Below are 72,089 nucleotides of genomic sequence, written 5' to 3' on the forward strand. Positions count from 1 at the left end.
TAGTCCTTTAAGCTAATATTGCCGTATCCTTCTAGTCATGCGTGTCCTTCTCCCGCTGAGGGAATTCTCTATTTATAGGTAACAACAAAATTGTTGAAAAAGGTCATGAATTTGAGGGATCATTGCCTCAAAAGGCGTTGATAATGCTAATCCTTCCTCAAATTTGATGCAGAGTCCTCCAATGGCTGCCTAGTCCACCTCAAATTTTGAGAGGTAGCTGGAGGATACCCTAGACTCAGGGGATTTGTTGGAGCCTGTTGCGATCTTTTGGAGGATAAGACTAAGTCCTCCATGATTTTTCAGGGAGATGGTTGATGAGCCTTCTCTCAACTAGATTTCGAGTTTGTTAAGATTTAGAGTCCTTCTCTCTAAGCGTACCATATGTCCCTGTAGGCCTTATGGTCCTCCTTTGACCAAATTCTATTCTCTGGTGGCCACCTGTCAGGTCCTCCTAGCCTTCTCCTGAGCTAGGTCTCCTGGGCGGCCTTATAGGCCATCTCCTAACCTGGGCCTCCCAAGGGTACTATGGACTTTGCATTTTTTTTCTTTTTTTTTGCGATTCTTGGATCTATTTGGGTCACCTATTTTTATACGCATTAATTATAAAATAAAAGATAAATTACAACAAGCTTCCTTAAGGTTTGGCATAATTATAAATATCTCTCATTATTTAAAAAATTATTAACCCCTTAATTTTAACTACAACCCAGTAATTAGCCTAATTTATTAGTCTCTATTATGTTTTTATCTATTTTTTGTGGTAAACTGACCAATATGTCATTGTGAATCATAAATCATAAATTTATTTTCTTAAAAAAAAATTTATGATTTTTTAATGGATTAAGGGGACAAGTTTTTTACAATTTTTTACATCCACTTCATCCAATTTATTTACAAATTTTCAATGTTTACAAAAAAATAAAAAATTACAACAATGACAAAGTTGACGATTTCAAACTTTCATCCAATGATTGTATAATTTCATCAAACATCAGTAGTTAGGTATTTATAATATTTTAAATAACGAGAAAGTACTCATAATTAGACCAAATTTTAGGAAAACTCATTGTAATTTATCCAAAAACAAAGTATCTTTATGTAATTGGTATAGATATGGTGTAGTATGATTTGAGTACTTGGATAGAGTTGGAAGGGGCTTGAATAAGTTTATGTAAAATATCTTATAAGATATTCTTAAATCTTATAAAATGTTCTATCTTATTTTAAAAATAAGATTTTAAAGTGTTTAGATAAAATTAAATTATAAGATAATTTTATAATCAGTATGCTTAACAGCAGTTTGTTGAATTTCCAAAATAAGTTCAGAACTCCTTACATTTTGTTTTTAAAAAAATGACCTCTAAGTTCGTACATTTTTGTTAAAAAAAATATTATAAAATATTTTTCAACATTTTATAAACTCTCAGACATCTTATAACATATTTTAAATATTTATAAACTCACCGAAACACTCTTCATTATCTTTGTGCTACATGCATAATTTTCTATGTCATTTTTAATGAAGATGTATTAATTAAATCAATCTTTGATGGTTCAATATGATTGCCTATTTAGAGTTCTAACTATGTAAGAATTAAAATACACAAGTTCGAATAGTTCTTGATTTCACTAAAAGCGTTCGATAAAAATTCTGCAAGATCAATGTAACACTATTACATAAAATTAATTCGAAATAAGAGCCTGTAATTAACAACTTCCACTCGATAACTTACTAATTATCGAACGATTGTTTGGTTCCAATTTTTTTTTTCAATTTTTAAAACAATGATAAAAATAGAAAATATGTTTGTTTACGTATATTTTTATTGGAAATATTTTACTATCATTTTTATTCCCGTCATTAATTCTTTTTTTTTTTTTTTATCTTTACATACAAATAAAAATTTTCAATCATTGACTTTATAAATTGATAATTTCGATACGGCATTATTAACAATTATAAATCAATAAAAAATATAACTGTTAATTTCATTAAAATAAAAAATATATTTGATTTAACACTTCAAATAATAAAAAATAAATTTATTATTTTCATCAAATAACATAATATATATTATTAACATCACTAAGAACATAAACATAATTTCATCAATTAGTTTAAATGTTTTCTTATTTTTGTACAAAATTTAGACCAAATAAAACACACATTTCCGACTGAAAATTGAAATGAAAACAAAAGTAAACATGGCTGCACTCGTATTCGACGTCCACAAGCAGAAATTTTGCCTACGTACAACACCCTAATGCAGTGGTTGCAGCAAAATTAAGAGGACAGCGGTGTACAGGAACAGCACCATCTGACCTCGTCGCTTTCTCCCTCAAATTTCTATATCCTCTTGTCATGGCGGTCAACGGTTCTGTGGTTACTCCTTATACATAAACAACCGAAAAGACGATAAATCCGAACCCCACACCGAAAAAAGAAACAAAAAAGAGAAAAGGGAACTGTAAAAAAATAAGAAAACAGAAACAAAATCTATGTAAATTTGCTGATAATTCGGAGCATTGTCATAGAGAAAGTAGAAAACTTCAACAGGTTTTAACACACTTCATAGCTGTAGACTCGCACTGTCCGCCAAGAATTCAACTCATACGCAAAGGAAATAAGACAGAAAAAGCGCAGCAAAAAACCCATTTTTATTCGGTGAGGATTGATTCAGTTTTCCGCTGGGAAAGCTTGGAGGTTTCTGGGTTGTCAGGTTGATGTTCCCATCTGTGGTTGTGTGAAGAAATGGGGAAGATTTACTCGTTGAACCCGAGTGATTATAAGCTTCTAGAAGAGGTGGGATTCGGTGCGAGCGCAACTGTTTACAGGGCAATCTATTTGCCTTCAAATGAAGAGGTGGCTGTGAAGTGCTTGGATCTCGATCGGTGCGGTAGCAATCTGGTTTGTCTTGTTTTTCCCGTTTCTTCAATCTTCTTGTGATTTTTTGTTGAGTGATGTGTTGATGTGAGTTGTTCGTGGTTTGGTTGAATTCAGTGTGGGCGGGGTGAATTTTGATCCCGTGGGTGGAGAGTGTTTATTTGATTTGACTTTTAATGTATAGCTTGTGAGTTTGTTTGCTGGGTGTTGGGATGGCGGGGCGTTGAGGACTTGATTGTGAACTTGTTTGAGTGGAGGTGGGTTGTGTGTCGGAGGTTGAAAATTTGAAATTCGAGTATTGAATTTGGTTCAGGTTGATCATGCTTAGAGAATGTTGAATTGCTATATTTTGTTTCTTTGTACTTATAAGGTTTATTTTGGAGTCATTATCTGTTTTCGTATGTGAAGTTTGAAGCCCATGGATCTGATTGTAGTGAATCTAGTATTGAAGAGGTAGAGAAAGATTTTTGATCAGTTGTATGCCAGAGAATCCAATACAAAAAGGCTAGAAAGTTGCGGAATGTTAAAATATGCTGCTCTATCTAGCTTCATGAAATGAACTTACAGAAAATAGCAATGATTTGTAAGCCACGAAACTTGTCTCCCATAACTTAACCAATCCAGTAGTTGGGATCTCCAAAGAAAAATCCCTTTAGTATATTATGGCATCAATCATATAGAGCAGATAACGAAGTTGAAAACTTTTACAAAATATAGACTGATTCCCGGAATTTTAGCAGAAATTCTAGTGCTCAATTTAGGCTGTGTCAGGAAACAAAAATAGTACTGAGCAATTATGTCGTGTGGTTATACTTAGTTAAAGATTGCTGTGTTTCAACACTCTGCAGGAAATTTGTTGAACTAATTGAGGAAAACATCACCGTTTCACCTCCTGTCATTATGTGAAAGAAAGTTCAACCTTTGTGGATTCCTTGTATTCTCTGCCTTTCAGGAAATCAAATTGCCTTCTGAATGGAAATATACTTAAATAGTAGGAAAAATAATCTGAAAACAATCACATATCCTCCAGTAAGACATGTATCTTTTGGATTCAAAACCTGAATTCCTGGAGTCTTACCACAGTTTTTACCTGTGATCCATGTCTGGACCTTCATCAGACGTACACAGCAAGACATAGGGATTCATGTAGTGACATCAATGTTCTAGCCACCAAATGGGGATTATGCTGTTAGGATCCATGCTGGTGTGATAAGTTTGTATAGAACATGACAAGTATATTAGTGTTGAAGTATATAAATGAGAATTTCTCCTTGCCTTCGACTTATAATCCAAATTTTCTCCCTTAAAAAGCTAGAAATACTTCTCAATGTGACAATACATATATTCCCCAGTGAGCTTCTTCTAATCTCGACGTCATCTGTTGTTTCCTGCTACTTGTCTTTCCTATACATCTCAGTAGTTAGGAAGGTTGGCCTTAGAAAACAATGCTAGATTTTTAACTGTGGTCCTTTATATAAAGATTGTTATTGTACTGTATTTATCACTTACTTTGGCTGCAGTCTAACCTTGTTTCTATTGGTAAAATTTAATATTATAAGGAACTTTTTGCAACTGTGCTTTATCATTAATTGATGCCCAATTGGCTTGCAAGTCATATCAAGTGATATCTACCACCTGCATGAGAAAATCCTTTTAATGAGTAGTCATTATGGATTAACGGTGAATTCAGAACATGCAATTTCTGTCGACTTCTTACAATGGATTCCTCCTGAGAAACTTGTTCCAGAAAGTATATTCTGGAGATACTTTCTGTTGGGAGCATTTTTGTTTCAGCATACTTATAGTGTCCAATAAGCAGGATGTTTTCAGTTGAATTCTGCAAAAAGATTGTTTTATTATAGATATAGTATGACTGATAAATTTCTCAATCAGTATCTATATTTCAATGTAATGATATTATGCATGTTCATCTTTGCTCCCCGGCTTTGCTTTATTCTTGTTTCCTCAGACACTCTGCATAATGTTTTGTTTATTTTTAGAGCAAGGTTTAAAATGCAGTGGAAAAGGTGTTTGTTTGGCATTCATTTGGGAATGAAACATGCGTTTGGATGAGTTATTTCTGAAAGTAGGATTTGGTGAAACTGTGGCAGTCTTTATTCTAAAATATTGTCATTTGGTTCCATGACGTTTCAAGTGGCTTCATGTGTTTTTAAAAGTGTCGAAGCATGAAGTTGGTTATGGGTTAATAGTATAAAATTTGATAATGATGACAATGATACAAGATCTTATGGATTTGGTGGTTAATTATGATGACAGAGAAAGAGCCAGGATTTGTATATGAAGGTGTGAGATTTTCAGAAAAATGAATATGTATATTGTGAGTTTATATCCAAAATGTGGTAGTAGAAGTGGATGACTTCCAAGTTCTCACTATTGAAATTCGGATGTGTCCTCCAAATAATATAACCCAACAATACCTCAGCGTCTGCATTTTCTTCCAGTTCAGATATGTTTTGCATTATTACCTGGTAAGCACAATTTATCACCATTTTCCCATGCACAAGAATTATTTCTCTTGAATAGGAAAATGGTGGATTTTTGTGCTCAATATTTCAGGTTATATATTACAAGAATATTTCTTTTTCCATAAAAAACCAGCAAATGTGGCTAGGTAGGCTTTTCACATGGAAAACTGCGCCTGTCATTTTGCAGGATGATATTCGCAGGGAAGCACAAACGATGACCTTAATAGATCATCCTAATATTATAAAAGCATATTGTTCATTTGTTGTTGACTGCAACCTTTGGGTGGTCATGCCTTTTATGGCTGAGGGTTCTTGTCTACACCTCATGAAGATAGCATACCCAGAAGGGTTTGAAGAATCTGCCATTGGGTCTATCTTGAAAGAAACTCTGAAGGCTTTGGAGTACCTTCATCGACATGGCCATATCCATCGTGATGTGAAGGTAGTTGTTTCTTCACTATTAAATTTATTCTGAATGATTTCACATTTACTTTGGATAATTAGATCAACCTAAATAGTCGAAATACTGCACATTTTGTTTAACAGTTTTCATTTTTCAGGCAGGAAATATATTGATGGATAGTAATGGTGAGGTGAAGCTTGCTGACTTTGGTGTTTCAGCTTGTTTGTTTGACAGAGGTGATAGACAGCGCTCGAGAAATACCTTTGTGGGAACTCCATGCTGGTACTTTGGCTTTCTCCTTCTCTCACACTTGTTCGTTCTTTCTCTCGATATGCATGTGTATTGTATAATTTTTCTAATGGATGTTTGCTTCTTTGTTATGATAATTGTAGACATTATGTGTTTCACTTTGTCTGATTGTACAGGATGGCACCTGAAGTGTTGCAGCCAGGAACTGGATATGATTTTAAGTAGGTTTTACTCCATCTTCTTGTTCTGTTCCATGCCTCAATAAATGTTGACCAAGCATAACAAATTTTTCATTCATGCATGCCCGTGTGATGTCAATGATTGTACTCCTTGAATCTCTGTTTTGCATATTTACATGTGACAACTTCAAAGAGACTATTCTAGGTTGCCCTGTCATGTTCTGAGTGTAGATAAGATACATGAAGCTAGATTCGAGAAACTTGTGCTCGTGGATAAAGCTAATGATTGTTCTCCCCTTAAGTTCTGAGTTTTGGATATCCTCATTTGTCATATATTGAGAGTCAAAAGAATCTGAAGCTATTTGTCCAGTAATCTGATCTTTTTTAATCTGCTGAGATTTATATTTTTCTGCAACACCAAGTTGGCTCTTTGGCCAATATTCCATCATGTGCATTTTAATGTGCGTAATTTGGTCGCCTGATATCAATTTATAGGGCTGACATTTGGTCATTTGGAATTACTGCATTGGAGTTGGCTCATGGACACGCTCCATTTTCAAAATATCCTCCAATGAAGGTATACATATCTACTTGAAAGCTTGAGATCGTGTTTTTGGAGGACACTACCCTTTTACTATTACCCTGCACCTTGGAACAGGTTCTGCTAATGACCATACAAAATGCTCCTCCTGGACTTGATTATGACCGTGATAAAAAGTTCTCCAAGGTATCAATGATATGTTCAACTGCAGATATCCACTTGAATACTATCTAAACTTTGTAATTCCATTCTATCAATCATTTATTTAGCAAGCTATGGCGTTGACAGTCTTTTAAAGAAATGGTTGCAATGTGCTTGGTGAAAGATCAAACAAAAAGGCCAACTGCTGAAAAGTTGTTAAAACATCCCTTCTTCAAGAATGCCAAGCCTCCTGACCTCTCTGTGAAAAAATTATTTGCTGACCTGCCACCATTGTGGAAGCGTGTAAAAGATCTCCAGGTATACCAAGGTTATGGTAATTGCAGGGTTCTGAATTGATCTTTTCCTAGAATTCGACTTTCCATTGTTCTAATTGGATGCAGGTCAAAGATGCTGCTCAACTTGCTTTAAAAAAAATGCCTTCAGCAGAACAAGAGGCAATATCTCAGGTTTGAAGCATTACGGCATTACGATATATTCTTTTCTTTTAATGGGTTCGAAATTCTTTTAATGTTCACTGACATGGTATATGGTTTTGTTTCCAAGTGATGTTTGCTTGATATATTTGTCATAATGATTTTGTATTTGGCATTTTTTCTTTATATTTTCTTTGTTTTGTTGCTTTTATTGCAAGCAACTACATTTTCTGTATTGGTTTCATTTTACAAAATCAAACATATTCCTCTTTTCAAAACCTCTTTACTCGAAAAATATTACTTAGAAAATATCCTTAGCAGTACTATATATATACATGTATATGTACATTGCGCATTTGTCTATATATCTTGATTCATTTAAATCATTGCATCACTTAAAACTGGGTAAATTTGTATAATTACAAATACTTCTCGTTCGAAAAATTACAAATATCCGCTTGAAATTAATGATCATATAATAAATACCCCTCGTGACACTCCATTCCTTGCCATCTTGCCAATTACTCTAAGCGAATTTCAAAAACTTTACGTACACCAATCTGTACGCTTACAACATGTTTGGTTCATAAATTGGACATTCCAGGAATGAACAGTCCAAGTGGAATGTAATTGATCTTTTCAATACAATTCTTTGCTTATGTACACAAATGAAAGTGAGATTGGAAATATTTTGATATTCCTTTGTTTGGTTTTATTAAATATATAGTTTTAGAATAAAATTATATTTGTTCTGATTATTATATTATTAGTTGTATACTTAATACTCAAAACACATTTTAAATTTTAGAAACTGTGCACAATACCCTACATAGTATATGTGTATATAATTATACTTATATAGTCATTTTATATTTATAAGATGTGTCTATAGGTATTCACACTCACACTATATATATATTTTGAAGTTTATATGCTCGCATAGTGTGTACACATACCACCTATAATTTTATTTATATAAATAATATGCACAAAAATATAAGTCATTTTTTGTATAAAATAAAACGTATGTACTTATATATATTACATTATACATAAATATAAATATGTAGTTACATAATATTGTACATGTTAAACATGCTATTTGTTATTATATACATATATATCATAAATATATAAATTTAATGTGGCGCCCCTTATCTGTTATACCGAAAATACATAGGCAATGTTTGGATTCATGTTTTCTCATTTTCCGAGACAAGAAAAAGCACACTCAATGTTTGTTTTTTGTGTTTTTACACCTTATTTGTGTGTTTTTTTGTTTTTCAACTTCTTATATATAATATATATAATGTTTGTTTTTTGTGTTTATTTGATAATAAACAGTGATTTTTGTTTTAAAAAATACAATATTAAATATACAATATTTATATATAAAAATATATATAAAAGAGATATGATTTGACAATGAACATTTACCAAATCTCAACATCAAACCTACACCACTTATTTTAAAATATTTTAAATTACCTCAAAATACAAATTCAAACATACCATCTATTTTCAACACACACTTACTTATCTCTATTTTTCTCTCTCTCTCTATCTCCAAAATACAAAACAAAACACTCAAAACACAAATCCAAACATAAGGATACTATCTTCATTAAATTATGTTAGTATCACCTATTAATACATTCTTGAAATTATTCTTGCATATTTCTTATTGTATTAATTATTCATAGAAAGTTTATTTGGGTTAGTTTGATACGAAAAGGAATTATATGAAACTTGACGGACTAATTCATAAGTATAAAAAGCCTAAAATATATTGATAAATAGATTATAGGTTATAATCCGAATGTACTAAAATTTTAAGAGACTATATTGAAACTTTATAAAGATTTTGGCGTGAAAATGTATAGCTTTGAAAGATAGAGGATCAAATCGTCCTTTTTCACCAAAAAAAAAGAAAAAAAAAAAGAATGAAGAAAAGAAATGAAGATATAAACAAATTTGATTTGAAGAAGGTAGCACGTGCCCTTTAGGTCGTGCTGTCTTGTGTGATATGCCACCTTATACACATGACAAGCCTCTTGTCATATATATGTTACATGTACACATATACATACATAGATAAGTAGAAAAAAGTGGAAGACGTGTTAGGATATAATTGCAAAGCTTCAATCGAGCTCTCAGTTGGTACTTTTATCTCTATTCTATTGGATATTACAAAAGTTCATATCATGTCATAAGGCATCCTAGTAATATTACTTACATAACATTTAATTGGTAAACAGTAAATACGAAAACATGAATTATAATTCAAAATCACTATTAGCAGTTGCCAATATCCATATGTTGTCAACAATCAAAACGAGGCCTGTAACACGAGTCCCATTACACATCAAACACAATATCTCTCCAAATACTCCTTATTAGATTGAGACCAATATCCAACCCAAACTTTTAACATTGTCACATATAAAGGACCTATACCAACATAATCAATGACATAATTTGTTGACTCAGTACTCTAATTGTAGTAAATAGTGTACTGGACGGTTGAAGTGATCCATTACAAGTTTTAGCACTGAACAAACCCAAAAAAATTCAAAACAAACCCAAAAAGTCCAAAATAACTTGCGCTTTTGAACCTTTACCCTAGTTTAATAGTTACTAGCACCTTAAGTCCAAGGATCTTATATTGGTATAGCTAAGGCTACTGCCTAGGTTCTGATACCATGTTGTCGCGCCCCAAAGTATGAGTCCTACTTTAGACCGTACTCTAAGAACACAACCTAATACAAATTGATAGATATAATAATTTAGATCCAAGACGATTATATGTCCTAACCATTCATTTGACCTCTCTTCCAACCACCATAGTCTCGTCATAGGTGGCTAAACTTTGACTTGTTCACTTTATCAACTTTATCACCTGTATCTCGAGTATGAAATTCGAACTATGTAAGCAAAAAGCTTAGTGAAGCAATAAATGGGTCCACATGGAATAAAATACTAATAATGGAAAGTTGATAAAAAAGTTCAATATATCATATTAACCGGTAACAATATTGATTGAGCCTATGAAGACCACATTAGGTAAGGACCTAATCATATAATCACTGTCTTGTGACTCCCAAAAAGTCATTTACTACCTTATCCTCCATGCAGGGAGCGACCTCGTGGCCACATTGAACTCGCCATGCGTTGATACATGGTTGCGCTAATCATACGTGGACAACGTGTAGCGTGCCTGTGAAAGAACAACCAATTGGTAACTGAACACTGAAGTCTCTACCGGGAACTAACAATTTACTCAAGTTTGTCGTAAGATAAGAACACCTTTTATACGTATACGTGGGCATGCACGATAGTATATATTATTACTCTAGTTTTGCAAATACTAATGTAACTTGAATGACACTCGCAACACTGTCCCCGTGATTAGATAGGGTCTACAGAAGGACTAGTCTCGAGGTTGCACAAGGAGACTGAGTGGATAATTCATGTGCAAGCCCTTCCAATTATTTCGATATCCTTAAAAGTAGGTTGAAATTGGAATGAGCTCTACGGTTTGACATAATAATAGATACCCCTTCGTTGTTAGAGAAACCATCAATCCCCTAATGTGATGAAATTATGTAATTCTTAGATATAGGCCTCAAAATGTCCACTTTGCCCTTTTTTTTGTTAATTTTTTTTTAAAAATTGTAAAAAAAAGCTTACCAAGTGAAATTTCGTTCTTACCTTCTAGTCCATAAAAACTTTTAGAAAATTTTGAGAAGATAAGTAAAACTATTTCATAGTCCACAAGAGTTTACCACAAAAAATGGATGGAATCCTAAATGGAGACTGGTGGAATGAACGAATTGTTGCACGGACATTAAAATCAGAGGGAATTGGTAATTTTCCAAACAACAATGGTGTATTTTTAATTATACCAAATCTCAAAGAGTTCATTGTACACTTAAAAGTATGAGCTTGGCAACCACTTGTAAATTACATTAAGGTTATATGTATATTCTTATACTAAATAGCATAGAGGTATTTTAAGCTTAAAGTTATATCCATATCTATTGTACCTTTTTATATTTTGATTAATTAATTAAATATAATTAGCAAAGCGAGTAGAAAAATGAGAACTCTTAGCCAACCAGGCAAACCCATATGCACACTTAGTATTCTCCACTACATTTGTAATTTATAGTATCAACTTGATTGAAATTAGTTAAATTTAATCTATTTATAATTAGTATATATATATATTTTACACCTTTAATGAATGACAAATGCTATTAAACTTTGTTTCTTAAACTATATCAATGATAAATATTTTCATATTTACTTAACGGATGCTTAATTTGAGCAAATGAGTAATTGCAAATACTATTTACTAACTAAGCAAAAACAATTATTAAGAGAAAAACATTAGAGTAATATTATAATAATTCAACAATTTCTAATTATATATTAAGTATCTAGAAACGAAACTTAGTGTAAGTCGATATAAGCATATCCTTAGCCATTAAGTAATCATTGTCTTAAAACGAAATTAACCAACAAATAATTCAAAGAGAGATAAGAGTACCAACCGAGAGAGACTAAAGCTTTGCAATTATATTCTTATGTCTTCCACTTTTCTCTACTTATCTATGTATGTATATGTGTACACATACATATACATATATATATATATTAGATCACAAGAGACTTGCCATGTGTATGTGGTGGCATATAAAATAGGGTGGCATCACCGGACGGACACGTGCTACCTTCTTCAAATCTGTTTATATAATCTTTTTTTTCTTATTTTCTTTTTATGATAATCGCAACGCGATCCTATCTTTCAAGCCTATACGATTTGAGGCCAAAACCTTTATAAAGTTTCAACATAGTCTCTTAAATGTGTAGTACATTTGAATTATAACCCTAATCTACTTATGTTTTTTGTACTTATTAATTGTTTCTTCAAGTTTCATATAATTCAGTTTTGTACCAAATTAGCCCAAATGAACTTTATATGAATAATTCTAAAATAAGAAATATACGGGGAGAATTTAAGAATATATCAAATATGTATTATTAACATAATTTAATTAAAATAGTACGTATTTTTAGTATTGCAAATAAAATATTATGAATTCTATACGTGTATCATATATTATATATACATTTATTATATTTTTAATATTATTATCTATACAGTATTTGTTAGGTTTATTTATATCTATGTGTTATACACACATAATCAAACATATTTGTAGTTATTTTTTTCAGTTAATAGGCATGTAATTATAGATATCAAAGAGATTTGAGTCTAAAAATGGAACTTTGTTTCATTGTCGAGATTCCATAGTCCCACTCAAATGGGAATCACTACTCCTCATGGTTGAATGTGGAATGAGTTTTCCCACTTTAGTTGGAATACACCATCCTTCGACTCATGGAACCCACTTCTCTTAGTCCTTACTAGACAAGAAGTGGGATTGAAGAAGTGCATAAGGTCATTCCTGGGATCATTATTTATTCGCACCCAACATGTCGTTATGGTATGTTTGGTACAAGGGAATGCTACCCAGGTCTTTAATCCTACTCCACGTTTGGTAGAATTAAACTTATTTTAATAATATATAACAAAATTGCAATACTATTGTCAAAACATGAGATTTTATAGAACTAAAGGAAGTCGCTATTGGGAGCAACGACTTCCAATTTTTTTTTTAAAAGCTAGCTTGGCGTTGTTACTTCCATTAATGAGTCCATTTAAAACTGATTATGTATTAATTTAAGAAATATATTTTTAATAATATAACTAAACGTATAATCATTTTTTAACAAATTAAATATTTTATTAATTAAAATGCCAAGTAATATTACAATGTATATGAAGAGTTCATAGAATAATAGTGGGTGACTTTGTGAGGGAAAAATAATCATATTACAAATATTGAACTTAAATTCTAATAATGTCCTGCGGTCCCATAAGTGTGTCATACCGGCGTTTTTGGCTCGTTTTGTATTTGATCATCATTATTGGCATAAATATTCAATTGACTTGATGATGTTGTAGAGCTTGGCACCGTATAGTTACAAAATGCACTCATTGATGGAAATTGAATTGGTGAAACATTATATCCTATAGTGATGCCAAGACCAAGATCAAGATCAATAAGTTCAGATTATGATCACATGAAGTCAAACTCTACAACATTATCAAATCAGTTGTACACTTATGCTGTTAATGATGATCCAATACAAAACGAGCCAACATTGTTGATAGGTGATGAAACAAGAAGATGTCGACCGCCAACACCAAGGACACAGTCGTAAGCTAGGGACATTATTAGAATTTGTGTCAATTTTTTTTTGGTATTATTATTTTTTCCGCACAAAGTCACCCATGATTGTTTTTGTCAATTCCTTATACACATTATAATATTACATGGCACTTTCATTAATAAAAATATTTAATTTATTATTAAAAATTAAACATTTACTTATATTATTCAAAATATATTTTAAAATTAATACATAATCGAATTTAAATAAAATACAAATGAAAACAGTTTGGAGTCGTTACTGACTCCAGAAAAGAAAATTGGAAGTTGTTTCTCCTATTAACGATTTCCTTTAGTTTTATAAATCTTTTGTTTTGACATTAATTTTGCAATTTTTTCTATATATTATTAAAATAATTAAGCCGGAATTGTATACATTGTAATATTTAATAATAAACTGAACAATAATATATTATTGATATCTGTAATATTTATAAGGTTTCTATGTGTATTTAGTTTATATGTAATCTAATAGATATAATTATATATATCAATGAACTTATATAGAAATTCTTATCATAAACATTTATAAAATAATATATAATGTATTTGACTAAGATAATATATATATCTATATCTAATTTATATAGATCTAATGTAAGTAATTTTATTTACTTTTATAAGGAAGCAGTGTATATGATGCATAATATTTATATAAATAAAAACCTCAGCAGTGTGTGTACAAACTATGTGAGGACATATACATTGTAGATACATATATGTGGAGCATATGTGATTGAGTGTGAATACATATATGTATATAAATTTATGTATGTAGAATGGCGAGTAAAATTATAAATATATTTAATTATTTAGACATTATGCATAATTTTTAAATTTTCAAATGTATTTTTAAGTAGGGATAAAACACAAATCACCCTTATCTTTTAAATAATTACATATACACCCACCAAATATCATTATCACTTACACAAACCACCCCTTATTTTTTTGAAAAATTACACTCACACTATAAAAGTGTTAGCATCATTACACAAACTACCCTTATTTTTTGTCTATCAGGGGTAGTTTCTGTAATTATGCAAAAGACATGGATGGTTTGTGTAAATAGACAATAGGTCAGGGGGTGTAAATGTAATTATCCCTTTTAAGTATTGTGATTTCTAGTACCTGACCTTTTTGGCTGAAGAAGGTGGAAACCCTTTTAAGTATTGTGATTTCTAGTACCTGACCTTTTTGGCTGAAGAAGGTGGAAACTCTGGTTTCAATTCTATACTCTGTTAAAATTATGAAATGTGTAAGTTCGTTTGGTGACCCATGTACAAAGTCTGCTGCATACTAGAGTGGCACCAATCAAGTTTTTGGTTAGAAATTTTAATATAGTACTTTTTCCTCTCTCCTATCGTCCTGTGTATGTGACTCTTTTTCTCTCTGTTCTCTGTATGTATATTTATGTTTTTCTTGATTCATGTGTTGGTTTTGTTTGTCTCTCTTAGAGTGAGTACCAGCGTGGAGTAAGTGCGTGGAACTTTGATGTTGAAGATTTGAAGTTCCAAGCATCTTTGGTATGTCAGTGACGTGACTTTATTTTATATGCAGCAGTCATTTCATGGTAGGATAAGCCTTTGAAAATGGTGCATATGGGTTGTTTTTATCTTGGCAGCTACAAGAGGAGGATGAAATACAAGAAATCAAGGAAGAAGAAGACAGTGTTAAATACCATACGAACCATAAGGTCATTAATAGTTTATTATGTATAACAATTTATATGTTATGGAGTTGCCTCTCTATCCTCCGTCTTTTATGCAGGTCACTATTTTGGTTCCTAACGTACTTAATCTAAATCCTTTTGCTTTTTGGTAGGTCGCGTCAAGTTCTGTGGTGAAACAAGAAGCAACAGGCAATAATAGTAGCAGGTGGTCATTTACTTTAGCTCCGCTTTTGCAGCAATTTTCACTCCCAATACCCTTAGTTTCTATTTTATTTGGTTTTATTTCTTCTAAAGCTTCATCCAAGTTTTAATTGGTTATGATGTCCTAGATATAAATTTCCTCCCAATTTAGGGCTTTGGGTTTTACGATGCTCTTATATATGATTAACTGCTCTCAATTATACATGTTTCTGAAAACTTTTTTCACCTTCCTTTTCCCAGAGGAAATTTATTCGGTAATGACGTGATTGTGGTTGAAAGTCAGACGAAGAAGGGAAAAGTATCAGACAGTGATTTATTTGAGACCAACAATCAGGTAAATACTGGAGTCAAGAGCGGGTCAAGAGCTGATCTGACACCACCAGTGATAGAGAAAGATGTGGCACAGGCCAAGACTAGAACCCAGGTGGCAAGAGCTCGTCAAACTCAAAGTGGACCTCTCATTCCCGGTGCAGTGCTAAGTCACTCTCAGTCAGAAAGAGCACGCAACTTAGAAAGGTTTATTATAATTCATAGATTGCTTAATTTGAACTTCATCTCTATCGTATGTTTACACTAGAAGAACTTATTTTCAATGGAATTATATCCAAAAAGTCGTCTCAGTCCAGTTTGAAGATGATGAATGTCTTTCCTGGAATATTGGCGCCCAAATGCAGATTTCTTCGGTGGAAAACTGTAACTTGCATCGGCATCTTGCTCTTGTTTTGTTTGGTGTTCGTAACAAGATATTCGTATTTACATTACCTGAGTTGATGCCTTATATTGCTTGCTGCAAATCTTAGTTCTGGCTGTGAAGCTAATAGTTTGTGACAGTGGAACATGAGCAAGATCAAGTATACTTCTGTTGTGATCTTACTATCAACAGTTTAGTGAAATGAGCAGTGTTATTTTAACTAACTTGACTATGTTCTACATCTATACCTATCTAGTATCTACTGATATTTATTATTTGAATGTAATATCATGCTTTGAGTTGAATTGATTTTATGGCATTGTAATATATCCGTTGTCAACTTCATACACCAGTTTGAGTATTTAGTTCCTTATTTGTAAATTGAAAAAAATAGTAATATATCATTCTTGTTGGACAAAAGTGGTAAAAGAATGTCTAGAGGGGTGTGTGTGTGTGAATTGACCTTTTTAACATTGATTGGAAAGTATAACAGATTTTTGAAAAGTTGGCAACTGTTTTGAGCGGGTTAGTGCTCCACTTCCATACCATATTGGACTAAGTAATGTAAGAATCAAAGAATGCAGAGGAAATGTTTTTAAATGAATTTAGTTTGAGCAATTTGCAGGGAATATTTTCATAAAAATGATATAACATATTAAAAGGATGTTCTGATGATGAAGATTTGAGTATGAAGAGAAAACCTAAAGTAAGCCAGAAATGTATAGTGGTTTGAGATAATATATTCCTTCTATATCCACTCTTCGTCAACGTTATGGAGTAGATCCACTAGTTGCTTTACTAACATACTGTCCTACATCTTTTTTTATCTACTGAGTGTAACATAGAACTGACTGTTATGATGTTCAGCACCTAAATTTTACACAAATCTCGAGATAAAATTTCCAAGGATAATCTACACAAGAATCTAGCCTAAACTCAAATGTGCAAGTTTTTTTTCTTGGAAATGGAAATGGGTAAGTATTCAAAGTTCTATACACATAATCGTCTAAGAATAAAGTTTCTGCACTCAAAGCTAATCAACTTAGTCTATGTTTGAGTGTTTGAGTGCTGATTCAACGGTCTCGTGTTTTGATGTAGGAGGATTTCTTGATAAGGCTAACAATATTTGCATAATGGTCAATCTTGAATTCATGCGTGGTTCTTGATTGAATTCTTGGTTATGTTGACCGCAATCTGATTCACATATCTATCTATAAATGTTTCCTCCTTGTCTTTTTCGAATTCTGTGTTTTGTCTGTCTTTCCTTCTCAGAGGTTTCTCTTACGTGTAGACTGTTTGCATCATCTTCTCTGTTAGTCTTGGACCTTCATGTGACGTGCTGTTCGAAGTTTAGAACTATTTGTTTGACTTGGATTTAGGTTGATTCATTCCTTGTAACTCAACCAGTTGTAACGCAACTCTGTTCGTTCTCGTTCATCCTCTCTGTGCTGATAGTTTGCCCTGACAAAACTTATTACTTTGGTCATGGACTTCTTGAGAACTGTTGCTGTTGCTTCCTTCAAAGTGCAGTAGCAAACTTCAAAGACATAACTGGCTTTGATCATCATTATGAATCTGTTGTGTTCTCTGATCTCATGTCAATTGGTTCCATCAACTTGTGGGGAACTTTCACCTAAGTACGACCTGCAGTTTCTTGACAAAAAAGTAGTTCTTCACCAAAACATATGTAATCCTAACAATTTTTGTTGTGTTTGTTTTTCTACCAAATGAGAAAGGCGACTCTGTTATTAGGAACCAAGAGATCTCTAGGGTTGGGGAGTTGGTCTGCACCTAAACCTGTTCTCAGCTTTGAATTCTAAGATAAATTTAGGGAAGGTGGAGGACTTATCGGCACTATAATGCAGATATTCTGAGAGAAAACTTGGGTTTTCTTGTCTTGTTTCTTTTGGTGCTAAATAAAGTGCTTAAAGGGGATATGAAGTATGAAATGAGAAGTGAGTAATTTATAAATCTTACGTATCTGTTGATGACTTCCTTGCACTCGGGAAGTTTGACTTAAGATTCTTTTCTGCTGAGTAATTGAAGCTGTTCTTCTGTATTCATTTATATATTTCCTCACATTATGATGAGTTTACCTTGTTAAGTTTATTGATAAAACACAAATTGTTCTATCAGGTATGAGATTGAAAATCAGCAACTGGCAGAGAAGGTTCAACAAGTACGAAGACAGCCCAGTTTTAGTGGTCCTCTAAACCTTCCAAATCGAGCATCAGGAAACAGTTTATCAGCTCCAATCAAATCTTCTGGAGGTGGATTTTGGTTTACAGTTTTCATGCTGTTGATAAGCTACAGCGCTACATGAAGAAGTACTTAGAAGCACAATGCACTCCTTTTGTTTTGCTAGGTTTTAAAGATTCCTTGGAGGACAAAACAAAGACCAACTTGGTACAAATAAAAGGGCGGTTCTCTGTAACATCTGAAAATGTAGATCTCGTGAAGGTATAACTGCGTTCATGTGGTACTTCATAATTTCTGTGAGTGTTGCTGACTTGTATGTGTATACTAGGACATTCCTCTGTGTTCAGCTTCTCGACGTAATTCCCAGGTAAGAAGCAGTTGTTGAGCTTGACTATTTCGAGAAAATTATGGGAGTTATTTAATTCTATCTTCACTCTTTGTTTTCATTAGCAGGGGTCACCACTGAGGAAGTCTGCCAGTGTGGGAAACTGGATATTTGATTCCAAGCAAATGGTTTGTAAACTTGTTTCCTTGAATGTCTTGTACAATTAACATTTAAGCTAAAGAAAACATTTTTGAGTACGATCTTCTTCTTTTTCTGTACCCCATTGTCCCAGTAAACTCTATCATTTTGTTCCTTCTGCTATAGTGGTGTAATAGTTATTGTATTTCAGCCCAACAGTCAGCCAGTGAAGGAAATTGGAAATAGTAATGTGCCTGCCTCAGTTCTCATGCCTCAGCTTCAAAATCTTTTCCAACAAACATCAATTCAACAAGTAAGATCTTTTCTATAATCTGTTAGTTCAGCAAGTTCAACAGGTTACATCTCTCTTATCGTGTACTTGTCTCTTGCCGCATTAACTGCAGGATCTTATCATGAATTTATTGAGTAGCTTGCAACTGGTGGAGATAGAAAACGGTGTGTGTAAAATTTGATGGTTTTTTACATGTACATACCTACTAAAGGATTTTTTATTAGTTTGATTGAAGTTTCTTGTCTTCTTCCAGCTCCTCAAAATGGGAAACTGCCTCCTTTACCTCGTTCAGAAAATAATGGCAGTGTAAGCACATACTTCCCCTCCCACTTTGAGTTGTTCATTCAGGTGCATTTTATGATTTTCATAAAGGAAATATAGCTTTTAGAGGGTGTTTAGCTAAGCTTATGTAAAACATCTTATAAGTTCTTACATTTTATAAGATGTTTTTTTAGGAGCTTATACAATAATACACTTTTAAAGCGTTTGGATAAAATAAGATGCTAATACTTATAAGATGTGGTAATATTGAACATTAATATACAATCTTTTTTACAACATGAAAAAGTTGACGAATAATTACCTCAACTTTGCATCAAAATAATATATATGTATTTCATGCTAGTCAAATATTAATGTAGATATGTAATAGATATTTTATTTGTTAATTGCAATGATTATTTTTAGTCATATAAGCTATTGTTTCACGCAGAGAGGGAGGGAGAATCCTTCGTCGTTGTTTGTAAATTATGTGAAGGGTAGAAACGGAATAGAGACAAAATAATGAGGATATTTATGTCTTCTGAAATATTAATCTTATAGATGCCTCAAAGAGTTGTAAAGTAACTTTTTGTTAAAGATTTTATAAGATCCAAACCATCTTATTTTAACATTTTATAAGCTCTTTAAAAAAATTTAGCCAAACGATTTTTGGGGGGCTTATAAGCTCACAAACATTTTATAAGATGTTTAGAGGAGCTTTAAGCTTGTCCAAACACCCTCTTAATAATGCAACTTATAATCTAAACTTGTGCTGCTTAAATTTATATCATCAAAATTATTCAGGGGTATTAGTCCATGTACTGCAGTACTGCAGTTGGACAAAAACATATCTTCTATCCTTGTCTCAATGAGGCTTTTGCAATGCTTACTTGAGTGCTAATAGAAGAGTTCGCATATATATTTGAGAGAATTGATGACCCAGACCTATTCTGTTAACTTTATATAGTTCTAAGTTGGCCCCTCGGTCAGAATAACGAGGCAGGGACCTTGAAGTTTACATTTAATATAGGTTTGAGCTAGTTAAGCTTGCATTTCTTGAGCTTCAGTAATGCTGAAAACGGCCTCAGTTGGGGTTTGAGAAATGCTATCGAACATCAAAGCTAGTACTAGTATTGATCTTGATTGCTGCATTTCATTGACATCTTCCACTCCTGTACAGGCGGAATTAGTTGTTTCTGAAAGGGAACGTATGCTGCTTACGAAGATCTCCGAACTTCAAGCAAGGTTGCACATCTCTGTGAACTTGAGTTGTCTAAGTTTTCAGAAATATTTGACTTGACAGCCCATATTTCTGCTTTTTTCCATCTTTTTATGTGTTACTCTTTCCACGTGCAGGATGATTAGCCTAACTGACGAATTGACTGCCGAAAAAGTAAAGTACACGCAGGTAAGTTTTCTGCCGCTATTTTGTATAATATGATGGGGGGTACTCCTGGTTTTCATGTCTGAAATTGAAAAATGACCGACTATTGGAAGAGCCAGTAGCTCATGCACAATTAGCCTGAATATTTGGGTGTGAAAAATTAGCTATTTTGTGATCATATTTTGTCTACTGCTGGCAGTTGCAACAACAACTACATGCTGTGTCTGGTCTTGAAGATGATGGAGATAGATGAGAAGGAGATTCATGATGTTCAAGTTATGTTTAGAAACTTTGAAATGTTTGCACCTTTGTAACTTCAGGTAAGAACTTTATATAAGCACATACACTTAACTTTTTTTGGTTACTCTGAAGTTCAAACTTGATTAGTAAGATTATTGACGAGACAAGCCTGCTTGCAAACTCGGCTTTAAATTTTCAAATTGAGTGTTAGGGAGGGATTACTTGTGATTTCATCTCATCTCGGAGAAATAAGATTGAATGAGTTTGGTTGAGATGGAGTGATAGAATAAGTGGACTCGGCTGGATTGCTAGATCTTCGATTGGTGCTCTTTACGATGTTTTACACCCTCTGTTTGTTCATTCACAGGGTGAAAAGGGTAGGAAGAGTCGAATGACACCGAAGTTCATATTTCTGGAAAAATGCCTTGTGGAGCAAACTTTGCTTTGAAGGATTCCAACCCTGTTGTACAAAATTATGATGAGCTGATGACGAAAATTGATCCGTTTGTTTTCTTTGTCAGTATAAATGGAAATGAGCTCTCTGTGCAGATGCTGTCGTGACCTTCTGATGTAATGTATATGATTTGCTGAAACCATTTATCACTTTGAGATAGGAAACTACACAGGTTTCATCTCATTTGTATTATGTATGCATTGTGCGAGTCTGGATGCTAACCAACCTTTCATCTGTGAATAGGTCAATTTTCTATCATTACGAGCTCTCATATGATATCTCTCCTCCCTCTCCCTCTCTCTCTCACACACACACACACACGAAAGGTGAAAGATATGTAGCGTTTGGATTTGTAGTTTGAGTGTTTTGATTTGTGTTTTGGAGATAGAGAGAGAAAAATAGAGATAAATAAGTGTGTTGAAAATAGAGGATATGTTGGATTTGTCTTTTGAGGTAATTTAAAATAATTTTAAAATAAATGGTGTAGGTTTGTTGAGATTTGGGAGACAAAAATCACTGTTCAATGTCAAATCATATCTTTTTATATAAATATTTTATGTTTAATGTTGTAGTTTTCGGAAACAAAAATCACTATTTATTGTCAAATTATATCTCTTTTATATTATATATATATAAGTGTATATATATATTATATATAGAAAGTTGAAAAATAAAAAAATATACAGATAAGATGTAAAAACACAGAAATAAACATTGAGTGTATTCTATCTTGTTTTGGAAAAGCGAAAACATATATAAGTTCTAGTTTATACTCCGGTAAATCATGTTAAGAATTGGAGACATAATATCTATATCTATATATATTTATTTATAGCAAACGATGTTTAGCTTTTATGAGCAATATATGCTTTGTAATCCATTTATGACCAATATATTCTTCGTAATACATTTACATATGAATTTTTTAATGATTGTTTGAATTTTATTTTCGTCTTTTGTATATTTTAATTTAATTAGATCTTTTGTAGACATGTGTTAAATTAACGAAGAAAGACCATCAACAGTTGCAATGCGACAAAAATGAAGGAAGAGCTAATTGTACATTTGTCATATGAAACCTCAGCTCTCTCATCAAAGCAGTGGAGCAAAACAAGTCAAAAGATGAGCATCAATGCAATAATTATGTATGCACAAAATTGGGACACAGCCCAAGCATGCTCACAAGACAAAAAACGATAACTGTGCTCTAGAGATTACAACCAAGAAATAGGAGTAGAATCTATCCGTCATAAACAGCCCTACAGTATCAGGCACGAAATGTAGACAGAAATTTGGAACGAACAGCAACACGCAATCAGCTACAACAGATATTTGCAGCTGTAGGAAGACAACAATGCAGTAACTGAAACAGTAAAATAAGCTACAACAAATAGAAATTTACAGTCGTAGTCAGACAATAATGCAGTAACAGAAACTAAGGCAACTGGTATTAAGTAAACTACTCAAGGGGGATCAACAATAATTTTTTAATCGAATGTGTGGGAGGCTGCAAGAGTCAAGGTTAGTAAGTTATCACATTTAAACTTTTTACTTCACTACAAAACATGAGCAATCAATTAATTAAGGGCAATACATTTGCCATCGAAATTATGACACTTTTTACACTTTGCCATCGATTTTTTTTTTTTTTTGAATTAACTTACCATCTCAACTTTATGAAATTTTGCACTTTACCATATATGATCCTTTTTTGTTGATTTTTCTGCTAAAAAAATATCACATGTGCATTGTATGTGGTGTTTTTTCCGACAAAAAACTTGGTTGAAAAATAGTTATAAATGACAAAATGCAAAATTTTATAAAGTTGAGATAGTAAGTTGACAAAAAAAATTTAAATGTCAAAGTGTAAAAACACTCATAGTTTTGATGAAAAAATGTAATTATCCCATTAATTAACTAGAGTCTTGATGGAGATAAAATTTCATTTTTATCCTCCAAAAGTCACTATGAGTTATACCTACATATATATTTTACACTATCATATTGTCCTAAAAAATTGAATTGGAACAGTTTGCTTAGCAAGTTGTTATAAGCTTATAGCATATGCCTATGGCCTATTTTTTGTTAAAAAATTAGCAGTTTTTCCCTACTTATATACATTTCAATATATTTTGTATTTTTATGATATAACTGAACTTAGTCATTTTATTTTTATTTTTTTCATTCATGGTAATCATTTTACTCCTTATCTTTTTTTGTTCAAATTGATAAAATGATATTGAAATTTTAAAATTATTTTTTCTTTCTTTAGTCCATCTTTCTTCCTCCTTTAGATGTCTTTCTCATAACTCGTTAACATAAGTTTCTATTCTTAGTTTATATGTTATTTTTTATATGTTAGATCATTTTAGATTATGTACTGTAATATAGTTTATGAGGAACATGAATTATATAAGTTTATATGCAAGATCATTTGGCCCACTAAATAACTTTTGTCCCATAATTGGATCTTATCAATATATTATAAATCTATTTTATCTTTTTAGAAAGAGATCATTTATTTTTTCGTTTAGTAATTGAGACTTTTGATTTTCATGTTCGGATCTCATCAATTTTGATTATTTAATGGATTATAAAAAAATTTGGGGACTAAAATTGATGAGGGACCAAATTTTTTTTATATTTAATAGTTTATATTACATCAAAAATAGTTTTAGACACAAATATATTAGTTTTTTATTTAATCGACCGACGGGCAATGAAAATACTACTAAAAAAAATTAATTTAGTAATATTTGATTATATAGATGCCTATATATGATGGAGACATAAAATTAAATTTTGTATGTACATGGGAATCAGCTTCAACAGCAAAGCAGAATCAACGGCTCCAAATCAGTAATAACTTTGACTATTAATTTTGTTACAAATAATAAAATAATAATAAATTCACTTAGTTGGATATAATTACAACAAAATTTAGAAAATAGAAGTATAATTATCCCTAATTAATAGTTACTGGAGGGTATAAGGCAATTAACTATCTTCCTCATCATGTATTTTGTTGCTTCATAATATTTCTTTTGTTTGGTAATTAACTAATGCTTAAATCATAATTCTTCAAAATGATATTGCTTTTAATATTTAAATATCCAACTAAGTGATATATAAATTTTAACTCCAGTAGCTAAAGTTGGAATGTTATAGCAAACAAATTAATGTTTATAATTTACTAAGAAACTATTGAAGTTGATCAGAAGTTGTTTATAATTTTTTGATCTAAATCAGCTTAATTTGAACATTTCAAAAATAGAAATCATAAATAGAAAAACATTAATTTAGTTTATTTTGAATAAAATATATTGATAAATACTTATTTTAAGTGATTGCGAACACCCCTGAACACATATTGAAGTTAATTGGCGCTAAAATTTGGTAAATATATCATTAGTATTCTATTTCAGTTCATACTCTACCAAAAGTTGGTTGGTCTAGTTTTTGCTATCAAGAGATCAATGACCTATTAAATAAACTCTTTTGTCCCCGATTTAAACCTCTATGTCAGGTTAAACTGGGGATGAAATCATGGGATGGATCGAGGGTGTGTGTGTGTGTATATATGTTGTATAAGCTCAAACAAATTAAATAAAAGAAGTCAAATGCACAAGGATGAGAACACTTTTAACATAAAATCAAACCTCAAGATAGCTCATTTTGGAACCTCATCAAGAAGAGGTATACAACATTGTTTTGAGCTTAGATCTAGCCCATCAACATTTCTATGTCAGCTGTATTATGTCCTTGGAACCGATGGATCAATTGGAAATGGACTTAGGATCCTCAACTTGATGAAGAAATCCAAAGCAACTCCAGCAAATAGAAAGACCAAAAGACTTTCAGAAACATAAACTGCACCAGCAAAAGCATGCGATAGAATGCTGTTTACGTCTAATTCAAATGGCGGTCCGACTCCCAACATACCTAGACCTGCATCAGGAACATAACACAATTAACCAGGTGTTTGGGTAATCTTATAAGCTTTTAAAAATATTTTATAAGATGTTCGACAGCTTATACGATCCAAAAATAAAATGTATGGGACTTACAAGTTTCTCCGGAAACAGTAAGGAGTTCTTAAATTATTTTTTAATTCCAAAAAACTCCTTCATATTAATTACAAAAACTATTATAAATAACATTTTTTAGCTCCATCATCTTATTATATCCAAATACTTCAGGACCTTAGTCTTAGAATAAATATCTTACAAGCTCTAAAAACATGTACACTTACAAGACTTTTTAAATAAGCTCAACCAAAAACACCCTCTTACTAAAAAGTGCATGTGTCCGTTGATATACTTTACTTTGAATATCAACTACTTGTTACTCTCCATAAAATATTTGGCGTTTCAGACAGGAGTTTTAAAATGTATGTTTTGCAAACTTTAATTGATTTTTCTTAAGAATAACAGTTGGCACCAATTTAGTAGAAGGATAGTTTTGGGAAAAAAACAATGCCTCAGTCTCATTCTGGAACATGCTGACAAATAAATGGGAACATCAAACTTCAGTGGTACTGGAGTAGTCATTAGTACCTTTTACGAAACCAAAAGCTGCAGCTGTTCCTGATTTTAGCTGAAAATTGTCCAAGTCTCTTCTTATTGCATAGCGAAAAGTTACTCCAAACAATGCACAACTAACAAAGGTGATTGCCAGAGGAAGTATCAGCTCGGAATTGCTAGTCACATGCGTTAAGGAAATGGGAAGTTCCGCAAGAGTTCCAATGACAGCAGAAATCGAAGCAGCTTTAACAGACTCCAACCTCTCCTGATCTTTGCTTATCATTTCATTTCTTGTTTTGGTTGAGGCATCTCTGCCTCCGTCTGTCAATGATTGCTCTGCTTTGTCCACCATTGCTCTTGCTTCTGATATTTCTTTCTGGCATTCTGCAATCTTCAATTGCTAATCGGTTAGAATCTTTGACTAATATACCTTGTCAAATAGCTCAGTTGGGAATAGAGTGTGACATTTCTAACTGTGTATTCTTAAGTGTGTGTGTGTGTGTGTGTCTGAGGAGGTGTCTCTGTGTCTTGCTTGCAAAGTGGGAGTTTATAGAAACACAAATATCTAAGCATAAACAAGAAACCCAATAGCTCTAGCAATTTGAGCTTAGAATAGAAATAGAATTGAAGTGAGTAGAGCTAACCCATACATCTGTTGTCGGCTATGCTGCGTTTGAATGGAAGGATTTTAAGTCTATCAAAATGACTCAGAAAATCGCTCAAAATGGCAGCTCAAGTATTTCAAAAGCATTGTAAATGATATTATTTAATAGATTGATATACTTAGTTGTAACTAGCAATCTGAACACAACCTTAAGGCTATTTGAGGCCTGATGGATGAATTGAAGTATGTTTATCCATAATCATATACACAAGTTCCAAATTTAGGATCTTGAACATCATATTCAGTTTTCACAGATTGGGATCAACAGATTGATGCCTTTGTATTTCGAATTTCATTCATTTCTAACAAACCTCCCATCTCTATCTTCAAAGTAAATTGCCAGTCAACCAAAGATCATGTTAAAGTACATTTCATTTGTATGTTATTCTGCTCACTTATCCTTTCATTCATTAGCAGCTCGAGTCATTGGTTCATCCCTCCATTCGGTACATCAAGAAAACAACTGCACCACAAATGAGTGATGCTATCATCCATCGAGTCAAAAAGAATTGCTATATTCTCTCCAGCTCTCTCACCAGAAGAGAGCACTAGCTAATACATATTAAACATGAATTCATAACCCCACTTCTTGATAATGAATTTAAGTATAAAATTATTGTTTCCCACAAGATCAAGATTCTTATTAAATCACATCTTGCATCAGAGTCGAAAGCAACCCCTCCCCCCCTGATCAAATGAGTATATTCTTAAAGTTTACATGTAAAATTTAATCAAAATTCAAAAGTTCACGCCCTGTTAAATTTAGTAAGTTTGTCTCTCATGTGAGTTCAAATATCTCTTCACCCTGAAGCTAAGAATCCTGGCTTCGTCCATACTTTGATCAATCCTTTGTTTGACGAAGCAATCTATATTTAAAGGGGAACAACATGGCTGATCCATTCTAAGTGATTCTTAGGAGGTAATGGAATTTGAGGTCTCCAACATCAAGGAACCACATGAATTTCTTATGAATTCCACTATACATGAAAAACTGTGATTGTCCGAAAACTCAAGTCCGGGGATCTTCTAGAAACAATACACCATATATTCTTCAAATGGCAAATACAATTCCCCAACAATCCAAGAAACGAAAAGACTACACATTTCAGAACTTGGACTCTTACAATTAAGAGCATAAGATTACAATTTTGATACCTCAGAGGCTCTTGATTCGAGCTGATTAATATAATCCCTCATAAGCTTGGCCTCAATCTCTTGCTTCTCAATCTCAGCAAGCTCTCTCTTCGCCATTTCAACTCTCCTTGAGGCTTCCTCCAGCCCGGCTAACAAATCCCGGTTCTCTTCTTTGTTCAAGAGTTCCTCGACTCTCTCGTCCACCATACCCGACAGCAAGTCTTTCAAACTGCCCGCATTCCCACTTCCAGGGCTGCCATTTTTGCTGCAATTGACTGCCACAGCTCTTCTTGAAGTTGCAAATGGAGCTACAGTCGTGAGTTTGATTGACGGGATTATGTGAATTCTTTCTGTGAAGAAAGTTTTGGGGTTTGGTGGTGGGATTCGTGGAGGGTTTATTGCGGTTTTCATGGTGGGAAAATTTGGGCTGTTTGAGAGAGGAAATAGCACAAAACAGTGTACCTGATTATCCACCTCCCTTCTTTTTTCTTTTACTTTATTGATTTATTTATTTATTTTGTTTTTGGTTGGAACCTAAGATTATCCACACATTCTTTTTTCAAAAGGATAAATAGATAGTGATAATTCTTTATGAATTATTGATTAAAATGATATATAAAAAATATTTGCAACTAAACCTCAAGATGGAGTATAGTTGTACATGAGTTGTTAGTGCTACTACCGACTCTTTTAATTTTTTTTAAATATGTTTTTGTAGTGGATTTGGGCAAATATTATTTTATGCGAACGTGGTTAGTGCTACATGGGCCTCTTTTTTTAATTTATTTAATTTTATTTTAGGTTACAATTGAGAATATAATACATTAATTAATTAGTAGTTATTATTTTTAGTTTTTTAGTATTTTGAATTTTCTATTTAATATTTTTAATTAAAAATATTAATTAAGAATATATTAATGTTTAATTATTTATAACAACTAATAAAATTAAAAATTCCTTACAAATAAGAACTGTATTAACTTAAATAATATAAAATTAAATTATTACATATTTAAAAATGTCTGTCAATCCCACAAGTGTGCCATTGTTGTTGCAGTAGAGATCTTCTTCTTTTTGAGTCATTGATTCTGTTGGTTCGTTTTGCTCTTCATCATCATAATCGGCTAGACTGTGCAACTGGCTTGATGATGCTGTAGAGCTCGAATGTATTAGACCACGATATGCACTAAATAATAAAAATTGAATTGGTGAAACATTATGTCCTGATGCATATGTTTGAGTGATGTCAAGGCTAAGATCAAGATCAACGTGAGTCGAATAACACTACAAAAAAATTATTTTATAGTAACAATTTTTGTAACCGCCAAGTTAATTATTTGGAACATGATCGAGCTCGAAATATGCGACCGCGATGGTAGATCGTACTCGACCGCGTACCCTCACCAGATCTAGTGTTTGGGCCCTAAGGATAAAAACACGAACGTGAAGCTCGTCGGGTGGGTCCCTGACTATGACCCTCCGACGCTCAAGTTAGATTGATCGAGGTAAAAATGTGCGAATGCAGATAGTAGATCGCAAGTAAATGGATAACAGTTACCTCTGAAAATGACGGGTTAGGGTATTTATAGTTCCATGTGTGTATGGTGGGTTGGGCCACGGGTCACCATCCGGACATTCGCGTCTCTAATCGGACAGCTACCATCGTGTCGGGTCTCCGATTTGCGAAGCGGGTTCTTTTCGACCCATTTCAATGGGGCGCGGGTCATGTGTGGTTTGATTACTGAAATGCCCCTCACTAAGGGTATTTTTGACAAATTGGGGTTTTTTTCCCATCAGAACAGTTTTTTAAACATGTAATGACCTTTATAACGGCATCTCCTACTGTAGCTTTTGTGGGCGTTCCAAAATCTTTATAACGACTTGCTTGAAAGTCGTTACAATTTGTAACGTCCCTATAACGGCCATAAGAGACCGTTACAATAGTTGTCCAATAGCAAAAGATGCATTTGGACTTGCATTTGGAACGGCTAAAATGATTTTAGTTTAATGTTACAGTAACAGCCTTTGTAACACCTATATATATAGTTGTGCTTAAATTTTGTCACGATTTTTGGAATAGTGTTTGAAACAGCCATGCATTATGTTGTAATGGTTGTTGTATCGACTTTTGTATTTTTTTTTTTTTGCAACAGTTTCTGTAACGGCCTTTGTAACTCCATATGCTTATTTTATTTTTAGTTTTGTATCTGCCTTTGTTACTGTTTTTTACATTGCTTTAATAACGGCTTTTTGGATTATTTTTTTCAAAATTAATAACTATTTTTTGCATGGTCTTTGTAACGGCTCATGATTATATGACAGTAATTCGTATTCCAAAAACCATTACAAATGCAATGAAGAAAAATATATTTTTTATAATATTTAATTGTATTTAATCTATTTTAATATTTTTTAAGAATAAGTTATTGAATTGTTATATCTAGGTAGTTTTTTAATTTCTTAAATGTGCTCTATTATATAAAAAAAATATATAATATAATAAGAAAATAAAAATAATTTAATTACAAAAGTAAAAATATTATTTTTACAAAAAAAATACTAAACTAAATCATCATTCCCTTCGGCTGCATGTTCGTCATCGTCGCCGTCGGATACTGAGGGATCAGCTAGAGGGGCGTTGGAGGATCGGGCTAGGTGGGATCCATCAGTTGCATCCATGCCTAGTGCCTCGCTACACGATCATCAAGGTCGGAGTGCGGCGATTGTGGTGGCAAGGGTGAAGGAGCAGTGGAACTGCTGGGCTGTGATGGTTCAGCAATCGTGTGGTGGGCCTCAGAGCCGAGACTGAATACTCGGCCCCTCTTCTGGCCCCCAGCTGCTGACAACCACACATGTTGCTCATTCGGGGCCCTCAAGTCTTTAGAGGACAATGGAAGGTCTTGATCACTGTTTTGTTGGTTCTGGCGTTCCTCCATCATCCTCTGAACAAACACCGTTCTAGCTGTGTAAGCTTGGAGCAGTTGGGCGAAGGCTTCTGATTTCGCAAATCAGCTATGGCCGCAAAGGTAGATTCGTGACACCAGTCTGTGGTGGATTTCATCTCTTGCACAACAGTAATGAGGGTAGAAACCCAACCCTGTAGCTGCTCAGTTCAGACGGAGACCGGGATTAGGATTGGTAGCGAGTTTGCATGGTGGGAGAAAGAGGTTGAAACAAGACCAAATGATAGGGAAACTTAGACAGAAAGAAGACTTAGAGAAAGAGGAAACATTATCATAATATTTGGTTTTGTTTTTAACTTGTTTTCGGGTGTTGTGTGGAGATAGAAAGAGAAAAATAAAGATAAATAAGTATAAGTTAGAGATAGTGTGTATATTTGAAATTATTTTTGGAGATAATATAAAATAAGTATGGTATGTTTGATGTTGGGTAGTGGGAGACAAAAAGTATTGTTCATTGTCAAATCATGTCTCTTTTATATATATTTATATGTATATGTGTGAAAATGTATATTTATATGTATATGTATATGTATATTTTTTGGACAAAAAATAATCAAAATACTGTTTTAAAATAATGCAAAATATACCTAAAACTGACAAAATAAATTAGGCTAAACATAGTGTATATTTTGGCCCATCTTAATCAAAACCAAACATAATGTAGATTTTTCATATATATCATCCGCCATGCTCACTTGGTTATATGGAGCTTCATTTACTGACTTATTACAAATCAAATAAATTTTTTTATTACTAAACTATCCTCATACGTCTTCATGCGTTAATGCATGTGAGGAGGTATATTTTCACTATTATATGAGTATTTTAGTTCGAAAAAAGTTATTTGACTTGCAATAACTCAGTACTAAGTTAATGGAGGATAAATATCAATTTTCATTCATTTTTTTTTTTAATATATGCAAATTCAGTGATTGTTGACCAACGAGAGGACTTATTTTTTAGATGTAAACAAACCTTAGGAATGTTATATATAACTTTTTAAATTATAAAAATCTACGTATAATTACAGCCAAATTCAGTGAAGTGGACTATAATTATCTCAAAATAAAAATTAACAAAGAAAACCAAAAACAAACAAGGTTTGCTACGCAGTATCTTGACTCGCCAGTCCTTGACCCTACCCGTTTACGCATTGACCATAGAGCCATATTGCGCAGGGCTGACGGACCGCACGCACTATAAAACCACAACATATTCTCATTTCTGAACATCCAACAACGGCATGTTCATAGCATTTTCAAGAACTTTGTTCAGCACTCACCGTCTCTTCGCCTTCGCAGCCAACCCCAGAAGCCGATTCTACCTTAGTCTCTCACCCATGTCAACTGCCGCCGTTAAGCGAGTGGGCACTCACAATGGCAGCTTCCACTGCGACGAAGCCCTCGGCTGCTTCATGATTCGCCTCACCAAAAGATTCTCCGATGCTCATATCGTCCGCACCCGTGACCCCAAGGTTATATTATCTTGCCCCTTTTGTGTTAAGTTAGAAACTTGTTGATGTTGGGAGGTTAGAGCTTATGGTGTTTGTGTGTGTAGGTTATGTGTTTGATGAAATGTGTCTTTAATTGTGCTAGGTGCTGGAGACGCTTGATGCTGTGCTTGATGTGGGTGGCGTTTATGATCCCACAAAAGATCGCTACGATCATCACCAAAAGGGTTTTGAAGAGGTTTTTGGACATGGGTTTAATACTAAGCTTAGCAGTGCTGGTCTTGTTTACAAGGTAACCTCACCTTCATTCTTTTGTTGTCTAGTTCAGAAAAGAATTTTCCCTCGGTGAAAGACAATGTCTTTGTTGTTTGAGTGCCTTTGGTAATGAATGAGCTAAAATTTCTTGATCATTTTAGTTTGAGACAGATTTGTGTTGTTTGAATGATTAATTCAAGTAGTTGGAGCCTAAATCTTGGTTGTGTTTCTTTGCGTATAGCATTTTGGAAAAGAGATAATAGCTAAGGAGCTCCAAGTTGATGAGGACCATCCAGACGTGCATAGATTATTTTTGGCAGTTTATAAGAGCTTCATGGAGGTATTCTGCTTTTTGCATTTGTTTCCTTTTCCATTTTGGAGAATTATCTTTTTCTCCACAATCTGGATAAATTATTGTTGATGTTTGTGATGGAAACATCCGTATTAGTTAGTTTTTTGCCAATTCATTATCAATTGTTAATCTCTATTGGCTATGTAGCTTATGCTGCATGTTCTTCACCTTAATGGTAGCAAAGGATAGGATAAGGCTGCCAGATCATGAGAACCTTATGGTCCACATTAAGTGAGGTTTTGTGAGGGTTGCATATGAAATCCGAAAAGTGGGTATCAGTTTCCTCCAAGTTTGTCAATCGTGGTTGCAATTTTGCCTAAAATACCTGAAAGCCAAATGGAGGAACAAGGGAAAAAGAAAACTTGAGCCCAGCCCGAACTGTCTGCCTACCCGCTCTAGTACCTGAACTTTATGGCAACCTTTTATGTAAACGTTCGAGGAATCACTATCATGTATTTGGATATTTTATTAACAATCAGGCCTCTTCTCCTGTATCAAGTGCCTTAAAAATTGATCATTACTGCACTATGCAGTGATCTATTACTAAAACCTCAAAAGATTCTCTTGTCCAATCGATTAAGTCTGTAGCTCGCAGTAGCTATTATGAGTTAGCTCAAAGCAGCTGCTTTTTGCATACCCATCTTTTAGTCACCTGAATAGTCTTCATGTCTTTCACATATGCTGAATGCCCTCCTTATATCAAAAGGATGACTTTCTCAGCCCTGATTATGCATTAAGTTTTCCTTCTGTGGATTTGTATAATTAAAGTATTCTGAAATTTTACATCACTTTGTTAGATTATTCATGTTAACATTTATTTCTACTAATAACAGGCAATTGATGCCATTGACAATGGGATCAATCAGTATGACACAGACCAGCCTCCAAGATACGTGAACAATACACACTTGTCTTCACGTGTTGGAAAATTAAATTTGGATTGGACCGATCCTGATCAGTCAGCTGAGAAGGAAAATGAAGCATTTGAACGTGCAATGGTTCTGGCTGGCAGTGAGTTTTTGGATGTAAGTTCCTCAAGTACATCGGATATCGTCTTTTACTAATCATGTACTTTTATCCTCTCTTTTGGAGACTTCAATTGGAAGCACTTCCATCAAAAAGGCTGGTTGCCTTTTGGATCCGTGAAATTTATTTTGAAAATCTTTGACACTGAGGTCTTTCCTGATTCTGAAGCTATAAAAGAATGAAGTAACTTCTGTTTTGCTTGTAATTGAAGATTACATTTTTGGAAGTTCTAACCACATTATCTTTGTTTAGAGTGTCCGCTATCATGCAAGATCATGGCTACCAGCTCGGTCAATTGTGATGCAATGTCTAGAAGCTAGGCTAGATGTTGATCTTAGTGGAGAAATTATGATCTTGGATAGATTTTGCCCGGTGAGTATTTTTCACCAGCAACTTATTTTCGTTTGTGTTTTCATTTTCAGTTTTCAATTTTTATTGGAAAATATGTGTTTTCAATTTTGCATAAATTTTCATGTGAAACGAAAATGTGTTTAGATTAGTTAATGAGGTTGTTTCTTATATTGAACTTGGGTGTTATGTCAGTATATTTTCAATGAATATACATTTATAAAAAACATGTTTTCACTTTGATGACTATTTCAAAAACTAAAAATTGGAAATGAAAACAAGTAATTTTTCGTTTACATTTTTCAGGGGCCACAATATTTTCATAAAATGTTATACTTAATCACATTCATAGTTTCTTAGAGGTGCTCAATGGCTATAAAGAAAATGGATTTACCATATTTGGAATTGAATGGAACATATTAGAACATTTTAGGCAAATATGTCTTAAAGCTGGGGGAAACCTTTTGGGAGAGAAACTTCCAGTATTATTATCTTGTTTATCATTTTACTTTCAGGAACTTCATAATCCAAGCGATTTGCGTCCCATAAACATATGCAAATTTGAAAGATGGCATACAATTTCACTTTATCCAAGTAATCTAACTTCACCCTTAAAGATATGTACATTTTACATGAGATATATGATTTTCACCTTTATTAAGTAATCAACTGTCTTTGTAATCCCATTGTTAAAACACTGCTATGATCATTTTATACCAACCATCATCTTATCTCTTATCCAAGTACTCTTAAAAGACTCCTTATTTGACAATATTGTATTACTGCATTTCTGGAAGAAAGTAATTTCCTTCTTCTCATCTTAGGACTTAGCCTCTGGGGTATGAAATTATGAATACCCTTGTACACTTTTCTCCCTATTATCGATTTTATTAAGATCATGTTGGTTTTTAATAAACAGTGGAAACTTCACTTGTTCGAGCTCGAGGAAGAAATGAAGATTAACCCACCTATTAAATACGTGCTTTATCAGGTAGTCCTGCACATCTCTTTCTTTTCATATTTTGTTAAACAATTATATCTCTTTTGGGGTTCAGCTCACTTTTCTGTTACTCCTTTTCATAACCAATTATTTCCTACTAAAGAAGTCATTTATCTGGAGAACCCTTTTGATGGTTCGAGCAAAGATTATATGCAATAGCAGGGAGTTAAATGTTGGGCCAACTTGTTCGATCAGTTGTTTGGGTAATGATTGGGTTAGTGGTGGAGACTTGTAATGTTGGCAACTTTTCGCATGCAAGCCCATCTGCATAAATATACCAAGAACTTGGAACTGCACTATAACTACATTGACATCCTGTTAAACTGTTTTAGGACGACCGAAGCAAAAGTTGGCGAGTTCAGGCTGTGGGCATAGCACCAGATAGATTTGAGAGTCGTAAGGCTCTTCCAGCTCAGTGGCGTGGTCTCAGAGACGATGAACTGTCTAAGGAAACGGGTATTCCTGGTGGTGTTTTCGTCCATATGAGTGGGTTTATTGGTGGAAACCAAACATACGACGGTGCACTTGCAATGGCAAAAGCTGCTCTGAAGCTCTGACCGCAAGAAACAGCAATGTGATTTATGTTTACACTGATTTTTCTCGATGGATTTGATTAGAAGCAGCATGCTATTTGTTACAATTCATGTAATTTGCCTTGAAGGCATATATAGTTGTTGTCTCTAGAATATTAGGCAAGATTTTATAGAGGTTAGACGTTGCGGTGGACAGAGTAGGCATTAAAACTTGAGCTTTAGAGAAGAAACCGTAGAGAACAGCATCTTTCCAGTTGACACAGCAATTTTCTTGATGAATTCAAGTTGGCATCTTCTCTTTTTTCTTTTTGTTTTTGAGGAAAAGAAGTAATATTACTAAATGCTGAAGTCATCACCAAAAGGCCAATGTCGAGGAAAATTAAGTCACCCTCCTGAACAGTAATAGCATCCTTAGTAAGGCAGTGGACAACAGAGTTGCCTGTTCTACAGATACAACGAAAAAAGCATGCAAGAAAGGATTGGCTAAGGATTTAGTGCTAGCCCCAATAGGTGGTGAATCCTCTTCAGCTGACACAAGGTTGCTGCAATCGCCTTCAACAATGATTCTTTCCCATCCACGCTGCTGAGTAAGAAGTGCCTCCCGTGCTGCAAGGGCCTCCGCCAATTCTGCCAAAGCAACTCGAGGTAATCTATGAGATCCGATTAAGGTACCATCAGCATCCCGAGCAGCCACACCCAGTCCCACTTCTTCACCCCCATTAATTAGCACCCCATAATAGTTAATTTTATGGCAATGATCCTCCCACCATCCAGCATGAACCCCCATCAGAATACCCGCCAGGTTAAAGAACCTCCATTCCAATTCCAACGCCCACGCCCAACACAACCCCGACCAACATCCAGAAAACTACAAAGACAACCAAACACATGCAACAAATCTTTGGTCAAGAAGCAATCTCCTTCCACTGGGCTAGTCTTAGTTTATAGTCCAACCATTCCGCCTGGTACCATACCTTTTCATCAATCCCCCACATACCACAAGAGTAATGGTAGAGGTGAAAAGAAAGGGAACTGTTCATCAGAGACAGGAAAATCCAATAACGGGTTCTCGTGTTTCTAGAGCAAAACGTCCATGCACGTCGCCAGAACAAGATAATGCAAGCAAAGCACTGTCACAATACGACAAGCCACTCCAAACGGCTATATGTGTTCCGAATCGTACCCTCTCCTCCACGTTTACTGCTGAAAGTTGTATCTTTGAATTGCATGCAGGGGAGTTGTTAGGCCCGATTTCTTACCAGCAACACGTTCACTGGTGATAATCCAAAGATCTTTGTCATTTTGGACACGCACATCCAAGCAAAACGAGCACACAACCTTTTATCAGAAGACTTCACTTTGATGGATCTGCAATTCGGTCTTCAATTGGCTTATCTGGGAACATTTGGGTCCTTCGGAAGACAAATCAGGTGGAACTCACACAAGTCCATTGCTACACCATGAACCATCATCTGCAAATCTTTGAGGACGACAGGATCCTGTCCTACTATCAGCCATCTATAACCAGTGGTGAAGCCAGAAAATTGGCTTAGCCTATCAAAGTTTAATCAATTAATTTAAATAAATATTAAATTAAAAATAGTTTTAAATTAGTACACAATTGCTTTACAAATTAAATACAAAATATAGTGATATAAAGTGTTTGTTTGATCCTGTGACTGAGCAGGTCAAACCTACGGTTTGAGTATAAATATCTTTTCTTGTGCCAATTTTATTCTTCTATTTTACAGGATTTATGAAATTAAATATATCAAGTTTTTTCAATTTTAGTACCATTTTAAAAATCTGGCGAAGCATAGGACTAAATATGTCGATTTTTCTCAATTTTAAGACTATTTTGAAAATTTCGTGAAGCAAAGGACTTAACATATTGAACCCCGTATCTTATGGGACTAAAACGCTCTAAACTCTACAATCACTTCTTCTAAAATCAATAATTCCAAATTAATTCTATCATAATAAAAATTTTATAATTAATTACGCAATTGTCGAACCAAATTATTTCAAATACAATTAATTGTTACAACTATGACTTGACAATCAAAAGGCTGCAAAGTTCCTGATACTAATAGTTGTTGTTACATCAACACTGTTCGAAATTGTTTATATAGTAGGAATTCTTGCCAATAGAAACTATTTTTACATATTATTTTCAAAAAGTCACTATAAGATATTCAAACTACAGTACCTATTGACAATAATTATTTCATCAATATGAAGTAATGATCTAGGGTTTATTGGACATAATTTCATTTGTCTAATAAAAGATTAGGGCCACCCTTTATATGTGAAAGATTGTAGCAAACCAGAAAAACAGAGTATTGAAGAAAAACACTAAAAAGGCGGAAGCCATAGTTGAATTTCATCTTATTCTAAATGAATCAGTTCTTCAGCTTATATACCTGGAGAAGAAGAAAAATTTACTAACCGTCCTGACTAATCTGCCACGTAAGCTAACAGGAAGAAAAAGGAAAAGTGTTTACAAGAAAACGTGTTTCCAATTATGTAAAACACGTGGAAACCATTTAAATAGAACATGACATAGTGCGTCTTCCTCCTCAATGCTGCAACACATGAATGATCTGCATCAGGGATGAGAAGAAGAAACCTCAAACCTGCTTTCCTACGGCACCCCCTCAAGTTGGAGCGCGAGAAAGCAAGCCCAACTTGGATAGGAGGTAAGAGAATGAAGGGAAGGACAGAGATTTGGTAATTAAATCAGCCAGCTGCTCTTTCCCCAAGATGTGCTGGGGAGCGAGAAAGCTTTTCTTGAACTGCTGGTCCATAAAACTCGCTAGGATAAGCGGTATAAGCATGAGACCAAAGACAGATAAAGCCCCTAAACTATAGGATAGTAAGCCTCTCCAGACCACAGAAGGGTGAGTCGAGCCCATGCGAAGGGTTTAGTTAAGATATGCCAGATTCCACCAAGTATACAAATGGAACCCAACCATACATGTCCTCCAATTATATCTTCTAAATCGTACGGGAATGGGCTAAAGTTATGAATTTATAATCTGATGATCAAGTCGATTCCACGATTATAAGTTCATTCCAAGGGGGTTAGAGTTGCCGGGCATGATCTATGATCAGAGTCAGCGCAGGAGAAATGCATTATCAATCCACTTTCATCTCTATTGGTTTAATAATCAAATGCTCTTTCTATGCTTCCTTTTAACAAGCAAGGCAAGGAAGGAGGAATTGAACCTTTGAAGGAAAAAAGCAATGGTCGTGTTGGGACTTCTGAAGTCCTTAAGCCTCAAGCTTGGAGGTAAACTCCTTATTCCACTGGCATGACGCCTATTCGAACCATAAAGGGATTGTTCCAAACGACAAACTTGGCCGGGTTGAGCTCGGAGATAACCTTGAGGAGGATGTATATAAACCTTCTCATCGAGATGGCCATGGAGAAATACATTATTAATATCCAATTGCGAAATAGGCCATGAATGCGAAGAAGCAATTGCCAAAAATAACCTGATTGTCTATTTTGGCAACTGGAGAAAAGCTGTCGAAGTTATCAATGCCTTCAATTTGGGATAGCCTTTAGCCACGAAGCGAGCCTTATAACGACTAATCTTTCCATCTCGAAGAAGCTTCACTTTGTATACCCCAACGAGAGCCAATAGCTTTCTTGCCTTCTGATAACATAGTTAAGTCCCAGGTCTGATTTTGCTCCAGTGCATGCAGCTCCAGTTGCATATCTTTCCTCTACCCCTCATGTTGGTTAGCTTGAGCAAAAGACTGTTACAAATGGTGACTAAAAAGCCAATTGAATTGGTAGTTTTGAAAATCATTTAGCAATCTTTATAAATATGATATTATCTTGATGAACGTAGTAAGCATTCATCTGTGGCACCATGTGTTTGTTTTGCTTATTATTTACGTTGAACGGTGTTTTAACGTCACAACAAATGCTCATAGACCAATTGAATAACCCATGTAGTTGGGCTGCGCATTAGATAGCAGCTATGAAACCAACTTTTGAGGGTTGGTTTGAAACGTTCCAAATCGAGGACCTCGAGACTAGGCATCGAGAATCCTATAGAGACTTTCACTAAGTATTGCATTCATTGGATGAGTGTTGTGTTTCATCCGCGACAGACATGGGATGTCTATGCAATTTTAGTGGATTAGTTGACAAGATTGTTAGCTGATTGAACTGACTCGCGGGAATTATCATATGGAAGCCTTGGAGGCTTGGTCGGTATGACTTGAATTCCCGGCTCCAATAGTACAGGATTAGTCCTTGGATTTGAGGAATAATGGCAGTAGCTTGCATATGATGGCTATATCTTGGATCTAGTGAGAGATGGCTGTGTCTTCGATATGGTCATTATAAGTCTTTTCCAGTGTAGTCGGATTATGTATTGAGGACGGTGGATTTCAAGTTAGAATCTGTCCCCTATCAGTATATGATAAATATATCTCCTATGTGCTTTGATATGGTTTAGACTCTCTAAGTCTATGGCCATAGCGATTGATCGAATAGGAAATGGTTTTCTTTGTCGATCAATAGAGTAAACGCATTTCAAGTATTTAGCATAGTTGCCTAGTCCAGGATGGGAGCCGAAATCCAATTTCATGCCCTAGACTAAGGCCGGGAGATGGTCGACGAAAGGATCGTACCTGTATAGAACTCAAGAGCTTAAATGTTCAAGCCAACATTCACCTAGTCTCTAGTGCCATGGACCGTTGCTAGACGGCCACCCATGGTGAGGGGAGTTTCCAGTTAATGATTAATCGAAAATAATTAATTAAATTAGATTTAATTAATTATTTGTGTTGGACATAATGCCCAAGTCTAGCTGAGGGTGAACCTAAAGAGTCACACACAAATCACTGTGGAATTGGTGGAATTAATTCGAGAAGAAACGAATTAATTTAATTTGATTAAATTAATTCAATGAGAATATATATATATAATTGGATCATTTATTTAATAATTCATTTGATTGATGGCTCAAAAATTAATTAATTGGATTAATTAATTTTGGACTTAACACCTTTAAATTGATTGGATTAATTTAATTGGTTTGGCTTAATTAATTGATTGGATCAATTAATTAGAGTTTGGTCTTATATTTATTTAATTGGATTAAACAAATCTTTGAACGTAGTTGGGCTAAAATTAATTTAATTAATTATTATCCAATAGACTTTGGTTAGGTTTGATTTAATTTGATTAAATCGAGCCCGGTGCATATTTGAAGTTCAAGCCCATTTGAGGGTGGTTGGAGCAAGTTAAGGAGGAGTTGAAACTCCTCACCATAATGAAAATAAAAGAGTGGTTATTTTCATCATAGTTGAAGGTTATGTGTATGTGTGTCTATAGGTTGTCCTGGAGGCAAACTTGGTGGTTATTGAACTTTGAATTCAATTGTATGTAATATAAAAAAACTACACACATTTCATGTATAACCAACAACAAAAGCCACGAAATTTTGCCCCCTTTTTCTCTCCAAAAATGTTCTCCTTTTTGTTTTATATTGAATTGGATTCAATTTAGAATATAAAATATTCCAAAAGCACTGATCAATAGTATTTGTTCGGAGTTATTTTTTCTTCTAATTCTTTGTTCTATCTAGCAATAGGACAAGATTTATATCTCTTCTTTAGTGTGGCGTGGAAAAATTAGAGAGGTTCTAATTTATATTCTAAAATGAATTGGAGAACGTAAAGGGAACAATGCATGTTGCTGCTCAACTACAAAAACAAAAGGTAAGGTTTCAATTTTATTTCTATGTTTTTTGTTTCATCCTCTAGCCACTTGTCTAGCATTATTATTTGTTTATTATTATGCTTTTGACAAAGATCGAACCCCCGAAAATTTCAAAGGGAATAGCCCTTTGAACCGTTTTAAATTATTTTTTATTTCACGCTTCCGCTATGTTTTCGGACCATTTTAAATTAAAAATTGATGTTTAAAGAAAATAATTTCTTCCAGCCCAGATCAAAATTTTCAAATTTTGAACCAAAAAACAAAAAAGAAAAAAATCCGGATATGATCTATGCATTTTACTAATTAATTAATTTGTTCATTTTCTCCTTTTGGTTATGTATTTGGACAAGTTTCCTCCTATAAATACACACACTATATCACCACCCGTTATTCTAAGCTTCAAAAGAGTTTTACACACACCCACACATAGGGGGCAATGGCGGACGGAAACGTTAACCTGTCGACCATCAAGAGGTCAGGCTCCGATGACCAATTTGCCTCCTCCGCGGCCAAGAAGCACCAAATCAACAAGGCGCCTCCCCACGTGGAGGATCCCGCGGCGGCTCTAGCCAATATCCGCCACGAGTTCGGAGAGCATGGAGGCGTCAACATGTCAATTGAGGCCTCCGCCACCTTCACCGTAATGGAGCCCGACACCCTACGGCGGATGTTCGCCGGGGAACTCGGCCCCGACAGAGATTTCTTCATTTACAGCCGACACTTCAACCCCACCGTGCTCAACCTGGGCCGGCTCATGGCCGCCCTGGAGGGAACGGAGGCCGCCTACTGCACGGCCTCCGGCATGTCCGCCATCTCCTCCGTCCTCCTCCAGCTATGCTCAGCCGGCGACCACGTGGTCGCCGCGCGGACCCTCTACGGCGGAACCCACGCGCTGCTGACGCATTTCCTCCCCAGGGCTTGCAACATAACGGCGTCATTCGTGGACATCAGGGACCACGAGATGGTGAAGAGGGAAATCGTGGAGGGGAGGACGAAGGTGCTGTACTTCGAGTCGATGTCGAATCCGACGCTGACGGTGGCGAACGTGCCGGAGCTGTGCAGGATAGCGCACGAGAAGGGGGTGAAGGTGGTGGTTGACAACACTTTTGCGCCGATGGTGGTGTCGCCGGCAAGGCTGGGGGCGGACGTCGTGATCCACAGCATTTCCAAGTACATCAGCGGTGGGGCCGACATCATCGCAGGTCCGTTCACCTTTCTTACGTTGGATTTTTTGTTCATGTTGTGAAAGGTTATAATTACGCGTGTCCTATCACATTTTCCTTTTTTCTTTCGTTTTTTAAAAATATTTTTCATGAAATACAGTTCAAAATTATAATAAAATGATTTAAAATCTTTTTTTTTATATAGAATTATTAAATTCAATGATTACGAAAAATTTTTAAATTCAGAATTTCAAATCCTTCCATCCAAAGTCAACATTAAAAGATTTCAAATAAATTATCAACTAATAATATGATGGTAAATATATAAATCTCCATAATTAAACACAAATTCTCTTGAAATATAAATAGCAATTCCCACATCTGTTTTTTAATATATCTTACTTATTCAATTAATACATATATGTTTTTAAAACAATGATTCATTTTCTAAATTCAAAATATTAAATTTATACACGTATTTAAATGTGCCGCGAATACTACTTTTTAATAATAGTTGTTAATTGTGTTTGTCTTCGTCAATTTACTTTAACAGTAGTTGTTACTTTTGCAATAAATTTTGTTTTCATCAACAACAGTTGTTGTCTGTGTCTATCTGTCTTAATAAATAATATTTATTTTGACAGTAATTGTTGTTTTGTCACTTATTTATTTTAGTAATTACACATAACATTTAGTAATTAGTCCTAATTATTTATGATATGCGAAATCCAACATTATTTTTAAATTTTTGAATCATAATAGAGGTTGTGGCGATTCTGCCATTAATTATCCAAATATGTAAATATTAATATAAGGTGGTGACATGCATGAGGTCTGCTTTCTTGACTTGTACTTTCTGGCCCTCAATTTTAGAATGTCTGGTCTGTATTTGTACTTTCTCCCAACACTTGGGGATTTTATTTATTTGCTATACAACAATTTTCCTTTCTTATTCTATTTTTTTAAAATATAGATAATTATACTTATTTCATTTTATAATTGAGATAATTATAAGTACCACTCTTTTTTAAAAAAATTATAAATAATTTATTAATTTTAACGTCCATCCAATATATAACGAGCCCCATTATTTTGGTGTCTATTAAATTTTTATGACTATAATGTCATTTTGAATTATAAATTATATTATATAGTTTTAAAATTTTGTAAAATATTTTTATATGGAGTAATATACATGGGACAAATATGACTTTACCCATTCTTAGATTTTTCACATTTTCTCAAATACTTTTTCTAAACAATAATCAACAAAAAAAATTAAAAAATTTCACCTTATCATTTAGGGTCTATATTATAATTTTTCATTTAAATGGTATTTATAATTTTTTAAATGAGAAAGGAATAAAAATAATTATTCTAAATATCAAGAGCGTTTGTTGTAATTTTATCTAAAATATATGATATATAATTAAAGCTCCCCTTACCTTATCACGTTAAAGTATGGTGTTGGGATCACGTGCGAGCCTGATTCGGATTTCTAGTCTCGTGATGTGGTCAGTAGTAACATGTCCGATGCATTTGATTACATTTTTGCCTACTTTTAATTTTATTCCATTTCAAATTAGTTATATATAAAACCATATGAAATTGAAAAGAATAAGTTTTGAGGAAAATTAATTACATTTTCAGTAACTTGTGGCATATTCCGTGCTTAATTATTTAAAATATAGTATTTATTATTAAATAAAATATATATAATAATAAATTAATATCAGATTTATTAGAAAAAGAAAAAAAAAGACGAACGTAACTACCACAAGATAGTAGGAGGAAGGGAAGCTAGATAAATAAATAAGAAAATAAAATTAAATATTAAAATAATACAAAATGACAGATATAAAATAAATGAGACACCAAAAGATCTATCCCCCTTGATAATAAAGTAGATAAGATATATAATTCATAATGTGTATTTGTTTTTAATATATTTGGTTATGTAGTTTGTATTAATATTATGCAATAAATAAAAATAAGTTAAAACGAATTGAAGTCTGAATTTTTATAAAAATATAGTAAACATTGAGAATGTTTTTTGCCCATATTGTATTTTTTATTCAGTAATTATATATTAATGTTTGACGTTTTGATCCTTAATTAAGAAATGGAACTTGAAATTTGGTTTATTATTTTTGTAATTTTCGTGATCTGTGAATGCAATTTGTTAGAAATATAAAAATTGGTCGGAGAATAATACATGAAAGTCGTGTCTATTCTCAAATTTAAGTCGGTACATGATTTACAGGTGCGAATTCCGACAGATTTAGAATTTTTCAACAAAATATGGTCAAATCCCACGAAATGTACAAAATTAATAGCAAGTTCCGTTTTCTAATTAAAGGATCAAAATACCAAACATGTATATGTATAGGTACAGGACAAAAATTAAAATATGTGATTAAAATATTTATAAAAAAGTTGAAATAATATGGAAAGTAAATGACAAAAGAATAAATCTAATATATAAATAATCTGCTGATGGAAATTGGAACAGATCATCGTCCATGTGACCGACTGGTGTACTTTTTATCTTGTTGTCTCTTGAAAGTGATGGCGCTATGGTGTGGACTATACCACGACAAATATACACCCACTCCTGCTGACACACTTGTTCCACAGTTAGATTCCTTTAGATGCATGCATATTGACCCTAGATTCACATCTGACACTCAATCAGATTAAAGATTCTTGATATGGAATCATTTTATCAATTGATCAAACGGATACAAATGCATCCACAGGTGCTGTTTGTGGGCCGGCCAGCCTCCTGAACTCAATGATGGATCTTCATCAAGGGGCTCTCATGCTGCTCGGCCCCACGATGAACCCGAAGGTGGCATTTGAACTATCAGAGAGGCTGCCACACTTGGGCCTGAGGATGAAAGAGCATTGCCACCGAGCCTTGACCTTCGCTACGAGGATGAAGGAACTCGGGCTGAAAGTTGTCTATCCGGGCCTGGAAGATCATCCGGATCATGAAGTTCTCAAGTCCATAGCAAATAAGGACTACGGTCACGGTGGAATTATTTGCGTGGACATGGAGACTGAGGAGCGGGCCAACCGGTTGATGAATCTTTTGCAGAACTGCACTCAGTTCGGGCTCATGGCCGTTAGCTTGGGCTATTATGAGACGTTGATGTCGTGCTCTGGTAGTAGCACGAGCAGCGAAATGAATGATGAAGAGAAAGAGTTGGCGGGCATCTCTCCGGGGCTGGTGAGGATGTCGATTGGTTATAATGGTACTTTGGAGCAGAAATGGGGCCAATTTGAGAATGCACTAAGTAAAATGCAGGAGCATAAGCTGTAAGGTGAATTCTTTACGTCCTGCTTGGGTCCTGGAATGGTAGGTAACATTATTGTTGGTGTGGTGGTTGATGTGTAGAAGAAAAACATTTGATCTGTTTTCACCTAAATGGCACCATAATGTCTTGATGTATGATGAATTGATGTAAGAATCGCCATGAATTCTATTTAGCTGTCTATCCATATATTTAAATGGAAAAATGTGGATTAAAGGGAAGAATTTGAGGAATGACTTTTAGATGTTCATATTAATCAGTATTTTACAAAATATGCACTATGATTTTTCTTTTAAACGGATTTTATTTGATTTGTAATGAGTGTTAGGATTTTGTATCAGGCAACTGTCGATTTGGTACTGTAAGAGTTACAAAAACTTTGTAATGGATTAAACAAATATGTTATAATTTGGAACAGACATGGAACGGCCTTTTATACCCATTACAAATATTAGTTATATTAAATTTGCAGCGGCATTTGTGACGAAATTTAGAATCATTTTCTATTCACATATTATATTGTCTTTTGTTATAATATTCGTTACAAAATGGGTTACAATATTTTAAAATTTACTTTGATTTATTTATCTCTTAATTATTTTAATATTAGATTAATTTCTTCTAAATTTTAATTTTAATAAATTAAATTGAAATTTCATATCATAATAAATTATTTTAATTGTACTATATAATTTTTTAAATTCTATGAATTGAAATATTAAATAAATTGAAGGATAGTTAAATAGTTTTTGAAAAATAACAATGGATAATTTATATGATTATCACGTAATTAAATATTGCATAAAATAAATGATTATGTGCACACAGATATAAAATCACATAGGCACATAATTGTGGATCAAATTAACCTTAAGCAATGGAAGAATGTTGATCCACACATAGGGATCAACCTTGTGTACAAGCCCAAACTTTTTATGGATCACGAACTCATTGTCTTTTTCGTTGATTCGAGATCACCCGACGAACATTTTCAAGATTATCCCATGTTGGATCTTACTCCAAATATTATGCAAACCACGAACATGCCTTACTCTCCTTAGTGGATCACTACTAAATTAACCCACTCATTTACACACCTTAAATCCATGGAGTCTATGGTGATGTTTTAAGGAGGAATGTAAAGAGAAATATAGAAAGACAATATTTGGAGAGAGTATTGCTATAACTGATAGGAGTGCATTTTGTGTTAATTTCAAGTGATATTTTGCTATCTTTTACAGCTAAAATACTTCTAATCAAGTGTCATATTGCAACATTAGTGTAGGGTGGATAACCCCAGTGATATCTCGTATTACCAAATACCTATCAACTATTACAAGGTATAGCAATGGAGTACAGAACTCCTTAATACAAACCAAGATATTAAATTATAACAAAACAAAACAAGAGAAATATGAAATCGAATAGAAAGAACTAATCTGTTATGAGAAATCGGCTCAGGTTGTCGCCAGACCCAACCACCAAGGTGTGAGAGTCTTATCACCGAGACTACTCACCGAGAGTAAGAGCACCAAGAACCCACGGTTACACCACTTTCGGCCGAGCCACAGATCACGCAGATTTCTTCTCTCACAATCGGTCACACAGACTTGTTGTAAGGTTTGTTATGAGAGAGATATAAAGGGGGCTCGTGTACTGCTGCTTTTCCGAGAGAAAGGGGCCGGATATATATAGGTTCACGGCGGATTGAGAGAGTAGTGGAGGAGGAAACTTTCCAGCAAAGCCATTGTTTTGGCTTTGGAAAGTTTCCTTCCAAAACGCCGGTAGAACAAGAAAGAGGAAGGGGGAGAATCCATGGAGGATTATAGCCGTTAGAGAGAGAGGAGAGGTATCAGCGGCGCAAGGGAGAAGAAATGGGAAATAGCAGATTAGGGTTAGGGTTGTAGTTTAAGTAGTGAGCAAACCGGGTAGCGGACCGGGTCGGGTGGGCAGCCTGGTGGGTTTGGGCTTTTACTCAGCTGGGCCTCTCTTAAGATCATTTGGGCCATATACTTTACATGCTCCACCTTGGACCAAATCTCAGATGAGAACTTGGCAAGGTGTTCAGGGGTCTGGCGACTTCATCATAGCCAAAAACTAGGGACCCTCCAAGCTTTGTACCTGCAAAAGAAAAATAACTAATAGCAGATGACAAGTCAGTCAGGTACTAATCTCAGAATTCTTAAGCATGTAACAAACTTATCTAATGGTAAGCTTTTGGTCCCCATATCCGCAGGATTGTCCTCAATATTGATTTTCTCAAGTTTTATAATGTCCTTACCCACGATGTCACGTATGAAATGGAATCTTACATCAATATGTTTTGTGCGATCATGAAAGACAGGGTTCTTACAAAGCTGTATCGAAGACTGACTGTCAGAGAAAACTACTAATTTTTCTTTTGAAAACCCGATTTCTTTTATAAGACCATCAAGCCAAATGGCTTCTTTGAAAGCTTCCGTTGTAGCAATATATTCTGCTTCAGTGGTAGATAAAGCAACTATGTGTTGTAGTTGGGATTTCCAACTAATGCATGCACCGCATAAAGTAAACACATAAGATGTAGTGGACTTACGGCTATCACGATCATTTGCATAATTTGAGTCCACAAATCCAACAAGTTGAATAGAATCAGAATTTCTAGAAAAAGTAATGCCAATATCAATAGTGCCACGTAAATATCTAAGCAAAAATTTCAGAGCTTCCCAATGAGGTGTACCAGGGTTTGACATATATCTACTAAGACAGCTAATTGCATATGCGATATCAGGTCGTGTGCATACCATGAGATACATGATGGAACCAATAACATTTGAATAGGGAATTTTATCCATCTTGGCTTTTTCAGAATCTGTTTTGGGAGATTGATCTTTTGAGAGTTGAAAATGTGCAGCTAGAGGTATTGAAATAGGTTTTGCATTATCCATGAAAAACTTTTTCAAAACAGATGAGATATAAGACTTTTGGTTCATGCCAAGAAATGTTCATGCCAAGAATTTGTTTTGCATTTCCGAGATCTTTCATTTCAAAAACATTACACAGTTGTTTTTGTAAATCACTAATGAGATGAGATTTTGGGCTAGCAATGAGCATGTCGTCAACATAGAGAACAAGAAAGATGGGTGAATCATGCACATGCTTAAAATAGAGGCAGTGGTCATAATGACTTCTATTGAATTTCAAAGAATGCATAAATGAGTCAAATTTCTTATTCCACTGTCTAGGTGATTGTTTTAAGCCATATAAAGATTTTTTCAGCAAGCATACAAAATCAGGCTTGGATTTATCAATAAAACCATCAGGTTGACACATATAAATATTTTCATCCAAATCACCATGTAGAAAAGCAGTTTTAACATCCATTTGCTTCAGTTCCCAATTGTAGTGTGCAGTGAGAGCAAGAATAATACGCACAGTTGTATATTTCACGACAGGAGAAAAGATTTCATTATAATCTATACCCTCTTTTTGCGTAAACCCCTTAGCTACTAATCTAGCCTTGAATTTGATAGGGTTTTCTTGCTTGATTTTGTAAATCCACTTACAGTCTACTATGGATGCATTTTGTGGTTTGGGAACTAAAACCCAAGTTTTGTTTTCCTTCAATGATCTCATTTCTTCATTCATTGCACTAAGCCACTGTTTGGATTTCATAGCCTCATCTATGCTAGTAGGTTCAGTCATCTCAGTATTTAAGGCAGTTTCAAAATCTCTAAGTTTCATTGGAGCCCTAATTTGTCTTCTATTTCTGTCCCTAGCAAGTTGGTAATTTTCTAGAGGGTTTGGTTCAGTATTTTCAGTCTCATTTTCATTTTCAGGTTCATTTTCTAATGTGTTTTCTAATTCTCCCTCCTATTGGTTATCCCCTAGATTGTTCTCCACCTTATTAAAGGTTTTCTCTTTTTCTAAGGTTGTGGTTTTTCCTAAGCAAGGCATCTCGTTTTCATTGAATGTTACGTCTCTACTTATTAGAACCTTAAATCCGGGTTGACTACGTACCCAAAGGCGATACCCTTTAACCCCCATAGGATAACCAATAAAAACACATTTTATGGCCCTAGGTTCTAATTTATCAACAGATTGATGAACAAATGCAGCACATCCAAAAACACGTAAAGCAGATAAATCAGGAATTTTACCATTCCAAACATGTTCAGGGGTTTTTCCAAGAAGTGGCATAGAAGGAGACATATTAATCAAGTGTGCAGCAGTAAGAACAGCCTCACCCCAAAACGTTTTTGGTAAACCAGAACTCACAAGTAAACATCTAACTTTATCAAGCAATGTTCGGTTCATTCTTTCAGCAACTCCATTTTGTTGAGGGGTATAGGGGTTTGTTTTATGCCTTTTTATGCCATGTTTTTCACATATTTCAGAAAAGCTCTGATTACAAAACTCTAAGCCATTATCAGTACGAAGAGATTTCAACTTTTTTCCAGTTTGGTTTTCAACTAAAACTCTCCATTTTTCAAACTTTTCAAATACTTCAGATTTGTGCTTCATTAAGAAGACGAAGACTTTTCTCGAGAAATTGTCAATGATAGATAAGAAATATCTATTACCATCATGAGTAGGCATATTCGAAGGTCCCCAAACATCAGCATGTACATAATCAAGAATGCAAGTAGACATGGAGGGATTTGGGGAGGGTGAAGCAGGAAAATGCACTTTATGATGTTTACCAAGCACACAATCATCACAAAAATCCAATTTTTCAATGTTCTCATTCAAAATGCCATCTTTTCTCAAAAAATCAAGACCTTTTTGACTAATATGACCAAGTCTCTTATGCCATAGAGTAGTAGAATCACGTTCAGAAACAGAAGCAGCAAGATAGTCATAGGAAACAGTGCATATATAAAGATTACGCTTGCGTTCAGCTTTAAAAACAACTAATGATCCTTTCATGATTTTCATGAGGCCTTTGCCCCACCTACCCTCTAGGCCATCTTCTTCTAAAGCGGCACAAGAAATAAGATTATGGCTCAAATCAGGAACATATCTCACGTTCTTCAAAGTCATTTTAAAGCCATCTTTAAAACACATAGAAATGTCACCAAGACCTTCAATTTCACATCTTTTCTCATTAGCCATAGAAACAAAACCAGCATGCTCATAACGCAGATTAGAGAAAATGTCTTTGAAAGGGCTCATATGAAAAGTGCAGCCAGAATCAACCAACCATTCATGCATATCAAAGGAGTTCACAGAGTTTGCTTCACACACAGTAAAGACTTCACCATCATTCTCATCGGACACATTATTAACCTTTTCCTTTTCCTCATATCTTTCTCGATTGTCCTTTCTAGGTTTTCTACAATCTTTAATGTAGTGACCTTTTATCCCACAGTTGTAACAACGCCTTTCTCTAGTTTTGTCATCATTATTGAAATTCTCTCTGGGTCTAGACTTATTCCGATATCCATTCCTACTCTTACTTCTACTTTTGCTTCTATATCTAGAGTTTCTAAACTTATGTCTTCCCCTAACCGAATTCACTTCATGTTGGTTCTGGCTAGGTTTATTAGCCCTAAGGTCTATCTCCTTACTCTTAAGTCCGTTCACAACAGTTTCAAGATTAACAGAATCTCTACCATACTTAATAGCAGATTTAACATCAGAGTAAGATTCAGGAATAGCATTCAGCAAAATAATAGGAGAATATTCATCAATGTTTTTATCACCGGTGAGCTTAATGTCTTGTATAAGCTTAGTAAAATCATCCAAGTTTTCATCAATGTTTTTAGACAAGTCAAGTTTGTACTTAAAGAATTTTTCCAACAAAAACAATTTACTCGGCAATGAAGTCTCAGTATAAAGCTCCTCGAGTTTATCCCATAAATCTTTGGAAGAGTTTTGTTTGCCAACCTTTCGTAAAACCGTGTCAGATAAATTCAAAATAATCGAGGAGTAAGCAAATTCATCATTTTCTTGAATCTTTTCTTCCAAAACGTTTTCTAAATAGTTTCCATCAATGGCCTTGAAAACTCTTTGTTGTATCAAAATTCCCTTCATTTTTTGTTGCCAAATTGAGAAATCAGTTTTTCCATCAAAAGGTAGTAGGTTATAACCGGCCATTAAAAGAACTTAAAACGATTTTGAGCAGGTCAAAAGGAAGTTTTGGTTTTTTTTTTTTTTTTTAAAAAAAAGGAGGTTATGACTGATAGATCACAGAGATGTCACAATTGACCACAAATAAGGTAGATGATATCACAGGATTTCAGAGTTTAAGCACTCAAAATGCAGCAGTTTAAAAATAGCAACGAATATCCGAGTTTTGTAAAATTACTAAGGTTTCAGCAGGTTACAAACCAATCAACCAGTAACAGTTTCACAACAGAGTTTAAGAAACAGTTTAAGAGATCACACCGACGACTGTTATGAGGTCACAGTAATTCAAGATTTTACGGATGAAATCACAACAGAGTATATGTCAGCAGTTCATATGAGATCACACAGATCGATATAAAAGGAATCACACAGATTTTAAGAAATCGTAGCAGATCAACAACGAACAATAATATGAACCAAAGGAAGTACGAACCGAGGCTCACCAGCCTAAGTCCCGTCCAGATACCCGACGACCTCGAGGGTCCGGCCAGGAGGGATATTAGGGGGTGATAACCGCGGTAAACCCGAAACAGAAATATTTCAACAGTAATACGACGCGAGATATCAAGAGGTAATTATCAGCAGGATATATCAACAGAAAATTAACGAGGAGGGGTTTCGGATGTTTACCACCACCGGAGACCTTTCGGATCAGAGACGGCTCTGATACCACTGTAGGGTGGATAACCCCAGTGATATCTCGTATTACCAAATACCTATCAACTATTACAAGGTATAGCAATGGAGTACAGAACTCCTTAATACAAACCAAGATATTAAATTATAACAAAACAAAACAAGAGAAATATGAAATCGAATAGAAAGAACTAATCTGTTATGAGAAATCGGCTCAGGTTGTCGCCAGACCCAACCACCAAGGTGTGAGAGTCTTATCACCGAGACTACTCACCGAGAGTAAGAGCACCAAGAACCCACGGTTACACCACTTTCGGCCGAGCCACAGATCACGCAGATTTCTTCTCTCACAATCGGTCACACAGACTTGTTGTAAGGTTTGTTATGAGAGAGATATAAAGGGGGCTCGTGTACTGCTGCTTTTCCGAGAGAAAGGGGCCGGATATATATAGGTTCACGGCGGATTGAGAGAGTAGTGGAGGAGGAAACTTTCCAGCAAAGCCATTGTTTTGGCTTTGGAAAGTTTCCTTCCAAAACGCCGGTAGAACAAGAAAGAGGAAGGGGGAGAATCCATGGAGGATTATAGCCGTTAGAGAGAGAGGAGAGGTATCAGCGGCGCAAGGGAGAAGAAATGGGAAATAGCAGATTAGGGTTAGGGTTGTAGTTTAAGTAGTGAGCAAACCGGGTAGCGGACCGGGTCGGGTGGGTAGCCTGGTGGGTTTGGGCTTTTACTCAGCTGGGCCTCTCTTAAGATCATTTGGGCCATATACTTTACAATTAGCTTATAAGGGATGAATGGAATGAAAAAAGAAGAAAGAAGCCAAAATCAACAACTTGACAGAACAGAATGACTAGGTAAGCGTGCCCACGTCTAAACCTGAGGGAGTGCGGCTAGAGGAAGTTTTCCAGGCGTAGTGTTTCTTTTAGGTTATATTCGATTTTGGTAAGAAGCTTGAAGGTTTTAAGATCGAATCCTTTTCCATCTATGGCCAATGTTTGGTATCCTCCTTCTCCTTGTTGGGTTGAGGCACGAATCCCTTGAGTGGCGGCTTAGACAGTTTCTTCATGTTGATCTGTGTCAATGGTAAAATTTGATCCTTTGATACTTCAAAATCAATGGTGGATGAGTCATTTTTTCTTGTGCTTGGATTACCATATGACTTTGGCTCTTCGGAGTGCAGAACCTCTTTTCCTTTCTTAGTATCCTCGATATAGTACTTAGCATCGGCAAAGTGCAACTCAGCTTCAGTAATAGGTTTGTTGTCACCGAGCACCTTTTTCACTATACCATTACGACAATATTTAAAATATTGATGCCATATAGATGGAACTACGGCGTTTTCGTGTCACCAGGGATGTCCTAGAAGCGTGTTATAAAAAGTTTTGGCATCTATAACATAAAATAATGCAGTCGACATTATGTCCCCCATAGTCAATTGCATCCTTATAATGCCGATAACTCTTTATCCTCCTTGATTGAAGCCATGGATCATGAGGTGGCTGTTGGAGAGTTCATCTATAGGGATTCCCAGCTCTTTAAAATTCGCAAAGGTATGATATTGATTGCGGACCCTCCATTGACTAATATTCTGTTCACTTTTTGCTCACATACATATCCGACGAACAAAGGACAACTATGAAGCTTAGAACCAAGAAATCTTCGTCAATGAAAGTAATTGTGGATATACAATCATCAGCATTAGAGGAATTTTCCTTTTCAAGTAGTATACATTCATTGCTCATAGTATCATTTCCATATGTGGTATTGCATGCATCCTTGTTGCCATCATAATATCCATACTTGGTTGTAATAACATTTGCTGACGCAATATCTTCCTAAAGAGAAATTATACCTTGGTGAGCTAGTTACATTACTTTATCCTTGAACACGAAGCAGTCTTGTATTGCATACCCAACTAAATGATGGTATTTGCAATATTTTGGATCATCCCTTCTTTCGACTTCATCAGGTCACTTAATTTCTAGTAGATCGATAAGGTTAGCCTCCAACAAGTCATGATATATTCCGGAGACATCAAATCAAGAAACGGATATTGTCTTGATTGCATTTCCTTCAAGGTTAGTTTCCTTTGTGGTTTCTCGTAAGGAGTGTTATTCTTTAGGACAACGTTCTCTTTAGCAATGCTTTTGAGCTTGAATGGCACAACATTTACGATCATTGATTCCTTACTTTGAGCTTTTAAAAAGGGCTTGTTCCCTTTCTTTACCTCTTCCTTAGTTCTGTCGGGTTCTTGAACCAGTGGTCCCTCAACTCCACTTGCTGTCATGCTTAACTCCATATCATGTGTGGATGTAACAATGGCCCCAATTGCATCCCTTGAAGGCAAATTTCAATGGCGGAAATCTCAAATAATCGATCTTTGCAATTAAGGCTCAAACCTCCACCTATTGATGTAGTTGACAACTAGTTCTTCTTTCCATTGGCAAGAATTCGTAAGTTCGATCATGCTAACAGTCCACCATGTGCTATAGAAGAGATTCAGGAATTCTTGCTCTAGCTGTCCCAATCCATCGATTAATCTAGCCTCCAAGTCAGTATACCAGTCAAACGAATTGCCTTTCAGCGATCAAACAAATTGGTTGACTTGATGATCGCCATATGTTCCCATGTCATTGCACGTATCAACGAAGTGAGTCACGTGCTGCTTAAGATTACCCTTGCTACCAAATTGTTGGAACTTTGGTGGTTGATAACCCATCGACATTTCCAAGTTGTCAATCCTTTCAGTGTAAGGCTTGGAGTGGGTAAGGGATGATTTTGAGCTCCCCTCGATCTTGCTTCTGATGGTTCCTTCGATGAATTCTTTTAGTTGATCTACGAGAATCAGTCCATCGGATGAAATTTGAAATTCTTTTGCAGACTTTATCTTTCTTAGTATAATGTTTCTTCACGGATTGCTTATGCTTCATCATGATCCTCAACTTGTTTCCCCATGATATGACTTGTGTCAACATTATCTGCCTTGTTGATCAATCTAGAAATTTGACCATCTTGCTCTTCTAGATGCTTCGTAAGTCCCTCAATAGCTCTTGTCAGGCTTGCAAGTTGCTCCTCTATAGTTGTAGCACTTATCACCACAACCAGAGCCACATTTATTGTGAATGAGTAGCTAGACACAGTTCGAGGAGAGGACGGAGGAGATTTATTTCCATAATCTTCGCTTGCATGGCTAGGTAAGCCTGAAACGTTCTGGACATACTCAGTAAGAGGAGTCAGTCCTAGGAAGCTTTTTGAGTTTCTTTGACATGTTCCTCATAGTAACACCAATACTCTTGGTACTATAGCTTGAAGACTTCAATATGGCGAGTTTGGAGTTCACTGTCTTCGAAGATTTTCCTTCAGTATCCATTTAAGTGTTTTTGCTCTCTGTTGAAGGGAAGAGATGAAGGGTAAAGAGGTCCCACCAGGTATGCCAAAATTTGTGAGCGCTAATTTTATTGTATCTGAAAAATCAAAATAATTTATCGCAAAAAAAAAATTGTATTAAAATATCAAAATGAGTACAATCTCTATTCAATTTCTTGATTCTTCTCTTCAAAAGTGGTATTTTATAAAACTTGACAAATTAAAAGGGTAATCTCCATGTAGATATCCGTGGACTTAAACTTGAATTTGTATAACGTTAATTCGAGGGCTTATGCCTGTAATCTTGAATGAAATGCTATAGTTTTGACTTGAAAGTGGATTTGCCACTTGGATCTTCTTGTCTACAAAGATAAATATCGTAAATATTTGTCTTGATTTGAATGGAGCGTACATGCACTACTCCACGTAAAGCGGTCTAATTAGATTGAACCTTTGACTGCAAAGTATGATTTGATTGGCCGAAACACTTTATTTTGACACTTGTTGATCATTGATTTGATGACAGAATATATATTAAGTTATCAATTAAATTAACTATTTACACTCAAAATTAATTTAGGATTCCAAAATATAACTAGTAAAATATTATAATCGATAATCAAGAAATTATTTTTCACTTGTCATTGTTTAATTGGGCGCAAAATTAATTTAACTACTGGTTTAATTGTGAAGGTAAGAAGGAGAGCAATCTTCAACCCTAGAAACCGATGCCATAGCAAAGAAATGGACATGTTTATTGGCATCTTTATGAATGAACTTAAAAGAAACAAAATCATAGCTAGAACAAATAAGAAGAATATCTTGGTGAATAGGTGCAGCTGACTAGCAATTCATTGCAGTCAATCAGAGGTAGGAGAACTCTATAGTACAACCAAAATACCACGCACAACTCCATTCGGAGTTAGAAAAAAACGAGAGAAATAGAGAAGAAAGATTTAGAAACAGCGAGGAAAGGGATACGTTGAGCCATAGAAAGACAAGAAGAAGGAAGAATGTAAAATGACAAGCACTTCAGCCCATTTCCGAGATGGCCGAAACATGCCCAATGTTTAGTGTTTTTAGGTTATTTGGCCCGTTCCCACAGGTAAGCCGAATACTTAGTAATAGGGTGAATAGCAATATACCCCTATGATATTGAATATAAGCATATTATCCCTTTATGAAAAAAAATATAGCAATTTATCCCCTTATACTTCTTAAAATGAAGTAATTTACTTCCTCATAAAGAGGTAAATTGCTTCATTTTAAAAATTATTGGGGTAAGTTGTTGTATTATAAAAAATACAGGGAGGTAAATCGCTATTTGTTTTTTTATAAGGTGGTAATTTGCTCATTTGCAATATCATAAGGGGGTTGAATCCATTTTTTCCCTTATTATATATAAATAATTCAATCCACCTACAAACTAAACAATATTCTGTATATATATAATTAGAAATATATCTAAAAGAGTCATAAATTAACAATGAACAGTTAACTTTGTATTCACAATACCAAACGTACAAGTAACATATTTTACACTATTTTAAATTATCTACAAAAAAAAATTAAAAAATACACAGAGTTTCTAATACATACTAAATATCTTTGTTTTTCTTTTTCTATCCTCATAAAACATAACAAAACACTCTAAAATTAAAATCAAACATAATGAAGATTTTTTAGTCGATTTCAAATCCTTTCTAATTGGGATAAATTTCAATCGACCCAAGGATGGACTTAAGATTCATTCATATAATATGTGGATCAAACAATCCAAAAGAATTTGGATTGTAGATTGAAATCCACAATACCCAAATCCCCCTCCCAAACGGGCCCTAGAGAATTTTCCAAAATATGTCATATAAAGGGTAAATTGCATTTAACCCCAGAGATACAATAGCATGTTTTTTTTTTTTTTTATTGTTGAAAAAAGAGGAATAGATATCTCCAAGTTGAAATAAAATAAGGTATCCTATTTATATAATAATAATCAAATTTTCATTTGGAATACAACAAATTGCAAAGGTTTCGCATAATGGAACAAATTTACTCAGAAATTGAAGGTGCGTATATAGCTGTGGTATTATGCTCTCCTCCCCCAAAATCTCTCTATGTCAGCAGCATTTGAGTAGCCATATGAAAACTGTGCCCGTTTGCTTGTATTTTCATTTTCATTTTCATTTTCAGTTTCCAACAATTGGAAATGTATAGAAATATTTTATTGGTTTTTGTGCAAAAATTAAGAATATGTTTGGATTAGTTGTTTATAAATATAGATACATAGGTGTGATAATGTTGAATATAGATATATATATTTTTGATGTGACAGAAAAGCAAGATACATGCTGACAAGACAAGACAACTATGACAAGCCCATGTGACCTATATAAATTTAAAATTGAGAATTAAAAATGGCTTGAACAAACAAATTTCAACCTACCCAAACAGAAAAAAGTGAAAAAAATCCCATTGAAAATACAACCAAACAAGCTATAAAAATAATAATTGGGTAATGTTCTCATTTTCTGCTTCGGAATTTGTATACGCAAAGAATCTTCACTTTCCTCAAGAAACATTAATTCATCAAAAGTCCACCAATTTGGCTTCTTAAAAAGCAGCCCACCCCCACCCCCCACACACACCAAAAAAAGGCTCTAACTTTTCTTTCACTTTTCAACTACTCCAACAATTTTTGGAATAATTTATCTATATATATATATATATATATAAAGTATGAAAAATATCAATAATAATGTTATATGTCCTTAGGGTCAAAATTGAACTGATGGATGCCAAACAATCATGCACCCAATCATAGACATGTGTGTTTTTAGGGAAATGTGTATTTGAGTCTGTTTTATCATTACCAAACCTATTTATTGATGTGGTCATTTTTGTAAAAAAATGAGAATATATTAAAATAATTTTATTTGAATGTTGTTCTAGTGAAAAAAAATATTTAAATATAATTTACTCCCGTGATACATAAAATGAGTAAAAAAAAATGTGAAAAAAAACTTAACAAATTACCCTTGAATTTTTTGAAAAAGAAAGCAAATTTATCTCCCCGTCAATGATTTAGATAGGAGGATAATTTGCTTCAATTTTTAAAATACAAGTGGTAATTTACTATTTTTTCACAGAGATTTTTTTGTTTATTTCTTATATCACAATGGGTAAATTGTATCTTTCCAGAAAAAAAAAATGCATGAACTTAATTATATAATTGTTTCTATGTTAGATTATCGTGCAATGAATCACATATGTTACTGAAAAAAAATATGTTAGATAATTATAACCTTCTAACAAGATTCATTAACTTTAAAGACTGAAGAAAGAAAGGCACGTCAATTCAAAATATCATAATGCCTAAACCCCAATAAATTAGTACCTGATAATATGTTATCTATTTAGGTACTATTATTTAATTATATTATGAACAATATTAAATTACATAAAAATATTCTCTTATTTTCATGTGACATATATATATATATATATCAATTTTTTCTTAAAATTTAATACAATTTACCCCTTGTGATATTACAAATGAACAAATTATCCTCCTGTAAAAAAATAATAGTAATTTATCCCTTATATATTTGAAAATTGAGCAAATTTATCCCTATGTCAAGGAGGTAAATTTTTGCATTTTAAAAAATATATAAGGTAAATTGCTAAAAAAAAAATTTATAAGAGGGTTATTTGTATATTTACAATATTACAGAGGACTAAATTGCTTTTTTTCCTATAATCTTATGGTTGATAAATTTACTAATTATATATTATTTCAAAAAACGCCATAAAAATTTTCGCAATTAAGGTAATTTAAGTTAACACATTATAAATTTTAATGATATTTGTATTATAATAATTCATAGAAAAGTTATAAATAAATTTTTATCATATTTAAATAAATAAAAACTTACGTGTTATCGAGATTTTAAACTCATAATTTTGTAATTATTATAAGCCCCATTTCACGACTGAATTTATGTCTGATTGGCAAAAGTAGTTGATTAAAAGGTGGCACAAAATTCAAGTTGAATTTTGGGAATGGGGTTTGGGGTGAGATGTTGTGAGTTGGGGAGAGTGAGGTCAAAAAGTTGTTGCAAGAATTCCCAGTTTTCCAGGTAAGTCAAATTGGAATCAATCAAGCTTGAGTCAATTACCAAACTTCGAGATATATTTTACATAAACAAGCAATTATTTTGTTTCTATGAATATGAATTTAAAGTTGCAGTGAAGAAGAAAAAATGAACTTTTTCTTATTAATAAAGCTTGCAATCTTATCCATATCTTATTGTGCGAAGTATCATTCGTTTTAATTTTATATGAATTTAATCGCACGTTTACCTACATCATTAGCCCCCAGACAAGAGACTTGACAAGGGCATATGACCTTGTTCCCACGGACGGCAGGGGCACATGGCCTTGTTTCCACAGACGGCACCAAATTATGCGACTTGCGATTCGATCAGTACCCCGTATATTATCCGTCCTAGCTTCTTATGAATCTCAATGGGTTTGCCCTAAAAAAACGCCTCGATAGACGAGGAGGTTTTAGAGCTTATAAGCTACTTAAGTTTTTCGTCTACAATCAATGTGGGACATTTGTCTACATTACTTATATTATAAATCATGTATGAGGCTTGCAAAAATTATAACAAATTAATATTATCATTAAATAAAATTAATGTGAAAATTTAAATTTTATCCACTGTTAATCAACACTTACCATGATTTTACCTATAGGAAATATATTCCCCATAGGTTTTAGCTGTATTGATTTCGCGTGTAGACCGCCACAATTTTTTACTTTTAACTATCATAATTAGCTATAATGAAAAATTGGATTGTAAGTTTGTGTTTTCATTTTTAATTTTCAATTTTTAATTAGTAAATAAAGTGAAAGATATATTTATTTATACGAGTTCTCATTGGATATACTGATGTGAAATCATAGTTTAAAGCACAATTTCATTAATTAATCCATATGTATCCTCATTTCAAACAAAAACATGTTTCTTCTAGTGTCACCAATCGTTTATAGTCTAATGGCTAAGGTTGAATATTATCACACGTACGACATCGGTAGAATTTTTGTCGAGGTGTTTAATGAGATTGAACATATGCTCTAACATGTGTGTTAATTTCCACATAAATTGACTTTGATTTTTTTCAATAATAAGTCAGTTATAGAAATTCTAACCGACAAGGGACACAGACACTATTCTCGCTAATTGTAGAATATATTTCACATTTATTTTCCCATAAAAAATTAATACAAAAATATAGGAACTTAGCTAACAATGGACAGCGTCTTTTCATCATGATATTAAAAAAAATTATTTTAAAAATATAAAAAAAATTACAGAATTGGGGTGAATTTGAATTTGTTATAGATATAGGCAGCACTGCATTCACAAAACAGTGTTGCCAATTACTTTTAAAAAAAATTTAAATTTCATGTCACCGCGATTTTAGATCGTGACGACACTTTTTGTAATTAAAAAAAAAAAGCTAAGAACCTTGATTTGAGCTCGCGGTTCTTAGCAGAAATATTAAGAAAAAAAAAAAAAGAGTCAAAAATGATTTCTTAGCTTTTTGACTCACTTTTTACTCAATTTTGTTTTTTATTTTCTGCCAAATCGCGGTTATTAGCTTGTTTTTTTTTTATTATTATAAAAAGTGTCACCGCGATGGCAGTGACATGAAATTTATATATTTTTTTAAAAAATTTGACAGCACCGTGTTTTGTGAACGCAATATTGTCTGTATCTATAACAAATTCAAATTCACCATAATTCTACAAAAAAAAAAAATTATATTTTTAAAATAATTTCTCCCATTTGTTTTCTCATAAAAAAATTAATACAAAAATATTTGAACTTAGCTAACGGTGGACAACGGCTCTTCATCCTCATATTTAAAAAATAAACTAATGACAGGGCATGCATTGTTCGAATTATCACTAATTAACATTATTATTATGTAACATAAATTTTATTACATTCTGATATTATTTTTATTCAAACTTCATAATTTACATTTACTATTTTCTTTTTTCATATGACAATGGAAAACTTGAAATGTTATAAAGCCACTTCTTGAAACTCTTCCCATTATTATATATTAGCCGTCAGTCACACTCAGATGTAAGTGTTATATATAAACATTAGCTATGAAATTTGCTGGATTCAATAGTAGATTTGTTGCTTTGCAATTTAATGATGATAAAAAAGAATAGATTCGTAAAATTACTTTATGCTTTGTGCATAATTATAAATTGAGTGAATAATAATTTACCTCCCTATGATATTGAAAATGAGCACATTACTCCTCTATAAAAAAAATATGGCAATTTATCCCCTTGTACTTTTTAAAATAACATAATTTCCCTCTTTATACAGGGAGGTAAATTGAACCAATTTAAAAATTATAGGGGGATAAATTGTTGTATTTTAAAAAAATACAGGAAGGTAAATGGCTATTTATTTTTTCGTAAGGGGATAATTTGCTCATTTGCAATAATACAATGAGGTTGCTTGCATTATTTTTCCATTATTAATTCTCTCTCAAAATTTTGAAATATGTTTTTCAATTAGTTCAGCCCAAATATTTGTCATAGTTTTGGTCATGACTAATATTTTAACTACACTTACAGAAACAATAGTGAATAGACGATATAAAATTATGATTAATTTATATTTATTACGATTTTACTATCGTAATTAACCAAAGTAAAAAATCATTTTTTTTCTGTTGGATTATTGTTTTTTTCTTTTCCTTAGGGCAAAGTGTTTGTCCAATTGGCAGCCACACAATATGATGAGCAAATCATTATATCTTGGCATGGTCTTTCTCACTTTGAAACAAAAATATGACATATTTCTAAAATACCTAACCTAAATTTGAAATTTTGGCAAGCTAGTAACTGAGGTGTTGGCAGAACAATCTCTTCAAATGATAATGACCCTCTCCAAATTCTTTTCCTCCATGTCTGTATGTAAGAGAAAAATGCAAGCAATCCCCTTGTGATATCGTAAATGAGCAAATTACTCTTTTATGAAAAAATAAATAGTGATTTATCTCCCTATATTTTATAAAATACAATATTTATCTCCCTATATTTTTTAAAATGAAGCAATTAACCTCCCTATATAAGGAGGTAAATTGCTTCAGTTTAAAAAATATAGAGGGGTAAATTACTATATTTTTCTCATAAGCGGGTATTGTGCACATTTTCAATATCACAGGGGTAAATTGCTATTCACCCCTATATCTTATTATAATTTAAATTTCTTTTTTGAATTATGTCAATAGATTTTCAATAGATTTCTCATAAGGGGGCAATGTACTGTTTTTATTCTCATACATTTTGTATGCCTCCAATTTAGGTATTATCTTCTTTTATGAATATTTTTTTATAAATTAAAATATTTATATTAACTTATTATCTTGTATACATATTTTTTGGTACTTTGTACTCTATAAAAATGAAATAATATAATTTATATAAATATTTTATTTTAAATAATTTAAAATATTATGCATATTTATAGATGTGCCGTACTTACTAGTGATTAATTACGGGAGCGTCCCCAACTATTTAAATAAGCCACTACTATAAAAATGATACTCTCTACACTATAATTAACTATGGTTGAAAATTATAGTAAATCAATACTATCTATCATAGCCAGACAAAATCAATGTGAAAATTTAAATTTTTGTATAAATGATTAACGATTTTACCTATGACCAAAATATTTTCAATAATTTTTAGTTATAGCAAATATTTTTGCTTCTGTAAAAATACGATTAATAGCCGTTGTGCAGTTATGATTAACTAGTATTCGTCATATTTTTTAGTCTTAATCATGATAACTAATCATATTAAAAATTCATATTTGTTTTAGTAAACGTTTTTCACACGCCACAAGTTATTGTAAAACTTCTTCGAATCGCCCTTTTTTTTTCAAGCCACATAAAAATTTCCAAAACCCGTCTCTTTCACATGTCCAAGCACGATTTCTCATGATCAAAACCTTTCTGGTCCACAAAAGACATTGCCAGAATAATCAAAAGCCGATTATGGATCACGAGATGACAATAGTTCAGCATATATAATAATTGCTCATTTTGTAGAATAAAAACTTAATAAGAATTCCCCATGAAACATGGGGCCATAAAATTACTGGACAGGTCCGTACCATTTTGTTTTCGCATGGAAAAATGACTCCCCAATGAAAAGGCTCCAGATACTTGGTATATGCAGCACAGTCAATCAATTTTAATTTTAAAAAACTAATTGTTATTAAAAAATATATTAATTAGATAAATAGAAGATATAAAAAAATATATAAAAAAATATATAAAAAATCAACAGAAATCATTGAAAAAAATGAGATAACAAAAAGGGATGTGGAAGTTGAGAAGAAAGAGATTAATAATGTCTTAGCTTAGTGATTAAGACTAAAGTTGATGTCTTATGAAACCCTCAATTATCTTCATCTTCTTGGTAAAATCAACCTCATGAGAGCTATACACTGGAAAGGGGACAGATATGTTGCCTCTCTTTTTAAAATTTCACTTCCCCCTCAGAAGATATCATCCAGAATCTCTATTGTTAAGTATATTAAGACAGATAGGGGATGGTTCAAATTGAACACGGATGGGCCCTCAAAAGGAAATCCAGGCGCTGCAGGAGCAGGCGACATCATCAGAAATCATCTAGGTCAAACCGTCTTCGCATTCCAAGAACATCTTGGCCTGATGTCCAACACAGCAGCAAAACTAAATGCTATATATAGAGGTGTTAAATTGTGCATTGATAACAATATTAGGAAAATTTGGGTGGAAACAGACGCCAACATCGCCATCAAGGTTATTTCCTCTCCCCCCCAAGGGCCATGGCACATTCAAAACTTGCTGCAACAAATTAAAGAGCTTCTATCCCAAACTGAGTTCAAGATATCACACATCTTTAGAGAGGATAACCAAGTGGCCAATTATTTTGCTAACCAAGCCTGCTTCAGCCAACATCTCACCATTTTATCCCCTGATAATATCACTGGTATTCCTAAAGGTTTGATTAGACTTGACGCCTGCTCTTTGCCTGCTATTAGAATCAGAAGTACTAGTACCTTAAATTTCAGCTAAAATATTTTTTCATAACCTACTTCATTACTGACTAGTTTTTCGCTGATACTTGTTGTCCTATGTGAGCTTTTCTGTGTTGTTTTTGTGATTGTTCCTATATGAATTCCTTGGAGGTTACTCATCCATATGGTTGACGTTGGGACCAATATTTCTCTGGTTACCTTTTGGTTTTGTCACTTCTGATGATCTCCTTTATCTAGTTGTTTGCTGTTTTATCTTTTGCGGGTCTTATGAACCCCTCCTACAGGTTCAAAGGCTGCTAGCCATACACACATGATCTCCACGGTAATACTTATGTTCATTATTTATCCTTTTGGAACATTACACATACTTTGGCTTGGCTTTTTTGTACAGATTTATTTGCAGGTGCTGTGCGATCTACAACGTGCTGGGATAACAAAAACCTTTTTGACTTGCCATAATTTTTCTACAACACTTGTTTGGGTCTTTTATTGTAAGGGAGTAGTACTCATTGTTTATTGTTGCTCTATTTGTAAGGGAGTAGTACTCCTTGTTTATGATTTTACTAGAAATTCTGGGGAGGTAGCTCTCCCTGCTGTAACTATATTGTGCATTTTAATATAGAAGGACTGGGGACTCCGAAAAGCTCCCCCACCTCTAGGTGGTTTTTGTTAAAAAAAAAAAAAAAAAATTGCTGCCCTGATAAATTATAAGACTAAAATGCAAAAACAATCATATTTATGAACAATAAATGCATTTAAGCTGCAATTAGGAGCCCCAACCTGGCCCCGTCCCGATTGGTGTGGGTTTTGAAGTTTTAAACGGGTTTGACGACGGGTCCTAGTCTTAGTGATTTGGATGCGGACACACCGAAGACCTGGCCCGATTTTGTTTTCTATTTTTTTGGTATCTTTTTATATGTACTTATATAAAATATATTTGTACATATATAAAAAGTCAGTGCAATTTATTTATACTAATTATATATACTACATAAACCTAATATTTTCATAAATTAAATAAATAATATAAATAACTTTTAAATGTTTTAATGTTTATATAGGTAATATATATTCTAAAATTTTAATATTTTAATGCCTAAAACATGTATATATAAATTTGAAAAAAATATTAACATTATATTATTATTTTATGATTATAAAATTACTATAATATTAATTTTAAAAATATTATTTTTTAATATTTTAAAAATATTAATCAAGTTTATCGAGTCCACCCCAATGGATCCCGATTGTGGAAGAAATTCGAGTCCAAAATTTTCTAGTGGGACGGGTCCTAAATTTTGACAATCCCACCCCAGATCCAACCGGTACTACTACAAAAGAAATATAGAAATAAATAGACAAAAAAATTTTCTTCCCTTCTCTCTCTGTACCTCTCTCTCTTGGGTTGGGGGCACTCCAGCTTAGTGGAAAAGTGATTTGTTGTTGATTATATAATTAAGGTTGTAGGGTCATGGTGTCTGTTGCTTCGCCTTTATGACCTTCGTTTTTCCTTATTGCACATCCTACCTCTTTCCCTCCTCACCCTCTATTTATCTCCTCACACTGACAAAAACAAATACACACATCCACTTATCCTACCTTCCATTCTTTCTTCTTACCTCAAACACAAACCGCACTCTCAAAACCCTAATTTCAGCCATGGAAGAACCGAAACGAAGCTGCCCTGCTCATATATTGAGGGGAATGTTGTCTGGCTCGAGGCCCTTAACAAGATCTAGCTTGAATATGTTTGTTTGTGTGTATATATATATACACATCTTGATATATATTAACATATTGATTAAATCAATAGATCAAATTCTTGATCATTGAAATATATGAGTGTATATATAGATCAGGTGTTAGCGGCGTCGGACCAGGCTTCATTCCCCCCAATTTCTCCAGATCCTCTTATGAATTCGGACAGGGTTGGTTGGTTAGTTGTTGTGATTTTAATTAATGTTTTTGGGTAACTTATGTATGGATCAATTTGTTTATTTGAGGTTGTTGGGCAGGCAAGAGCAGATTGGTGTAATGATTACAGATTTTGACCTGTGCTTTTTCCACCAAAGTTAAAGGGAAGTAAAGTACCTCATAGTTAAGGGATTTATATATATTTGTATGCATTCTCAGATACTATTCCACATGGGGTTTCGTTGTTCTTCTTCTTTCTTTTGTCAGTTCAGTTTTACTCACTCATTCTTCTGATTTTTCTCATGATGGGCTTCAAGAATCCACTTATGATCTGCATGTTTTCTTCCCTTTAAACCTTGCTGACTTTGTAATTATGGCATCATTAATATCCAGGGTCTTTCTGTTTTTTATGGCATTTTTCTATTAGGGTTTCTTGTGACTTGAAGAGTTATGGTTTTCAACAATGACCCCAGATCTGTAGAGTTCACATTTGAATATATATACATGCAAGTTCTTGAATATTGTGTTCACATATGGTTGTATGTGCTTTTGGAAATGTTGTTTTATGGGTGATTTCTTTTGCCCTTTATATCTGAGGTATGTTTGTCTGTCATTTGCTCTAGAAAATGAGGGTCTTGACATGAACATTGTAGTTGATCTGTAAATAGCCCCTCAAGACTAAATTTGCAGATTTTTGTAGTTAAGTTGTGTCAAGTTTATGCTTCAATCCTAACTTGGATCCATGGCTCAAACGATCTCGGCCGCGTGTATTTAGATTGGTCCTTGCTGATCTGAGAATATTGTACTATTTTTTTACTATACACATATTGCCGATAATATCGGATATTATAATGTCCATACGATGATAGTATTTCAATGGGATAAATTACACTTCCCTCCTATGAGGTTTAGTATAATTACACCTGAATCTCATGTAATTTGAAAAATTACATCTAGCAATACTGAAATTTGTTTATGTCTAACAAATAAGTCCCTCTATTAGTCAAAATTTATCGAATTTGTTGATATTAACCAAAAAATTTAAAAGAATCTATATGTACCCCCCAATTGACTTACTACTGATCTATTGCAGGCCGCATAAGTCTTTTTATGATCAAATTACCTTCATACATCTTTATGTGTTAATGCATGTGAGTAAGTATATCTTCACCATTATAAAGGTAGTTTAAATGAAATAAAATTGTTTGACATGTAATAAGTCAGTTATAAATTATTTAAAAATAAATATCAATTTTTATTTAGCTTTTTTGGTTAACATCAGTAAATTCAATCAATTTTGACTAACAGAAGCAAACTTTAGGAATGCTAAATGTAATTTCTAAAACTATAGGAGTCTAAGTGTAATTATACTAGACCTCAGAGTAAGGGAGTGTAATTGTCCCTATTTCAGTTCATTATATTTATATTTCTTTGTTCTCCTTATTTATAGGGTTTCTTCCATGAGATAAGAATATGAATCTGAAATGTCACTAGTTCCTCTTACAATGTAGGTAAGAATTCATAGTTAAGTCCCCAAATGTGATGGTTTCAATTGATGTGATAAGCCCTGCTACTACGGCCTGAAATTACTGTCCATGAACAGCAAGAAAATTTGTCTTACTGTTGTGACATTCTGACAGCTACATATGTTTTTCCTTTAAGTTTTAAAGTCTTGACGATTATTAACTCAAATTAACAGTAAACAGAAAGAGGAAAGTGTCTTTGATTTGAATGATAAACTTTTGATGGGATGTTTAAAAAAATTGGTTTAATGAATTCCACAGGTTACATAAATAATTGTGTAAGGAACCAAAACAAATTAAAAATAATATATATATATATATATATATTGAGATATAATATTGTCAGTGATTTGTTTTCTACCTTGAATCTTTTGGTTCAGATGGTCCACTTAATTAGTTTATGTTGGGCACATGGGGATTCCAAGTTCCACTCAAGCTGCAGGTTTCTTGTGAACAGTGAGTTGGTCTAAAGCTCTTATCAGCTGCATTCTCCATATTAGGTATATCTGTGTTTTATTTTCTTTCTCATGGTTCTTGGTTTGGGTTAAAGCATTAATTTGTGATGATTCACTTGTTAATCTTATACTTTATATTAGGAAAAAATGCAAGCAATCCCTTTATGATATCGTAAATGAGTAAAATATCTCCTTATAAAAAAATAAATAGCGATTTACCTCTTTATATTTTTTAAATACAACAATTTACCCTCCCCTATAATTTTTAAAATGAAGCAATTGCTATAATTTTTTCATAGGGGGTAATATGCTTATTTTCAATATAAATTGCTATTCACCCCTTTATATTAAGTGAGGAAAATGTAAATTAGAAGGTGGCATTTTTTATCCTATACGAATTATTTTTCATAATTTAATTCTGTAATGTTTAATCGAATCATGTGCAAGTTACATGCAATTTTTTTCCTTTAAATTGACCGAAAAATTAAAAGTAAAATTACCAAAATTTAAAATTACATGACTAAAATACGAAAATTCATTTATTCAAGAAAAAAAATAGGACAATCTTAAATTACATGATTGAAATTATAATTTTTTTCATATTAAGTTTAAAACCTCTATATATAGCAATTAATTTGGTATACTTTTACACTCTTAACGATTTACTAACACCAATTCGGTGTGAATAAATGTAGAATTCCTAAATATTTCACTTCTTACTGTATCTCTGCATTTTCTAACTTCCATAATATTATAAATGTTTACGCTACTTTGCGATATGCATTAAATGTGCCCCATTTGCATGGGTGGAGGTCTCTGAAGCAGTTAAAACACTTTCTCATAATGGTTGTTTGTTGAAGCAACTCAACAAAAAAAAGTATTTAATTGAGATGGAAATTTGGGACGGTAAAAAATGATCGGAAAATTCATCTCAAATTCGACAGTTTTGTAAGGAATTTTATTATTTATTGACGGATTCTTTCGATCGACTGATGAGTTGCACAATCCATTGAACAAAAAATAAGTGGTCGCAAATTTCATTTAAAAATAGAATGTGAAAGTATATCTGTCACTAATTGTTTGAAAGTTAGTCAGAAATTGTTTTTTTGAAATCTTCGGATGGAATTTTCTGACAACATGTCGGCCCAAGAAAATTTTCATATAGAATTTTTCTCAACTTGACAGTTTTTTGCAACGGTAATTAGGCATAAAAAAAATAAGTCGATGGCTTGGCATCGAAAATCCATCCCAAAATATAATTTGGGGCGGATTTTCTGACGCCGAATGATGATCACAAACTATTGAATGTGATTGAAGTGTCATAAAGGCAGTTCCAAAATTATTCAGATGGGCGGGAGAAGAAAAAAAAAGGTGGATTTTAAATTTTAAAAAGATTTGGAATGCTTTTTTGACCAATTGAGGAACAGAATCAAGTCACTAGCGTCATAATCCTCTTATATTCAATTCTTTATTTTTAGAACGTCCAGGACCATTACAATAACTGCTCCCAATTATTGTCTTACAAGTTGTGTTCCTACTATGGTGCCAAAAAACGGAATGCTAAAATATTGTATCACTGTGTGGAACACTTTTGAAACCATTGGAACGGCCGGCCAATGGCAGATGGATACCGTTCACCGTTCCAAAATGCGGTCCAAAGGCCATTGAAATATTGGAAAGTGAAAAAAATATTCCAAAATGAGGTACAACTTGGACGATTTCAGTACTTAGAAATACTTGTATTACAATACCTGATCCTAAATATGGTATTTGTGTGAAATAGCTTGTGTTCCAAATACAATTCCAACATAAGTTACAATTTGGCACGATTTTAATAGATAGAGAATCTTTCTGTGGCACATCAACAGGGACTAGGTATATCCCACTCGGCAAATGGTGAAACTGATGATAAAGATGAGAAGATAGCTTTGAGGATTATAGACTGAAGAAGACCATGATTGAGTGTCTAGTTATTGTTCCTATTTGTAATGAAAAATTTAAGTTTCTAGATTCTATTAACTATACATTTTTTTAAAAAAAAATTATTATTGAAACGATTATGAACGTAAACAATATGATTATAGAAACCGTTTCAAATTGTATAGTATTTTGGTGAAATTTGCAATAGAAAAGGCTTTTCAACATTACCGTTCAATAGCAGTTCCACAAATAAATTAGATATTGCAATCCAAATAATTTTGGAATGGTTATGAATGTAAAAAATATGATTATGTAAATCGTTTCAAACTATACGGTATTTTGGTGAAATTTGCAATAGGAAAGCACTACTAAAAGTGCGGAATTTGTACTAAATTTAGGAATGATTTTTTCAATTTTTGCAACGGCCTGTAATAAGTTGAACTAATATAAACCAGTATTTAGAATGATTGCACTTCCATCCTTATAAATGGCGTTCTTAATAATTAGGAATGGTTGAGTATGGACCATTCCAATAGTGGAACGGTAATTGTACCGCACTACAAAAAAAAAGTGGGATTGGGGCAAATTCACTACAAAAAAATTATAGATTTATAACGGCTTTTGGAACAGTCATAATACGCAAGTGTTATAAAGGTAGTACCAATATGGACGATTTTTTTTTCTTGTGTATTACAAAGGTTGTTTCAAATGCAAAAATTATAACGGTTATATTTCACGGATAATGAGGGTGGTGGTTTGCAGATTGGGGCGGTGCCTGGTTTTGTGGCCGTCGAGTTCTTGGTGTGATGGAAAAAGTTTACCATAGATGTCACACTTGTGAGAATTTGAGGGGTCATGGTAGTGGGACTCGTGGTGGTCGCATAACTGGATTCGTCCACGGTCGTGCTTTTGCCGGCTACGAAACTGGAGGCTATGATGGTTGCGGGATCAATAGAGTACGAGGGTTCTTGATCTTTCTTGGTATTAATGGCAACAACAAGTTGATTCCCCTACATATTTCCTGCGACAGAAGTGAAATCAACATCAGGGTTTTGGGACTATAAGTGTTGAACACGTGAAGC

At 33.7% G+C, this 72,089-nt stretch overlaps 4 protein-coding genes and 1 pseudogene across 5 annotated transcripts; 3 read left to right on the forward strand and 2 right to left on the reverse strand.

Moving 5' to 3' along the window:
• The first annotated feature begins 2,390 nt into the window (after positions 1–2,390).
• Positions 2,391–21,734, forward strand: LOC105179943 (uncharacterized). Its single transcript, XM_011103603.3, has 23 exons — positions 2,391–2,908; positions 5,558–5,812; positions 5,931–6,055; positions 6,199–6,243; positions 6,697–6,778; positions 6,860–6,928; positions 7,031–7,201; positions 7,285–7,350; positions 15,077–15,145; positions 15,244–15,315; positions 15,444–15,496; positions 15,733–16,008; positions 18,320–18,453; positions 18,549–18,643; positions 18,711–18,749; positions 18,833–18,895; positions 19,057–19,158; positions 19,250–19,301; positions 19,391–19,443; positions 20,579–20,643; positions 20,755–20,806; positions 20,982–21,102; positions 21,390–21,734. Exons 1-22 carry the CDS (start codon positions 2,753–2,755, stop codon positions 21,033–21,035), a joined length of 2,148 nt encoding a protein of 715 aa, XP_011101905.1. The 5' UTR covers positions 2,391–2,752; the 3' UTR covers positions 21,036–21,102; positions 21,390–21,734.
• A 3,363-nt stretch (positions 21,735–25,097) lies between these two features.
• Positions 25,098–28,282, reverse strand: LOC105179942 (homer protein). The gene is made up of 3 exons (XM_011103602.3): positions 27,819–28,282; positions 26,033–26,390; positions 25,098–25,424 (listed from the first exon to the last, which is right to left on the reverse strand). Exons 1-3 carry the CDS (start codon positions 28,206–28,208, stop codon positions 25,231–25,233), a joined length of 942 nt encoding a protein of 313 aa, XP_011101904.1. The 5' UTR covers positions 28,209–28,282; the 3' UTR covers positions 25,098–25,230.
• A 3,671-nt stretch (positions 28,283–31,953) lies between these two features.
• LOC105179941 (uncharacterized) lies at positions 31,954–36,025 on the forward strand. Of its 2 annotated transcripts, XM_088880939.1 has the most exons (8): positions 31,954–32,234; positions 32,356–32,502; positions 32,707–32,805; positions 33,651–33,842; positions 34,096–34,215; positions 34,707–34,785; positions 35,111–35,182; positions 35,524–35,663. In XM_088880939.1, the coding sequence occupies exons 1-7, from the start codon at positions 32,004–32,006 to the stop codon at positions 35,152–35,154; spliced, it is 912 nt and encodes a 303-aa protein (XP_088737065.1). In that variant the 5' UTR covers positions 31,954–32,003; the 3' UTR covers positions 35,155–35,182; positions 35,524–35,663. The 2 variants fall into 2 exon arrangements, with proteins under 2 accessions (XP_088737065.1, XP_011101903.1); XM_011103601.3 differs by lacking the exon at positions 34,707–34,785 and having other exon boundaries at positions 31,960–32,234; positions 35,524–36,025.
• Positions 36,026–41,834: 5,809 nt separating this feature from the next.
• LOC105179940 (methionine gamma-lyase) lies at positions 41,835–46,171 on the forward strand. Its single transcript, XM_011103600.3, has 2 exons — positions 41,835–42,669; positions 45,390–46,171. The coding sequence occupies exons 1-2, from the start codon at positions 41,904–41,906 to the stop codon at positions 45,953–45,955; spliced, it is 1,332 nt and encodes a 443-aa protein (XP_011101902.1). The 5' UTR covers positions 41,835–41,903; the 3' UTR covers positions 45,956–46,171.
• An 8,813-nt stretch (positions 46,172–54,984) lies between these two features.
• Positions 54,985–56,065, reverse strand: LOC148787642 (uncharacterized; annotated as a pseudogene).
• Between the last annotated feature and the right edge of the window lie 16,024 nt (positions 56,066–72,089).

The sequence above is a fragment of the Sesamum indicum genome, linkage group LG6 (assembly GCF_026168435.1).
Source record: "Sesamum indicum cultivar Baizhima isolate 11 linkage group LG6, ASM2616843v1, whole genome shotgun sequence".
Classification (NCBI taxonomy): Eukaryota; Viridiplantae; Streptophyta; class Magnoliopsida; order Lamiales; family Pedaliaceae; genus Sesamum; species Sesamum indicum.

Bases quoted from the DNA above. Each gene is read 5' to 3' on its own strand.
- LOC105179943 (XM_011103603.3), top strand. From the start codon at position 2,753: ATGGGGAAGATTTACTCGTTGAACCCGAGTGATTATAAGCTTCTAGAA. The intron at 6,929-7,030 runs GTATCAATGATA...TGGCGTTGACAG, and splicing joins GTGATAAAAAGTTCTCCAAG to TCTTTTAAAGAAATGGTTGC. The intron at 15,316-15,443 runs GTCATTAATAGT...GCTTTTTGGTAG, and splicing joins AATACCATACGAACCATAAG to GTCGCGTCAAGTTCTGTGGT.
- LOC105179942 (XM_011103602.3), bottom strand. From the start codon at position 28,208: ATGAAAACCGCAATAAACCCTCCACGAATCCCACCACCAAACCCCAAA. The intron at 26,391-27,818 runs GTATCAAAATTG...TAGCAATTGAAG, and splicing joins TCGAATCAAGAGCCTCTGAG to ATTGCAGAATGCCAGAAAGA. The intron at 25,425-26,032 runs GTACTAATGACT...TTCCTGATGCAG, and splicing joins AGCTTTTGGTTTCGTAAAAG to GTCTAGGTATGTTGGGAGTC.
- LOC105179941 (XM_011103601.3), top strand. From the start codon at position 32,004: ATGTTCATAGCATTTTCAAGAACTTTGTTCAGCACTCACCGTCTCTTC. The intron at 34,216-35,110 runs GTGAGTATTTTT...TTTAATAAACAG, and splicing joins TCTTGGATAGATTTTGCCCG to TGGAAACTTCACTTGTTCGA. The intron at 35,183-35,523 runs GTAGTCCTGCAC...AAACTGTTTTAG, and splicing joins TTAAATACGTGCTTTATCAG to GACGACCGAAGCAAAAGTTG.
- LOC105179940 (XM_011103600.3), top strand. From the start codon at position 41,904: ATGGCGGACGGAAACGTTAACCTGTCGACCATCAAGAGGTCAGGCTCC. The intron at 42,670-45,389 runs GTCCGTTCACCT...ATGCATCCACAG, and splicing joins TGGGGCCGACATCATCGCAG to GTGCTGTTTGTGGGCCGGCC.